General features: G+C 48.1%; 3 protein-coding genes across 7 annotated transcripts; 2 read left to right on the top strand and 1 right to left on the bottom strand.

Moving 5' to 3' along the window:
* The first annotated feature begins 205 nt into the window (after positions 1-205).
* On the top strand, positions 206-23,171 carry LOC125441978 (membrane frizzled-related protein). 2 transcript variants are annotated; one of them, XM_048513062.1, is made up of 13 exons: positions 206-550; positions 2,211-2,375; positions 2,737-2,868; positions 4,226-4,381; positions 6,099-6,327; positions 7,451-7,581; positions 8,365-8,490; positions 9,473-9,549; positions 9,953-10,101; positions 10,345-10,475; positions 12,417-12,551; positions 13,334-13,464; positions 22,419-23,171. In XM_048513062.1, exons 3-13 carry the CDS (start codon positions 2,817-2,819, stop codon positions 22,641-22,643), a joined length of 1,542 nt encoding a protein of 513 aa, XP_048369019.1. In that variant the 5' UTR covers positions 206-550; positions 2,211-2,375; positions 2,737-2,816; the 3' UTR covers positions 22,644-23,171. The 2 variants fall into 2 exon arrangements, with proteins under 2 accessions (XP_048369019.1, XP_048369020.1); XM_048513063.1 differs by lacking the exon at positions 8,365-8,490.
* A 3,108-nt stretch (positions 23,172-26,279) lies between these two features.
* C1QTNF5 (C1q and TNF related 5) lies at positions 26,280-32,608 on the top strand. 4 transcript variants are annotated; one of them, XM_048512055.1, is made up of 4 exons: positions 26,326-26,354; positions 29,012-29,142; positions 30,378-30,599; positions 31,498-32,608. In XM_048512055.1, exons 3-4 carry the CDS (start codon positions 30,380-30,382, stop codon positions 32,013-32,015), a joined length of 738 nt encoding a protein of 245 aa, XP_048368012.1. In that variant the 5' UTR covers positions 26,326-26,354; positions 29,012-29,142; positions 30,378-30,379; the 3' UTR covers positions 32,016-32,608. The 4 variants fall into 4 exon arrangements, with proteins under 4 accessions (XP_048368009.1, XP_048368013.1, XP_048368012.1 ...); XM_048512052.1 differs by lacking the exon at positions 29,012-29,142 and having other exon boundaries at positions 26,280-26,354; XM_048512056.1 differs by lacking the exon at positions 29,012-29,142 and having other exon boundaries at positions 26,316-26,336.
* Positions 32,609-52,436: 19,828 nt separating this feature from the next.
* Positions 52,437-56,154, bottom strand: RNF26 (ring finger protein 26). The gene is made up of 2 exons (XM_048513273.1): positions 55,904-56,154; positions 52,437-54,922 (listed from the first exon to the last, which is right to left on the bottom strand). The coding sequence occupies exon 2, from the start codon at positions 54,899-54,901 to the stop codon at positions 53,435-53,437; it is 1,467 nt and encodes a 488-aa protein (XP_048369230.1). The 5' UTR covers positions 54,902-54,922; positions 55,904-56,154; the 3' UTR covers positions 52,437-53,434.
* Positions 56,155-69,557: the final 13,403 nt, after the last annotated feature.

Genomic DNA, 69,557 nt, shown 5'->3' on the forward strand with positions numbered 1-69,557 from the left:
CGACCCTTTCCAGCTCCCACTACCCACTTCCAGGGTCTCCAGGACCACCAGGCAAGAAAAGAAAAGGTTTGGGGTTGCTGCACCTTTAAGGTTGGCGCTGGCAACGCCAGGCTCTTTGACCTCCATGTCCTCAGCTGAGTTGGATTAAGAAGTAGGGGAAAGGGTAGTGGCTTTAATGCTTGCAAATTCCTTGGTTTCCCAGGAGGCCGTAAGGAAAGGCCCCTTGTCCTGCAGGATGTGCCGGAGAGGGAATGGTTTTTGCTGCCAGAGGTAGCGGGCGCTCTTGGTTCAGGCTCTCTGGGTCAGAAGATCGAGGCTGGAGAAGAGTTGCGGCTCTTGCCTTGGGAGGGGACCCTCTGCTTTTCCCACGTAGTTGATCTGGTGAGCATTGGGGCGGCCCCCCTGCAGCCCCCTGATGCCACAGGAGGTGGGGGGGTGCAGCCGCTTGGGCAGGGCAGGCATCCTGGCGACCTTCCATGCATCCTCTCCCCCGGCCATGAAGGACTACGCTGAGATCATCCTCTACCCTGACACGCTGGATCGGGGCAAGGTAAGGACAAGACAAGGGGGCAAATCCATGTTGCAGGGAGTGCGTCTGCTCCTGCGTTCCAGGATAACTCATGACTGGGCACCACCTGACCCTGTTAAATCATTCCAGAGAACAGCCATGCTGGCCTGCGGTAGAGCAGCAATATTCGAGTCCAGTAGCACTTTAGAGACCAACAGGGTGGGGGAGGGTATGTGCTTTCTTGCTATGAGTTGGATGACCCACGCGAACCTGATCTTTTCAGATCTCGGAAGCTAAGCAGGGTCACCCCTGGTTAGTACTTAGATGGGAGACCACCCTCAAAGTCCAGGGTTGCTACGGAGAGGCAGGCGATGGCAGAACCACCTCTGTTCTTTTCTTGCCTTGATCTGGATGGTCCTGGCTGGCCCAGTCTTGTTATATCTTGGAAGCCAAGTAGGGTCAGCCTGACTTGGACATTAAGCTCCCTGGGCAACCTTGGATCCCCTTCTCTCTCACCCAAGTTGACTTTAATTCTCACTCTAATCATCCCATTGTGCAAGTATGCTAGCATGTTCCCTCCCTGGAGAACTCTTGCTCAGTGGCGTAGCACCAACGGGACAGGGGGTGTGACACCCCGGGCACGCAACGCAGCAGGGGCATGGAGGGGCGGGGATGCAGGGCGTGTGCATTCCTCAGGAGCAGTTCCCCCTCGCTCCGCCCCTGCTCTTGTTGTCAAAGTTTGAACACCATTCTGCAAAGTAGGAGTGCCCAAGGCCCCTTCCACACATGCAGAATAATGCACTTTCAATCCACTTTGAATGCACTTTGCGACTGGATTTTACTGTGCAGAATAGCAAAATCCGCTTGCAAACAATTGTGAAAGTGGATTGAAAGTGCATTATTCTGCATGTGCGGCAGGGGCCCAAAGGAACGCTCTGAAATCCACCGGCTCCACCTGCATTTCTTTTCTTTCTTTTTTTCAATACTTTTATTTTTTATTTTCACCAACAAAAAATGACAAGAAATATGGAAAAATTACAAAGAAGGACAAACAGGCAGACACAAACAAATGTAACAATTATAATAATACAATTTTAAAAAAACAATTGCAGTCGTATCAGAGATTGAGTATTAAATGGATCTGCATTTATAATCTTGTAAGCTTCTTAGTCATATTGACAAAGATAAAGGGGTATACTGAGCAGGAACAACCTTAGTCATTAATTATTTAAGCACTCTGAGGAATATTGCTACACTCCAATCGAGTATATTTGGAAAAGAAATTAATAGACAAACACATATAATTTTGTGTACATAAAAATAGTATAATAATTCAAGAGGTCTTTACTCTATCAGATTATTAAAATGATACATTTCTGCTGCCAAGGTCAGAGACCGGTGTTTAATGCCAGCCACCTTGCTTAGCAACCAGAGACTGTATATTTGTTTTTAAAAATCTGAGCACTAATTCCATGTTCAGGCTGGCATGCCAAAAATGCTTAGCCTTCTGGTTTTTAAAAACGGCAGAGGCTGTTTGTACCAGCTTCACCCAAATCTCCAGGAATTCCCCAGGTTGGTTGGCAACTCGGTTTAAAGCTGACACATTAATTAGTCATGCTCAGTTCTTCCCCCACTCCTATGAAGCCTCTTCCCCATTTGCCTGCACAACTATGCGTCTCACCACGGTCCGGTTTTATTGCAGGAAAATGCCAGCTCTCCTCTAACCCTGCCACATTTTTTCCTGACTGAGTTTTCCAACCCCGTCTTCGTGAGGGTGTGAGGGCGCAGGCAATCCGTCTCCTGAATGCGTCCAGAGATGGAGAGGACAGAAGCTTGGCTGATTGGAAGCTGACCGCCAACGGCTTTGGTATCACCCTGGGGGGGAGAAGACAATAGGGGTAGTTCAGGCATGCTGGCACACCTCTGGGCATGGAGATTTGAGAGTGAGGGAGAAGAAAGAGGAGGATGGGAAAGGGATCTGCTGCCGGTCAGAGCGGACAATACCAAACAGGATGGAACTTCCTGCCTGTTCCTTTTCAACTAGAGGTGCTGGGAATTGAACCTGGGACCTTGGGCCTGCCAAGCAGATGCTCTATCACTGAGCCATGGCCCCACCCTCAAGTCAGAAGAGGCAATATGGAGCTAGATGGAGGAAAGGTCGTGCTGGAGGCAAGGCCACCTGATGTGTTTCTGGGACAGGACTGTGACCCTTGCTTCTCTGCCCCCAGCTCAACAGGTTCGGGACGTGGCCAGCAGGAAGTTCAAGCCAGACTGCAAATTCTCCTGGTTCTGCGTGGCCATCCTCAGTATGGTCCTCCTGGTGCTTCTGGCCTTGCTGGTGGGCATCATCGTCCTCTCCCGTAAGTGCGTGGCACAGATGCTCCACAAACGGTTTTCAACCACACAGGTGAAGAAGCCGTGTTTACAGGCCCTGAGTGACCTCACACGATTCCACAGGGCCTGTAAGACTGTGATGTTCCACTAGGGAGGCCTAGGGTTGCTGGACTGTCTCCTCCCCACACACACACCTTCCTTTCCCCTATTTATTTATTATGGCATTGTTGTTCTTAGTTTTCCTGTTCTAATAGAGATTAATTGGCCTTTTCTTTCCCCTTCTTTCCCCTGGAGGCTGTTTTGGCCTCTTTAAGTGAATGCGAAAATCTGCACATTCACAGAATCCAAGGGTGTTTGAATGGAACTCTGGCTGCTGCTCCTCATGTGGAGGGGCAGAGATAGGAGCCTGGAGACCAAACTACCTGTACATGCTATATGAAAATAAGTCAAACAGCCAATGTCATCCTAATACCAATTAGTCATATCATCAGACTGCAACTGGGAGAGATATTGACATGCAATCAGCTAGAGCATCTCAAGATTATTTCACAGCAGCACGAAGATGCAAAATGAAACAAAAGCCAGTACTATTCCAAAAACGTCCGAGTTCTGTCCTTTCTTTTCAAAGTAAACTTTGTGAAGGTCTTTAATTCCAGTCTCCCACTTTCAAGTGACCTGCAATGTCCTCCCGGTGAAATTAACATAAAATTGACACCGATATACTGAATATGTAGAAATCACACAGAAGGTAACTTGTGGTGAGCAGCGTTTTCAGGACAAGCCTTCCTTGATGTACAGGTGTGTTCAGGGATTAGCTACAGGATTCTGATAATGACTAAATAAGAATTTTAACCCATATCCACAACTCTAAATGGTTTGAAAGTCAGATAATACAATAAATATTTGGGTTCTGTGTGGTTTCCGGGCTGTATGGCCGTGTTCTAGCAGCATTCTCTCCTGACGTTTCGCCTGCATCTGTGGCTGGCATCTTCAGAGGATCTGATAGTAGGAAAGGAAAGCAAGTAGAGTATATATACCTGTGAGTAAAGGTCAATAGGTGAGGGCATCTGAATAGGAGTGGCCTGGCAAGCGAGTAACAATGAAGTGTAGCATTTGAGTAACAATGGAGATAGCAAGGTCAATAGGTGACGGCATCTGAATAGAAGTAGTCTGGCCTTTGTTCCCTTTGATTGTTTATTGTCTATAGTCATCCTATGTTTGTGTGGAGCTGATTAGTCACTGTCTTGACTCTAGTGTTTTTCAAAACTGGCAGCCAAGTTCTGTTCATTTTCATGGTTTCTTCCTTTCTGTTGAAATTGTCCATTGAATGAATGAATGAATGAATCTGTCATTCCCTTCTGAATTTTTTCCCCATGGATGCAGAGCTGAAACCCTCTCACCCAGCCAAAGTCTCACCTGGGGCATCTTACGCTCTCTCCGTCTCCAATGCTACCTCAGCTCCCCCCACGAGGACCTCAGTGGACTCTACAGCAGCGTTGTCCCAGGGAGACCCACCCCAAACCATGACATCTGCACCTTGTGAGTACCAAAGTGCTGTTGCACTTGCATTGCTATACTTGGCCAGAGAACACATGAAGCTGCCTCATACTGAAACAGACTATCAATCCATCGAGTATTGCCTACTCAGGCTGGCAGTGGCTCTCCTGGGTCTCAGATCTTGGAGGTATTTCACATCACTTGCTGCCTGGTCCTTTTAATTAGAGGTGCCGGGGATTGAACCTGGGACTTTCCAAACCCCAAGCAGATGCTCTGCCACTGAGCTACGGTCCCTCCCCAGAACAGCCCCCTATTTAAGCTGCTATCGATCCATCAGGGTGTGTATTGGCCTCTTAGACTGGCAGCAGATGTCCAGGATCAAAGGCTGAGCTCTTTCACACCACTTGCTGCCTGGTCTTTTTAAGTGGAGATGCTGGGGATTGAACCCGGGACCTTCTGATGCCTATCAGATGCTTTGTCACTGAGTCACAGCCCTACCCCAACTGAGTCGGGCATTCTCTTTGGATGCCTGCTTTCTGGTAGGTCCCGTTCTGAAACAAAATCTCCCAGAAGGGCCATCTGGGCAGGCTCAGAGCAGTCTTGTCTGCACAGTAAGGTTACTGACCTCTGGTGGTGCCTGGAGATAGCCCAGAATTGCAACCAGAGACCAGTTCCCTTGGAGAAAACAGCTGCTTTGCAGGGTGGGCTATATAGCATCGTAGGCTGCTTAGGTCTCTCCCCTCCCAAGGTTCCATCTCCAAATCTACAGAAATTTCCCACTGAAGGTGGCAACCCTACTATATAACCAGACTCCTAGAAAAGGCCCAAGAAGAAAGGGGCTGATGGGGGGGGGGGGGTCCCCCATGGTGGTCATGTTACTCTAGCTCAGTTCCACTTTCAGCTCCTTCTGCCCACTCACAAAGTGATATGTTCCCGAGTCCTTTTTTCAAGAAGAAGTTTTCTCTTCTCTCCTCTCTTTGAAGCCAGCTTGAGAGCCAGCGTGGGGTAGTGGTTAAGAGTAGCAGACCCTAACCTGGAACACTGGGTTCCATTCCCTACTCCTCCACATGAGCAGAGAGCACTTATCTGGTGAACTGGATTTGTTTCCCTGCTCCTCCACATGAAGCCTGCTGGGGGACCTTGGGCCAGTCACAGTTCTCTCTCTCAGCCCCACCTACCTCACTGGGTGTCTGTTGTGGGGAGAAGAAGGGAAGGAGTTATCAACCACTTTGAGACTCCTTAGAGTTGAGAAAAGTGGTGTATAAACCCAAACTCTTTTCTTCTTCTTCTTCGTCTTCCTCTTCTTCCTCTTCTTCCTCTTCGTCTTCGTCTTCCTCTTCATCGTCTTCATCGTCTTTGTCTTCCTCTTCTTCTTCTTCTTCCTCTTCTTCTTCTTCCTCTTCTTCTTCTTCCTCTTTTCTTCTTCTTTTTCCTCTTCTTCTTCTTCCTCTTCTTCTTCGGGCCACTCATTGCTCAAGTTGAGAGATGCCTTCCTTGTGAAAACTGAATTTTGAGCTCAACCTAATTACTGTGTTTTCACCCACTTTCCAACCCCCGCCAAGTGGCCTGCCACCTTGAACATTATTAAAATATAGCAAAGGTCCAATTTAGCAGTGCATTGAGTAATTGTAACCAAATGTCCAGATGCCCTTTTTCTTTGCTGGCAGGCACATAGTCACAGTCCTTGCTTCCTCTTCTCTGAGACCTCCTTCTTCTGTTGCTGAGTCCATAAAATGTTTCTTTTTTACTCCCTTTGCAGCATGTGGGGGAATCCTGCATGGCCCTGAGGGCTCCTTCAGCTCCCCAAACTACCCAGCCCCCTACCCCGCCAATATTGTATGCACGTGGCATATCCAGGGAATGCAGGGGACCGTGATCCAGCTGAAAGTGGAGGCTTTAGACATAGAAAATTCCATCTCCTGCTTATATGACCGACTAGAGATATACAGTGAGCCGGATTCTGCCTCTTTGTCGGATGGGACGGCCAGGTAAGCAGCTGCCTGCTTGTCGGTCTGATGAGAGGGGAAAGAATGCTGAGGGAATTGGGTGTTGCACCAGGTTTCATCAGACAGCCAGTGGTACCTAGTGGTTAGAGTGTTGGCCTAGGATCTGGGAGACTTGGGTTTAAATCCCAACTGGCATAAAGCTCCCTAGGTTGTTATGTGGATAAATTGGGTAATGGAGACTCCTGAATTCTTTGGAAGAAGGGCAGGATAAAAATGTACTAGACAGACATGTAGGCAGAAAGACTAACTTAGGGTTGCCAGCTCAGGATTGGGAAATTTGTAGAGATTTGGAGGTGGAGCCTGGGAGAGTCCAGGGAAGAGTATAATCCCATACAATACATCCTCCGGAGCAGCCGTGTTCTCTTGGAGAATAGATCTCTGTTGCCTGGAGATCCGTTGTAATTCCAGAAGATCTCCAGGCCCCACCTGGAGGCTGGCAACCCTATGACTGACTGAAGGTGGGCCAGCCAAGACAATATTAAAGAAAGGCAATAAGAACTGGAATCCGACCACAACTCTGATGTGTGTGGCTGTGACGTAGTTATTCTTTACTGTGATTTTCTTTGTTTCAAATACATAAACAGCTGGGAAGGGCTGTAAATTGTGAAACTATCAGCCTGATTCCTTTTTTATTGGGTGGATCTATGAAGGGGCCTCATTTGGAATATCGTGCACAGTCACCGTATTTCAAAAAAGATATTTCAGAGCTGGACAATAGTATACAGTGTATTGTCGGAGGCTTTCATGGCCTGATTCAACTGGTTCTGGTGGGTTTTCCGGGCCGTGTGGCTGTGGTCTGGTGGATCTTGTTCCTAATGTTTCGCCTGCATCTGTGGCTGGCATCTTCAGAGGTGTATCACAGACACAGAGAGAAGCCTGCTATACACTGTGTCCAGTGGATTCCACACTCCTCCACATGAGACAGGACCCTGGACTGGACAGACCAGTGCCAGGAGGTGACATCAGAGGAAGGCCTCAGCCTCTGGGCTCTGTTGCTGGCCCTCCAGAGGAATTGGTTGGCCACTGTGTGAGACAGGAAGCTGGACTGGACAGACTAGTAACCTGATCCAGCTGGGCTCTTCTGATGCTCTTATGGCTTTTGCAGGCTCTGTGGCCAAGAGGCCCCTGCAACCATCAACACCAACTCTAGCTGGGTGCAGGCCACCTTCGTCTCCCACGGGCTCACCGCTGCCTCTGGCTTCACTGCCCGGTATCGAACTGTCGCACCGAGTGAAAGTAAGTGCGCCCGATTCTCGAGGCAGCAGGGAGGGGCAACTTGCCCAGCTTGTACATAGAAATCCTCCGAAATGCCCTGGATAATTTGGTGAAGATTTCATTTTGAGAGCCACATCGCTGCCCATTTAGCCACTTGAGGGGTGGAAAATCACCCCCCACACACACCCACACCCCCCTCCTCCTTCCCCCCCCCCCGGGTCATTATTGGCTGACTGCATCTGAGTGGCACTTTCCACCCCCAGAATCCCCTTGCCTTGTTCTCTGAGCATTCAGTGCTAACCGTGGCGGCAGCATGAGACCTTCTGCAGATTGTATTCCCCATGCAGAAGACTTCTTAAGTAAAGGCAAAAGGCAGAAACCAAAAAATACTCTAAAGAACTCAAAGTGGTCTGAAACCAGTTTAAAGGCACCTGGTTTCCCATTCAAACAGCTACAACATAGCTGGGCTAACAGCTTCCAACACCACAAGGTTCTTTGTGGTTTCTAAATAGTTTTGGGTAGGATTGGAAGTCCCTCCTGGCCATTTGTGGGGGGTAGGATTGCCAGACCCAAGTTGAGAAATTTCCAGAGATTTGGGGGTGGAGCCCGGTGAGGACACGGACCTCTGTGAGTGTAAAGTGCTACAGGGTGTCTACCTTCCACCGCAGCCATTTTCCCCAAAGGCTCTCTGAAGATGAACTGGAATTCCAGATACTCCAGGTCCCACCTGGAAGCTGGCATCCCTAGTTTCCAGTTGGTTCAAATTCTTAGCTTTTCCTCTCCCAAAGTATTTCTCTGTTCTAGAGAACTGTTCCCAGGGTGAATTTCTCTGTGATGGCGGATTCTGCCTCCTCCCGGCCTCGGTGTGCGACGGCCTTTACCACTGCGCTGACAGGAGCGACGAAGCCAACTGCAGCATCAAACACAACGGTGCGCTTGGGCGGTCAGGGCGACTCACTGGCCATGGGGTATCACAAGGAAGAGGATGGGGCAGGGAGGCCTTCCTCAGCATTTCCAAGGGAGGGAGATTTCCCCTTAGTCAGTTCCCATGGAGGGGTTGACAGAATAGTGATGCTCTTGTGGGGGTGGGGTGGAAGGGGGGTTCTAGTCTCAGCCTGAAAAAAACTGACAGCCATGGGTTAAGTTACCCCTTTAACTAAATATAACTCCAATATAGAAAATGGTCACACAAAACTCAAACACATGACATCTTGATCCACAACCAGTTACCTGGCTAGTCAGCCCCCAGATTGGGTTTGACCAAACTACCTGTGTGAAGTACAAATTATGAAAGTATTACAACACACGTCATTTCCATTGTTCCTCTGCCTTTCATAAAGTAAATAAAAACCCTTGCACACACTTACTTCATGGACATCTTAATCAAAGGACATCACGGAGCAGCAGTGGCGTAGGAGGTTAAGAGCTCGTGTATCTAATCTGGAGGAACCGGGTTTGATTCTCTGCTCTGCTGCCTGAGCTGTGGAGGCTTATCTGGGGAATTCAGATTAGCCTGTACATTCCCACACACACCAGCTGGGTGACCTTGGGCTAGTCACAGCTTCTCGGAGCTCTCTCAGCCCCACCTACCTCACAGGGTGTTTGTTGTGAGGGGGGAAGGGCAAGGAGATTGTCAGCCCCTTTGAGTCTCCTACAGGAGAGAAAGGGGGGATATAAATCCAAACTCTTCTCTTCTTCTTCTTCTTAAGAATTGTCTATCATGTTATACTGAGTTTATTGATGTTTGTTGAAAGAATCTGTGAAATACAGACTGCCATTCAACCGGTTAAGCCAGTAGGTGCAGATTTTTGGTGATTACTCACCTCTGGAAATTAGCAGCCCTAGCCCGTCCCTTTTGTTCATAATGCAAGCCTGTTTGCTTCAGGGTGATGATGTGTCTGTTTCCTTGCAGAGTGTGGGGGCACCTTGACTAGTTTGGAAGGCGTGCTCTTCAGTCCCAATCACCCGCAACAGTACCCAAACCTGCAGGTGAGTGGCAGCTGAGGTCTGATTGTGAACTGGAGATGGGAATCTCATGAAGAGAGTCTGTGGGAGCAGAGCTGGCTACTTCCCAAGTCCTGCAGCTGTTTCCAGCAGTTGTGCAAGGATCAACGCTGGCTTGGTTCCAGAGAGAGGAAAAGTTCTTCTGATCCTTTCTGCTGTTACAGTGTTTGCATGCAGATAGGTCATGGGTAGGCGATGGTCTTGCTCTGCCCTGGATGACCCAGGTTAGCCTGATCTCCTCACAACTCAGAAGTTAAGCAGGGTCCTTCAGTGTGGGAACAGAAGGTGCCCACTTGGTTCAGACATTCTTCCTGCCACGGGAAAAGCCTTTGATCTGGCTGTTGCTATACAGACAAGCCTAAAAGAAGGCACCATCTTTCTTCTTCAGCTCTGTCACTGGCACATCTCGGTGCCCGTGGGCCACGTGATCGACCTGCAGTTCCACAACTTCAGCCTAGAGCCGCAGAAAGACTGCATCTTCGACTTCGTGGAAGTGTTCGACAGCGCGGGAATGGGACGAGGCAGCGTTATGGGCAGGTAAAGCAGCTTCCTGGTACAGAAAATGCTTGGAAATTCAGCCCTTCTTCAAACTGTGTGACCGGAGCAAGGCTGTCAATGATAAGATGGTCTGGAGGTCATTCATTCATTCATTCATTCATTCATTCATTCATTCATTCATTCATTCATTCATTCATTCATTCAAAGGTCCGTCAAGGGTCAAAAGTGACTTGATAGCTTTTTTCCCCAAAAGCAGCTACGTTTCCCTTCTTTCTTCTGCAGGTTCTGCGGCTCAGAAATACCACCAGTTCTAACCTCCTCGCAACATGTCATGACGGTCCTGTTTGTGGCAGACGAGGGAATGGTGGATGATGGGTTCTTTGCCACCTACCGGGTCCACAACGCCACGGAAAGTAGGTGATGACGTTAGACCTTTGCCTCCTACTGGCAGAGGTATAATGGGCCAGCCGGCCAGCTCTCTCCTGCATCAGTTTGAAAGGGAGATGCCAAAAGATCCAGCTCCTGCTCTCCTTGACCTAGCTCTTTGCTGGCTGGCCGTGAATAAACACACTTCTGCTTGAGATGCTCTTTGCACATGCTCAGAAACACCCTTTCCTTTGATTGCTATTAGTTCCTTGTGTGTCCAGGAGTAATTTCCAGAATTCAGGAACAAGTCCCAGGGCTGTGCCTTAGCTCAGATTGAGCCCTGCCTCTGCGCTGATTGACTTAAACCCATTTTAATATTCTATTATTAGCTAGCAAACTGCTCGTCATTAGGAAGAGCGGAGGTGGAAGGGAGGGTGGGGAGCAGAAATTCAGACTGAGGTTTGGAGCAGTGAGGGGAGGTTAAACCTTCCCATTTTCCTGCTGCAAACTTCTTCCTTCTTTTGCACACAAGGATAACTCCGTGCTTTCCTGGGCAGGATGGGGGAGAGCATTGAGGGGGAAAATTTTGCATTTGGAAAAACGGAGCACAAAGGAAAAGGTAAAGCCCCCCCTCCCCTGCATGAGTAATGAATATATAGGCTTGCCAGCCTCCAGGTGGGGCCTGGAGATCTCCCTGAATTTTAACTGATCTCCAGCAAATTCCTCGACAAAATATTGCATGCCTAAATTATTCCGAAGTGCCGTGAAGCCTGGATGACTGACATGTAAAGGCACCTCCACATTCCCTCTGCAATCATAGGGCAGTTCCACTTTTGACTTCTTTTAGCACTGGAATTTTGAGCTGATCCTTGCCCACAGAATTCAAAGAAGGGGTTGGTCCATGTACCACCCTCCCCCCACACCCCAGGAGAAATGCTTGTGTTTATTCACAAACTGTAGCTGTTCAGGGATTGCATACACTTGGACAATCAGGGGTTTTCTTTGTTTGTTTGTTTTCATAATTATTGCTTAGTTCCTGACGCCAGAAAGACCTCTCTATGACAAAGAAAAATCCCTAGCAGGGCTGCAGCTCAGAGTGAGGTTTCGGTTCTCATGCCACTGTCAAACAAAAATTAGGGGAAAGTTGTGTTGCCTTTGTGAACGGCTAAGCTGTTTTCCGGGGGGTTTGAAATCCACAGGTCTGGCAGGGACCGAGCACATGGTTACCCCCTGGGACACAGTGTTTGCATTCCTTTTAGTTGTTTCCCAGGAAACAGCTTTCTGGGGCTCAAGTCACGCTAGGCATCTGTGACTGATTTCACCAACCTGTGTACTTCTTTCATGAACTTCTCTGAGCTTTGGCTCACAAAAATTGAAAATGAAAAGGTAGCCTCTTGTGCAAGCATCGGGTAATGTCACATGATGACGTTCACTAGGTAGACTATGTTTACGGGGTGGTTTGTCATTTCCTTCCCCAGTTGTCTATCCTTTACCCCCAACGAGCTGGCTACTCATTTTACCAACCTCAGAAGGAGGGAAGGCTGAGTCAACCTTGAGCCGGCTACCTGAAACTGACTTCCTTTGGGATCGAACTCAGGTCGTGAGCAGAGCTTGGCCTGCCACACTGCAGCTTACCCCTCTGAGCCTTGAAACTTTAGGTGGGAATAAACTTTGTTGCTCTTTCAGCTACTGCTGGCCCACTATTTTACTTCCCTCTGTGGATTTCATTCCTTTTAGATGCATACGTGGCACACAGGTCTATCAGTAGCTGTTATATTTTTAAAGGGTCAAGTGAGGGGCTTGCGCTCATTCCACAAATGCTGCAGCAGAGCTGCAAACGGAAGCTGTGCTGGATTTTCCGAGCCCGCCTTCCTTTTTGAAAAGTGGCTCTTTGTGTAGCAGAGATTGTGTCGGGGCATCTTTAACCTCTCTGATGCACAGTCAGCCACCTGTTGTGCTTTCCTCTCTGACACACCCCAATTCCCCAGGAACTTGCAGTCCCTCCGAGTTCACCTGCAGGAACGGTGAGTGCCAGTCGCTGGAGTTGGTGTGCGACGGCTGGCGAGATTGCCCTGATGGAAGCGATGAACACAACTGCAGCGGCATCGCCTACCCGTCCAGCGGTGAGTGCCTGTTACCCAGGCAACTGGACTTCTGTATTGGCTGCGTGCCTGCGTTGATGCAATGGATCAGAACCCTCCCCCCTTTCAATCCCATCTTCTACACCACAAAGTAGTTCAATGGCCTCAAGCAAGCCACAGTGTCCCTATCTCAGCCCTCCCCTCACTCCACCTGCAGCCCGAGAGAGAGCAACACTGGCCTGCTCTGAAGGGCTGTTGTAATGATGAATGAATAATGTGCCATTGAGTTGCAACCAACTCATGGAGACCCCAGAGGATTTTTGAGGCAAGGTAAGAACACTAATGGTCTGCCATTGCCGCTGGTCTCCTGGCTAGTTTCCTATTCAAATACTAACCAGGGCTAACTACGCTTAGTTTCCGATGAACTCAGGCTAAGCTGGACTAGTCAGGCTGCTGTTATGAGGATAGCAAGAAGAGAACATGTGCAAAACACTAAAATGCAGGTACACTGTAATCTGGAGAACTGGGTTTGATTTCCCCCTCTGCCACTTCAGCTGTGGAGGCTTATCTGGTGAATCAGATTAGCTTATGCACTCCCACACATGCCATCTGGTTGACCTTGGGCTAGTCATAGTTTTTCGGAGCTCTCTCAGCCCCACCCACCTCTCAGGGTGTTTGTTGTGGGGGAAGGGGAAGTGAAAGGAGATTGTAAACCCCTTTGAGTCTCTTTATAGGACCCTCCGCTTTACACTACCTCCTCAATCCAGGAAAGACTGGTCTTCTCATCCTAACTGCCACGCCCTCCTTCCTGTTCCCACCCACAGCAGCGTCCATCTGTGAGCCAATCAAAGTGGAGATGTGTCTGGACCTCAGCTACAATGCCACCTCCTTCCCCAACATCTGGCTGACCATTGCAGATCAGCAGGGGGCAGCCGAAGTGCTCCAGGATTACCAGGTGAGTCCAGAAAAAAAGCAGGAGAGAGGAAGGTGGCAGGTGCTGGGCTGTTGTGGAGGAAGGAGAGGGCTTCTTGATGGACGGCCGGCAGCACCTCTCTCTTCCAGCAGTGTAGAAACCAGCTCCCCTGCTTTGCTAGTAACAATTTAAAGGAGAAGAATGATTTCCTTTTCCCCTTAAAATGTTATGAGGAAGGCAATGGAAAACCATCTTTGCTCATCTCTCACCTTGAAGACCCCTTGGTCTTGGGGTTGCCATAAGTGTTACGTTGAGTTCAAGGTCACAGTCCGAGAATGCGGTATGGTCAGTTTTAGATTTCGGGTTATTGTTACAATTTTGTGAACAATTTTTGACAGAATTAAATAAAAATAATAAGTTAGGGTTAGGGTTAAGCCAACGGCAGCGGTTCAGGATAGCCTTAGTGTTACGTTGAGTTCTAGAGCACAGTACGAGAATAGGGCTATGGTCAGTTTTACGTTTCGGGTTTTTGTAACACCGTTGTAATGCTGTTGTAACACCGTTGTAACGCCGTTGTAACGCCATTATAAGGGTTAGGGTTAAAGCAAGGGGAGCGGCCCAGGTTGGCCTTAGTGTTACGTTGAGTTCTAGAGCACAGTACGAGAATAGGGCTATGGTCAGTTTTAGGTTTCGGGTTTTTGTAACACCGTTGTAATGCTGTTGTAACACCGTTGTAACGCCGTTGTAACGCCATTATAAGGGTTAGGGTTAAAGCAAGGGGAGCGGCCCAGGTTGGCCTTAGTGTTACGTTGAGTTCTAGAGCACAGTACGAGAATAGGGCTATGGTCAGTTTTAGGTTCCAGGTTTGTGTAACACCGTTGTAATGCCGTTGTAACACCGTTATAAGGGTTAGGGTTAAGGCAAGGGGAGCGGCCCAGGTTTGCCTTAGTGTTACATTGAGTTCTAGGGCGGAGTCCAGTATTAGTACGATGGTCAGTTTAAGGTTTCGGGTTCTTTCCTTTTTTTGGAAACAATTTTGACAGAACTAAATAAAAATAAATTAAATAAAATAGGATGAGGGTTAAGGTAAGGGCAGTGGCTCAGGCTTGCCTTAGTGTTACGTGGAGTTCAAGGGCACAGTCCGAGAATAGGACTATGGTCAGTTTTAGGTTTCAGGTTTTTGTAACGCCGTTGTAACGCCGTTGTAATGCCATTGTAAGGGTTAGGGTTAAGGCAAGGGGAGCGGTTCAGGCTTGCCTTAGTGTTACGTTGAGTTGAGGGGTGCAGTCTGAGAATAGGGCTATGGTGAGTTTTATGTTTCAGGTTTTGTAACGCCGTTGTAACGCCGTTGTAACGCCGTTATAAGGGTCTGGGTTAAGGCAAGTGGAGCGGCTCAGGATTGCCTTAGTGTTACGTTGAGTTCTAGGGCGGAGTCTCAGAATACGGCTATGGTCAGTTTTAGGTTTTTGTAATGCCGTTGTAACGCCGTTGTAACGCTCTTATAAGGGTTAGGGTTAAGACAAGGGGAGCGGCTCAGGCTTGCTTTAGTGTTACGTTGAGTTCTAGGGCGGAGTCCAGTATTTGAGCGATGGTCAGTTTTAGTTTTCGGGTTCTTTCCTTTTTTGGTAACAATTTTTGACTGAATAAATTAAATAAAAATAAGAAATTAGGATGAACTTCAAGGTGAAGGCAGGGGCTGAGGCTTGCCTTAGTGTTACGTTGAGTTCAGGAGCACAGACCGAGAATAGGGCTATGGTCAGTTTATGTTTCAGGTGTTGTAGCAGCCGTTTACAATGCGTTACAAGCATAGTTAGTAGCGCCGTTATAGCATGATAGCTTATGCGTTATAAGAGAGTTAGGTTTAAGAGCAAAGGAGACCGAAACAGGCTTTACACAGGTGTTACGTTGAGAGTTCTAGAAGTGAGTCCAGTATTTGAGCGATGGTCAGTTTTAGTTTTCGGGTTCTTTCCTTTTTTGGTAACAATTTTTGACTGAATAAATTAAAATAGAAATAAAGAGAATTGGGATGAACTACAAAGGTGAAGGCAGGGGCTGAGGCTTGCCTTAGTGTTACGTTGAGTTCAGGAGCACAGACCGAGAATAGGGCTATGGTCCAGTTTATGTTTTAGGTGTTGTAACGCCGTTGTAACGCCGTTGTAACACCGTTATAAGAGTTAGGTTTAAGGCAAGGAGACCAGCTTAGGCTTGCCTGAGTGTTACGTTGAGTTCTAGGGCGGAGTCCAGTATTTGAGCGATGGTCAGTTTTAGTTTTGAGGTTCTTTCCTTTTTGGTAACAATTTTGACTGAATAGAATTAAATAAAATAAAGAAGTGGGATAAACTGCAAGGTGAAGGCAGGGGCTGAGGCGTGCCTTAGTGTTACGTTGAGTTCAGGAGCACAGACCGAGAATAGGGCTATGGTCAGTTTTATGTTTCAGGTGTTGTAACAGCCGTTTACAACGCATACGATTATAGCCTACATTATGCGCGCCGTTATAAGAGTTAGGTTTAAGGCAAGGAGACCAGCTCCAGGCTTGCCACAGCATTGTTCACGATTGAGTTCTAGGAAGCGAGGAGTCCAAGTATTTGGCGATGGTCAGTTTTTTAGTTTTGGGTTCTTTCCTTTCAGCATGGTAACAATTTTTGACTGAATAAATTAAATAAAAATAAGAAATTAGGATGAACTTCAAGGTGAAGGCAGGGGCTGAGGCATGCCTTAGTGTTACGTTGAGTTCAGGAGCACAGACCGAGAATAGGGCTATGGTCAGTTTTATGTTTCAGGTGTTGCTTAGCGCCCGTTGTAATGCAGATTATGCTTGCCGTTATAACTTGCCGTTATAAGAGTTAGGTTTAAAGGCAAACAGACCAGCTTCAGGCTTGCCTTAGGTGTTGATTGAGTTCTACAGAAGCGAGTCCAGTATTTGAAAGCGATGGTCCAGTTTTAGTTTTGGGTTCTTTCCTTTTTTTGGTAACAATTTTGACTGAATAAATTAAATAAAAATAAGAAATTAGGATGAACTGCAAGGTGAAGGCAGGGGCTGAGGCTTGCCTTAGTGTTACGTTGAGTTCAGGAGCACAGACCCGAGAATAGGGCTATGGTCCAGTTTATGTTTAGGTGTTGTAGCGCGTTACAGCGCGGACCCTGGCAGCTGTTTAATAGCATGCGTTTGTAATAGCCCGTTTAATAACGCCGTTGTAATGCCGTTATAAGAGTTAGGTTTAAAAGGCAAGGAGACCGAAGCTTAGGCTTGCCACAGAGTGTTACCCGTTGAGTTCTAGAGGCGGAGTCCAGTATTTGAAGCGATGGTCAGTTTTAGTTTTCGGGTTCTTTCCTTTTTTGGTAACAATTTTTGACTGAATAAATTAAATAAAAATAAGAAATTAGGATAAACTGCAAGGTGAAGGCAGGGGCTGAGGCGTGCGCAGGTACGAAGTTGAGTTCAGGAGCACAGACGAGAATGGGGCTATGGTCCAGTTTTATGTTTCCAGGTGTTTGTAACACCCGTTACAAAAGCGCCGTTATGCTTACTCGTTATAGCGCCCGTTGCTTGCCGTTATAAGAGTTAGGTTTAAGGCAAGGAGACCAGCTCAGGCTTGCCTTTATTATTCACGTTGAGTTCTACAAGTGAGTCAGTATTTGGCGATGGTCAGTTTTAGTTTTCGGGTTCTTTCCTTTTTTGGTAACAATTTTTGACTGAATAAATTAAATAAAAATAAGAAATTAGGATGAACTTCAAGGTGAAGGCAGGGGCTGAGGCTTGCCTTATTGTTATGTTGAGTTCAGGAGCACAGACCGAGAATAGGGCTATGGTCAGTTTTATGTTTCAGGTGTTGTAACGCCGTTACAACGCTGTTACAACGCCGTTATAAGAGTTAGGTTTAAGGCAAGGAGACCAGCTCAGGCTTGCCTTAGTGTTACGTTGAGTTCTAGGGCGGAATCCAGTATTTGAGCGATGGTCAGTTTTAGTTTTCGGGTTCTTTCCTTTTTTTGGTAACAATTTTTGACTGAATAAATTAAATAAAAATAAGAAATTAGGATGAACTTCAAGGTGAAAGCAGGGGCTGAGGCTTGCCTTAAATATTCTACGTTGAGTTCGGAGCACAGACCCGAGGGCAGGGCTATGGTCAGTTTTATGCTTCAGGTGTTGTAACGCCGTTACAACGCAGTTACAACGCTGTTGTAACGCCGTTGTAACGCCGTTGTAATGCCGTTATAAGAGTTAGGTTTAAGGCAAGGAGACCAGCTCAGGCTTGCCTTAGTGTAACGTTGAGTTCTAGGGCGGAGTCCAGTATTTGAGCGATGGTCAGTTTTAGTTTTCGGGTTCTTTCCTTTTTTGGTAACAATTTTTTTGACTGAATAAATTAAATAAAAATAAGAATTGGGATGAACTAAAGGAAGGTGAAGGCAGGGGCCAAAGAGACTTGCCTTGCCCAGATGTTATGTTGAGTTCAAAACTGGAGCACAGACCGAGGAATAGGGCTATGGTCCAGTTTTATGTTTTAGGTGTTTGTAACGCATACGTTGTAGCGCCAGTTATAAGACCGTTAGAGTTTAAAGATGAGACCAGCTCAGGCTTGCCTTAGTGTTACGTTGAGTTCAGGAGCACAGACCGAGGAATGGGGTATGGTCAGTTTATGTTTCAGGAATTGTTGTAGCAGCGTTGTATGCATGCCGTTATGCGCCGTTGGCGCCCGTTATAAGAGTTGGAAGTTTAAAGGCAACTGAGAGACCAGCTCAGGCTTGCCTTGAGTGTTACGATTGAGTTCTGGAAGTGAGTCCAGTTTTTGGAGCGATGGTCCAGTTTTAGTTTTGAGTTCTTTCCTTTTTTTGGTAACAATTTTTTTGACTGAATAAATTAGAAATAAAAATAAGAAAGTGGGATGAACTGCAAAGGTGAAGGCAGAGGGGCACGAAAGCTTGCCTTGAGTGTTACGTTGAGTTCAGGAGCACAGACCGAGAATAGGGCTATGGTCAGTTTTATGTTTTAGGTGTTGTAACGCCGTTGTAACGCCGTTGTAACACCGTTATAAGAGTTAGGTTTAAGGCAAGGAGACCAACTGGAAGCTTGCCTTACAGGTGTTACGATTGAGTTCTAGAGGCGGAATTCAGTATTTTGAGAAGCGATAGTCGGTTTTAGTTTTCGGGTTCTTTCCTTTTTTTGGTAACAATTTTTGACTGAATAAATTAAATAAGAAATAAGAGAGTGGTTAAAACTGCAAAGGTGAAGGCAGGGGCTGAAATTGCCTTGAGTCGATACGTTGAGTTCAGGAGCACAGACCGAGAATAGGGCTATGGTCAGTTTTATGTTTCGAATTTGTAACACCGTTACAACATGATTATGCTGCCGTTATAGCGCCGTTATAGCGCCGTTGTAATACCCGTTGATTATAGAGTTAGGTTTAAGGCAAGGAGACCAGCTCAGGCTTGCCTTTGTGTTACGTTGAGTTCTAGGGCGGAGTCCAGTATTTGAAGCGATGGTCAGTTTTAGTTTTCGGGTTCTTTCCTTTTTTTTGGTAACAATTTTTTTGACTGAATAAATTAAATAAAATAAGAAAGTACAGGATGAACTTCAAAAGGTGAAGGCAGGGGGGGCTGAGGAGAAACTTGCCTTGATTATTCGTTGAGTTCAGGAGCACAGACCGAGAATAGGGCTATGGTCAGTTTTATGTTTCAGGTGTTGTAACGCCGTTACAACGCTGTTACAACGCCGTTATAGCGCCGTTTATGCCGCCCGTTGTAGCATGGATTATAAGAGGATTAGGTTTAAAGGCAAGGAGACCAGCTCCCAGAGCTTGCCTTGAGTGTTACGTTGAGTTCTAGGAAGTGCGGAATCCAAGTATTTGAGCGATGGTCAGTTTTACCCAGTTTTCGGGTTCTTTCCTTTTTTGGTAACGGTACGACTGAATAAAATTAAATAAAATAAAGAAGTGGGATGAACTTCGAGGTGAAGGCAGAGGCTGAGGCTTGCCTTAGTGTGCAGTTGAGGTTCAGGGCACAGACCGAGGGGAATGGGGCTATGGTCAGTTTTGCTTGCTTCCAGGTGTTTATGCCCGTTTAGCATGGTCCTAGGACAGCTGTTGTAGTACGCCGTTTATGCTGCGGTGCAATACCGTTATAAAGTTAGGTTTAAAGACAGGGAGACCAGCTCAGGCTTGCCTTGAGTGTTACGTTTGATTGAGTTCTGAAATGAGGTCCAGTTTATTTGGCTTGATGGTCAGTTTTAGTTTTCGGGTTCTTTCCTTTTTTGGTAACAATTTTTGACTGAATAAATTAAATAAAAATAAGGAATTAGGATGAACTTCAAGGTGAAGGCAGGGGCTGAGGCTTGCCTTAGTGTTATGTTGAGTTCAGGAGCACAGACCGAGAATAGGGCTATGGTCAGTTTTATGTTTTAGGTGTTGTAACGCCCGTTTATAGCATACGTTATGCTTGCCGTTAACTAGCAGCCGTTGTAACGCCGTTATAAGAGTTAGGTTTAAGGCAAGGAGACCAGCTCAGGCTTGCCTTAGTGTTGCCCCAGTTGAGTTCTAAGTGGGGTCCAGTATTTGGCTTGATGGTCAGTTTTAGTTTTTAGGGTCCTTTTTTGGTAACAATTTTTGACTGAATAAATTAAATAAAAATAAGAAATTAGGATGAACTTCAAGGTGAAGGCAGGGGCTGAGGCTTGCCTTAGTGTTATGTTGAGTTCAGGAGCACAGACCGAGAATAGGGCTATGGTCAGTTTTATGTTTTAGGTGTTGTAACGCCGTTGTAACGCCGTTATAAGAGTTAGGTTTAAGACAAGGAGACCAGCTCAGGCTTGCCTTAGTGTTACGTTGAGTTCTAGGGCGGAGTCCAGTATTTGAGCGATGGTCAGTTTTAGTTTTCGGGTTCTTTCCTTTTTTGGTAACAATTTTTGACTGAATAAATTAAATAAAAATAAGAAATTAGGATAAACTGCAAGGTGAAGGCAGGGGCTGAGGCTTGCCTTAGTGTTACGTTGAGTTCAGGAGCACAGACCGAGAATAGGGCTATGGTCAGTTTTATGTTTCAGGTGTTGTAACACCGTTGCTTGCGCCGTTATGCCTTCGTTATGCTTGCCGTTATGCGCCGTTATAAGAGTTAGGTTTAAGGCAAGGAGACCAGCTCAGGCTTGCCTTAGTGTTACGTTGAGTTCTAGGGCGGAGTCCAGTATTTGAGCGATGGTCAGTTTTAGTTTTCGGGTTCTTTCCTTTTTTTGGTAACAATTTTTTGACTAGATAAATTAAATAAAAATAAGAAAGAAGTAGGATGAACTTCAATTGGGATGAAATTAGGGTCTGATGAACTTGCCTTGAGATGTTAACACTGAGTTCACAGAGCAGCCGTTGAATAGGGCTATGGTCAGTTTTATGCTTCAGATATTTGTAACACTGTTACAACGCCGTTGTGACGCCGTTCCAAAGCTCTTGTAATGCCGTTGTAATGCCGTTATAACGCCGTTTAAGGGTTAGGGTTAAGGCAAGGGGAGCAGCTCAGGCTTGCCTTAGTGTTATGTTGAGTTCAAGGGCGCAGTCCGAGAATAGGGCTATGGTCAGTTTTAGGTTTCGAGTTTTTGTTACAATTTTTACAATTTTTGTTACCATTTTAAAAACTATGGTCCGGCCCTCCAACGGTCTGAGGGGCAGTGAACTGTTTAAAACGTTTGAGGACCCCTGCCATAAATCCATTGCAATTTGAGAACAGGCAATTATTATTTTAAATGCTAACAGCGGGAAGGGGGGCGGAACACACTGTGTTTTAGATCAGCAAAACCAAATGGCACTTTCTCTCCTGCATGGCCCCAAGGAAACAGAGGTTGCAGATAACTGCAATTTGCATTTTACAGACAGACAAGGTCTGCTTGGGCTTTTGAGGTTCAACCGCCATGAAGGGTTTTTGCGCTCTCTGCTGGCAGTGTTTGTGCCAGGAGATAACACTATTATCTTAGGGTCTATTATGAGAGAAGCAGAGATGGTTTGCCATTGCCTGCCTCTGTGCAGCAGCCCGGGTGTTCTCGGGTGGTGTCCCATTCAAGTACTAACCAGAGCCAACCCTGCTTAGCTACTGAAGAAGAGGAAGAGGAGGAGTCTGGTTTTATACACCACCTTTCTCTCCCATAAGGAGTCTCAAGGCATCTTACAAACTCCTTTCCCTTCCTCTCCCCACAACAGACAGCTTGTGAGGCAAGTGGGGCTGAGAGAGTTCAGAGAGAACTGTGACTGGCCCAAGGTCACCCATCAGGCCTCATCTTTTGCCTTGAAGAAGGAGGAGGAGGAGGACGAGGAGAAGAAGAAGGAGAAGAAGAAGGAGAAGAGGAGGAGGAGGAGGAGGAGTTTGGATTTATATCCCCCCTTTCTCTCCTGCAGGAGACTCAAAGGGGCTGACAATCTCCTTGCCCTTCCCCCCTCACAACAAACACCCTGTGAGGCAGGTGGGGCTGAGAGAGCTCCGAGAAGCTGTGACTAGCCCAAGGTCACCCAGCTGGCGTGTGTGGGAGTGTACAGGCTAATCTGAATTCCCCAGATAAGCCTCCACAGTGCAGGCGGCAGAGTGAGGAATCAAACCCGGTTCTCCAGATTAGAGTCCACAGCTCATAGCCAGTACACCATGCTGCCTCTCAGATGAGTTTGGGCTGGCCAGGGTTACTCATGTTGCTATGTACTAGAACGAGGATTACAGACATCTGAAAGAGGCATACAACTTTAGACAGTTCAGAATGCACTCGCGAGGCAGAAAAGTGGGATTACGTCATTAAACACAATGCAGAAGTATGGGATGACCTCAGCAGAAAATAATGTCGAGACAGCAGCACGTTGCAAGCAGCAAACAGCAGGGTGAGCAGAAGTTCTGCCGGGTTTTCAAGGCCTACGAACTCCTTGGAAGTGGTGAAAAGAGGCGATCTTGTTGCCCGTGGGTCCTGCTCCCGCCCTGCCGAGGTCCCAAGTCTTCTTTGCGGAAGGGCCTGACCCAGCTCTTCTCCGTCGCTTGCTTTTCAGGTGCTGGAGGGCCTCACTTGCTACCCGTACCTGCGTGCCCTGATCTGCAGCCTCTTTGTGCCCAAATGTGTCCCCGACGGGGGCATCCTTCAGCTGTGCCGCTCCGTCTGCCTGGAAGCGGAGCACCACTGCCAGCGATCCCTGGGCCTGCTGGGCATCCCGTGGCCTTTGAACTGTAACATCTTGCCCAGTTCTGACGACCCTTTGGAGTGCTTTACGCCGTGATGGGCTGCTCCAGTGGCAGCGGGGAGGGGTTTTTGTGCGTTTGGCCTTGAGATTCTGCAGGGCCAAACGCGTCCCCCCACCCACAGGTCCAAGAAGGGCTTGGAATCTGCTCAAGTCGCCATCTGCATCAGGGAACCGCTTCTGAACATCTCTGTGAAGAAGTTATGGGACCAAGCCTCTTGTAGGGTTGCCAACTCAAGCTTGGAAAGTTCCTGGAGATTTGGGGGTGAAGCCTGAGGATGGCAGGCGGGGTTTGGGGAGTGGGGAGGACCTCGGCACGATCTAACACCATAGAGTCCGATGCCAGGGAAACTGATCTGTTGTCCGGAAACCAGTTGTAATGCCAGGAGATCCCCAGGGCTCACCTAGAAGTTGGCAGCCCTTCCTATACAGAGAATGTGAGGGGATGCTGTTGAGTTTCAGGCATGGAAGCTGCATGGCACCCCGAAATAATTTAGGGATGCAACGTTTTGTCGAGGTTGGATGCTTTAATAACTGTCCGTCGATTAAAAAGCTGCCCCAGAATAATTTGGCAACAGGTTTGTTTTCAAAGGGGGGACCTGGAAGGAATCGGGGAAGGAGTATCAGCTGGGAAATTCATCCTCCCGTGTCGCAACAACCCGAGACTACTGAACAGTTTCCAGTTCATGCAGAGATCCAGCACAGATATAACCCGACAACCTTCCAGTGGTAGCTATGGAGGATTTAGGGCTAGCTAGAAGAACAGGAAGCATTTCACCCAGGGGTTAGCAATACAGTGCAGGATAGAATTGCCAACTTCAGTGTGAGAAATTCTTGGAGATTTGGGGTGCCTGGGGAGGGCGGAAAGGGTCAAGTTGACCCCCTGCACATAAAAGTTGGCGCCTTATTTTGCAGCTCCCCCGAGCGCAGCCCAGATCAGAGCGATGCATCTGCCGACTTTTCACGTATTTTGGACAAGGGGTCTGCAACCTGCGGCTCTCCAGATGTTCATGGACTACAAATCCCATCAGCTCCTGCCAGCATGGCCAATTGGAGAGCTGCAGGTTGCTGAGGCTGTTCAAGACATGACTCAAAAACCGCCAAGAGCATCTATGACAGATCCATACTAAGCGGGGGGTGGGTGGGGGGAATCCTGCAGCAGCCGACAAAAAAGAACCAATAGCGAACCAGAACAAAACAGCAATCAATAATCTAATTTTTTAAAAAAAAACTGTTTTCTAGAATTTATACTAGGAGCCAAGGTGGGGTTTTTTTCCTAATTAAGTTAATTAATTCCATTGCGGGGAGATCATAACTCATAACGTTTTTGGCATGAGCCCAACCTGCGCATACAGATGTGCATACAGATGTTCCTGGGGCTGCTCAGCCAGACTGCAGGTGTGGGGACAAATGTGGGCATGTCTCCTGCTATGAAAAAATCTCTTTGCCCGTGGAAAGCTCACCTATCCTAGCCCTGATGTGCTACTTTGATATTTTTAAAAAAACATGGAGAATTCAATCATGCAGTTGCCGGCACTGTCCTACTAGACAGCTGATGCACATGGCCGATCGCCCTCATTTCTTCTACGTCAGGGGTAGGGAACCTTTAACACTCAAAGAGCCATTTGGACCCGTTTTCCATGGGAAAAGAAAACACTTGGAGCCGCAAATAATTTTTGACATTTAAAATAAAGATAACACTGTATATATTGGGGTTTTTTACCTTTTACTCCGCTCATTCTGAGAAGCGCATGGATGCATCCGCCCTGCTGCCTGCAGGGTGGGCAAGGATAGGGCCAGCGGCTCGGCCTCGCCGGCCGCCGGGAAAGCGCCCACCCCGCTCCAACGGGGCAGGCGAGAGGGGAAGCCATGGCAGCACGGCCCAACGGCTGCTTGAGGCAGTTGGTGCACCAGCCCTGCTGCCTGCAGAGGCGGAGCAAGGACAGAGACCCAGTGAAGCAAACAGAGTAGAGCCACTTGCCAGTGCAAGAACCCAGAAGAGCATCAAACGGCTCTCGAACCACAGGTCCCCTACCCCTGTTCTATGTCCAAATTCTTGAGGTCATCTGAAAGACCCTGAAATCTGGGAAGCATCACTCCAGGGGAGGATTTGCTGGGGAAGACAGCTGGCAAAATTAGTGTCTGGATCAGGGAGGTTTCGCCTGCCCAGCTGCGGCTGCTGAGGCAGAAAAACGCCCTGTGGAGTCCAGGATGGGAAGCGTGAGCTCATCTCTGGCCTGTCCGAAACTTCATGGGCAACACACAGGCTGGTGTGCAATGGGTACTTGTGGTTTTGCCTTCTGAACTCGGAGTGTGCACAGGGCAGATTCAACGCAGCAGGGAAGCTGTGATCCCAGATTGTGAAACTATCTGAGCCACTAATTCAGCCACAAGGATTCCTTTGTTTTTAGTATTTATTTATGTGGCTTCATCGATTCAAGAAGGATCTTGACAAGCTGGAACGGGTCTAGAGGAGGCAACCAAAATGCGGAAAGGTCTGGAATCAATGAGGAGAGACTTGGGGAGCTGGTATGTTTAGTTTGGTGAAAAGAAGGCTAAGAGGTGACACAATAGCCATGAAGGGATGCCATGTTGGTGAGGGAGCAAGCTTGTTTTCTGTGGCTCCAGATACTAGGACCAGGAGTGATGAGTTCAAGGTGAATGAAGAGAGATTCCACCTAAACATCAGGAAAAACTTCCTGACCATCAGGGCTGTCCGACAGTGGAATGCACTACCTCGGAGTGTGATGGAGTCTCCTTCTTTGGAGGTTTTTAAACAGAGGCTGGATGGCCATCTGTCAGGTGTGCTTTGATTGTGTGGTCCTACATTGCAGGGGGTTGGACTTGATGACTCAGGGCTACTAAGGCAGTTAGAGTTGCCAACCTCCAGGTGGGTCCTGGAGATTTGGCAAAATTATAACTGACCTCCAGATGATAGAGATTAGTTCCCCTGGAGGAAATGAGTGCTTTGGAGGGTGGATCCCTGTCCTCACCAGGCTCCATCCTGAAATCTCCAGGAATTTTCCAATCTGGAGTTCACAACCCTGCAGTTCACAGGTTACAAACATATGCAATAAAAACATACGCAATCAAACAGATTACAGCCAAAGAGCAGGTTAAGAGCAGGTGCACTCTAATCTGAAGAACCAGGTTTGATTCCCCACTTTGCCACTTGAGCTGCGGAGGTTCATCTGGGGAACCAGATTAGCTTGCACACTCCAACACATGCCAGCTGGGGGACCTTGGGCTAGTCACAGTTCTTCGGAGCTCTCTCAGCCCCACCTACCTCACAGGGGGTTTGTTATTGGGGGGGGGAGGAGATTGTAAGCCCCTTTGAGTCTCCTTACAGGAGAGAAAGGGGGGATAAAAATCCAAACTCCTCTTCCTCTTCTTCTTCTTCTTGCCAAGGGTCTACGTTTGGAAAGCTGACCTGGGACTGCTCTGGGAGCCTTCACCCCCTCTGCTATCCCACCCCAGTCTTTCCTCTCTTCCCCCTCTCTCCCTGCCGGCCCCCCTCCCTGCCCGTGACACCGGCCCGCCCTGCTGCCTTCCTCTACTTTGCTCGCAGGCGATCTTTTCCCTTCCTCGCCTGTGGCTCTTGGCTGCCATCCGCAGCTCTCGGGTTTCCTTTGGGAGGAGTGCGAGCGGGCGGGGGTGGGGGGCGCAGCTCCGGGACTTTGCGAGCTCCGGGGGCGGCGAGCGGCAAGCGCAGCCGGCGGAGCGCAAACCCAGGTCGGGGGACGCCGCGCAGTGAGTTCAATTCCCGGTTGGGGTTGGAGGGGGTTAGGAAGGGGGGACTGGGTTCTGCCCTCAGCTTTGTCTGGGCTTTTTCGGGGAGGGGGGGGATGTGCAGGGTGCCCCGTAGCAGAGCCTGAGCCAATATTTTGGAGCCGTGCCCTGTGGATAGGAGACCTGGCGTTTAGGGGCAAAGAGGCTAATGCCGGCAAAGGGTTGGCCAAAAACATTAAAGTGTCTAACTGCAGACGGAGCCTGGCCCTGGGAACGGCACTCAGTGGGGTCTTCTTCTGCCTTGCAGCCCATCCTCTTTCTCCAGGGGAATCGATCTCTGTAGTCTGGAGACCAGGAGATGTCCAGGCCCCAACTGGAGGTTGGCAAACCTAAATTAATCCAATAAAGGGAGGGGGACGACATATGGGATGCGAGTTCCTTATCCTTCCTCTCCTCCAGAGTGGGTGCTGCTCTCAAGTCAGATCTTCACCTTCCAACCACACTGGTGCCTCCCTGTTCTCCTTCAATAGGTCACGGTTCCTGGACCACTTGTTGTACGTAATGTGGGGGTCATTTTGACCCTCCCGGCTGTGGCACTTTGCAGGGTAGGCCAAAGGTTGGGCCAAAGGTTCATTTAAACTTGGCAGTTTTCTTTCTGGCATTGGCCCCTTTGAGAAACACGCAAGCAGGACATAACAGTAGTGGCATTTCCTGCTTCATCATGGGTCACTGGTTTCTAGTATCTGGCATCCACAGATATATTGCTCCTGGACACCGAAGCTTCATCTAATAACCTTTGGGAGGTCTCTTCTACCATTTCACAGGGAGATTCTGCCTCTGCTTTAGTTGCTGCCCTTTCTGGGACTGATGTGGTGTGCTGCAGTGGTTAGAGCATCAGACTAAAATCTGGGCAATCCCGTTACAAATCCCCACTTTGACCAGTCTACCCCTCAGGGTTGTTGTGAGGATAAAAAGGAGAGGAGAATGATATAAGCTGTTTTGGGTGCCCAATGGTGAAAAAGACAGGATATAAATGAAGTAAAATAAACATTTTAAAAAATTAAAGCAGAGAGGGACTTGCCCAAACACACAATCTGTCCGGGAGGAAAACAGAACTCAAATCCAGATCTCCCTGGTAGAAATCTCTTCCTGCTGGGTGCTTGAATGTCCAAATCAGAACAAAACACTTCCCAACCCAGTGAACCTCAAGCCCCTGTTTTTCCATGCACGCACCCCCCCCCCATCTCCCAGCCCCTCAGCTCTGAATGAACACGCAGAGAAAGAGTTTCCCCCACAGCTATTCCTTTCCCCGAAAGCCTATCCCAACTCCCCACCACCACGGCCCAGTCCCAGTTGGGGCAGGTGGCGGCAACGCAGAAGGAATGCAAAACAGACATTTTGGAAAAGTTTCTTGCATTCCAGAACCATTAGCTACAGCTTGGTCCCTATGCTGAACCGCTGGCAACCTGGGCATTTGCTAAAGGAGAGGAAACCGAGGGAGACAGCAGAGGAAGAGGGGGAGAAGACAGCAGAGAGGACCAGACATGCTGGCTGTTCAAAAGAGGGGGGAATGGGGAGGGAGGGGGCGAGAGGGCGGCCCAGCCCAGTTCCCGGACTCCATGCTGAGTCTGCACTTCAGAGGCCTCTGGCTCTTGGCATCCCTCCTGCCTCTGGAGGGCGAGTGTCTCTAGGGAACCCCATTTCCTCCTCTTGCGTTTGATTCCACAGGGAAATACAGGAAGGGGGGAACTGCTTCCCACCCCCCACCCCTGCCTAGCTCCCCACATTAGATCTTCAGAATGGGCACAGATGCCGGCATGAGAAGTCTGCAGGATTCTGAGTCACTGATGGCTCAAAATGTTAGAAATGGAAATTGTTCTGACTTAAATTACAAGGGTCGTTCTCGTGATCCAAACAGGACTGTGGGAGGGGGGAGAAGGGAAGTCAGCCGGGGCAGTCACCCTTTGAGTAGCTGAGAGGCTGTATCGTTTCCGGCCACAACCACAAAGAGGGCCTTGGGGTGGTTTTATTTTTTATTAATTTATTTTGCGGCGATAGATTTTTGCAGCAAGGGCTGGGGAGGCTAGAGGCCGGCAGTGAGATTTCTTCCCTTTTCTGTCCTGAAAAACAATTTCTGGTGGGAAAGGCTGAAACGGATTAGGGCACTGGGGCAATGGATTTAACCTCTTCTGTCCCGTGTCGTGTTTTCAGTCAAATCCCTCTGAAAGTTCTTTGCCCCAAAGTGAGAATGTCTGGTTGTCTGAATGCTGGTCTTTTTGCTTTTGAAGTCCTTTCCTTCTATCCCAGATCTGGGAGAGGGTCTTTTCAGTCGAGAAGGAAAACACTCTGCTCATGCTTAAAAACATTTTTTAACATTAGCAGCACAGGCAAAAATGACTCCAAGAATGAACTACTGTGTAGGGCTTCTCTGATATACTCTGAAACCAAAATGCGATTGCAGGGATGAAACACAAGTCCCTGTATCCCATCAGGGCTGGTCTATTCATCTTCTACAACCTCTGCCAGATGTCAACCACTGTACTGATGAAGCTGCCTTATACCAGGCCACGTGGGTATGGTCCACGGCTCAGTGGTACAGCATCTGGTCCACAGTCCAGCATCAATATCGGACCCATTTCAGTTGTATTTTGGATTTATATCCCACTCTATCCTCGAAGGACATGAAAGACCTCTACCTGAGACCCCAGAGAGCAGCTGCCAGTCTGAGTAGGCGATACTGCCCGTGGTAGACTGATGTTCTTATTCAAAACAACAACCTGAGCAAATGCAGCATACACTGTGCATACTGGTATGTACAAACAATACATTGCAATTTACCGTCAAAAACATGACTGTGGAAGTCTGTAACAGCCAATGAGTCAGACTTGTAAGCTGTTCCCGGTTCTGGCCAGCTCTTGCCAAGCCTCCAGGACTGGATATGGCACCGAGGTCGCCTGTGATGCAGTCTGCGTTCCCTCTCCCCTTTTCGTTTTTCCGCTTTCCGTTTTCTGCTTGGTGCTGTAGTGAATGTTTTGCTTTGCGAGGGAGATAGTACCAAGTACCAAGGTCAGCGGCCCTGGGAGCCTGACAAGCCTTATAGGAATGTCGGGGCCACTATTGGGATTCAAATAATTTAACAACCGGTTCTGTTGGCGGGATTTAAATAATTTAACAACTGGTTATTTACAAGCATCATTTTAACAGGAGCAGCAGTGGCATAGGAGGTTAAGAGCTCGTGTATCTAATATGGAGGAACCGGGTTTGATTCCCAGCTCTGCTGCCTGAGCTGTGGAGGCTTATCTGGGGAATTCAGATTAGTCTGTACACTCCCACACACGCCAGCTGGGTGACCTTGGGCTAATCACAGCTTCTCGGAGCTCTCTCAGCCCCACCCCACCCACCTCACAGGGTGTTTGTTGTGAGGGGGGAAGGGCAAGGAGATTGTAAGCCCCTTTGAGTCTCCTGCAGGAGAGAAAGGGGGGATATAAATCCAAACTCCTCCTCCTCCTCTTCTTCTTCTTCTTCTTCTTCTTCTTCTTCTTCTTCTTCTTCTTCTTCTTCTTCTTCTTCTTCTTCTTCTTCTTCTTCTTCTTCTTCTTCTTCTTCTTCTTCTTCTTCTTCTTCTTCTTCTTCTTCTTCTTCTTCTTCTTCACAACAGGTTCTGCCGAAGTGGTGCGAACCTGCTGAATCCCACCACTGGTTGGGGCCCCTCAGCACGGACAGGAGGTGGAAGAAATGCACCAAGCTTTGGACTTGCCAATAGATCACCGAACGTGCTTCTTGTCCTGACAGCTGTCGTTCAGTAAAAGATTTCCTGTTCATCAAAGTCTTGTGACTGGGCAGACCAGGGGAACACAACACAGGGATGAGTGCACACGGGCCCTTTCCATGCAAACCTTTTAAACATTTTGAGGCAGAAAATAAAACGATTCCTCCATGGAGTTCTGCACACTGGTATAGCAGATAGAATTGCAAAAAAGCACTGTGGGTCAGTAACTTTGAGAAACCATTGCCATTCTGGCCTTTGTCTTCTGGCCCCAACAGAAATGGAGCAGACTGTCTACCTCTGCCTCTTCTTCCTAACACTGGCTGAAGATTCTGCCCAGATTGAGGATAACAAGATCCCCAGCTTGTGCGCAGGGCAACCTGGCATCCCGGGAAACCCGGGCATTCATGGCAGTCAAGGGCTGCCCGGTAGAGATGGACGCGACGGCCGGGATGGAGCAGCGGGGATGCCGGGTGAGAAGGGCGAGCTTGGACAACCAGGTAGGAGGATATCTGACATCTCTCCAGAAGTGCAGGTGTCCAAGGACCAGGTGTTGGGTTTGGCCTTTGGATGCAGTCCGGGGCTGCAGAGCAATCTCTTCCCTATTGGTTATCTCGTGGCTTACATTGTTCTCCATTTTATCCTCACAAAATGTTATCATCATTTTTATCACAACATCCCTGTGAGGTAGGCCAGGCTAACAGTGTGTGATTGACCTAAGATCACGCAATAAGCTTCCATGGCAGAATGAGGCTTCAAAAGTAGTCTAACCGTGACACTATCCTGGCTCTGTCTTAAATGGCTCCCTAGACTGAGCCTGGCCTGTTTGCAGAATGGGAGGTTTATTTGCTGGAAGCATTTCCTGGCCACAGTGCAAGAGCAGAGTACTAGACTTGGATCTGGGAGACTCAGGTTCAAATCCCCACTCTGTCATGGAAGTTCACTGGGTCACTCTGGGCCAGTCACACAACCTTAGCCTCATCTACCTCACAGGGTTGTTGTAAGGATAAAATGGAGGGGATGGGACAGATGTAAACTGCTTTTGGTCCCCCTCAGAAAAAAGGTGGCTATAAATAAATAAATCCTAGAAGGGCTTGGGAGAGTACTTGCTGAAATGTGTCCTTTGGCCCACCCACGTACCTTGGCTTGCTTGCTCGAGCCATCTGGAGGTCTCAGTTTTCTGCAGCTGTGAGTTATCACCTGTCTCTTCTCTTGCTTCTCTGTCTGAATTGCTTTGGCCAGTTAACAGGAGTCGGGACATGTCTAATCCATCTGTGATGTTCCAATGGGGGCGGGGCTTGGCAGAATCCATCCTTTTGTGATACCTAGCTGATGGGTCGGCGGTGGGATCAGGGGGCATGACCTCCTTACGCAGTTATTTTTCTGCTTTTCCCCAAGGGCCACCAGGCCCAACAGGAGACAGGGGTGGTGCTGGCATCAACGGGCTGCCGGGAGAGAAGGGGACCCCGGGGGAGTGCGCAGTGGCCCCTCGCTCAGCCTTCAGCGCCAAGCTCTCCGAGTCGCGCAGCCCGCCCCTGGCCGACCAGCCAGTCGTCTTCGACGTCGTCCTGATCAACGAACAAGGTCACTACGATGGGAACACGGGCAAGTTCCTCTGCGAGATCCCCGGCCTGTACTACTTTACGGTTCACGCCACCGTGTACCGCATGAGTCTCCAGTTTGACATCATGAAGAACGGCAAGTCGGTCGCCTCTTTTTTCCAATTTTACGGCAACTGGCCCAAGCCCACTTCGCTGTCCGGAGGCACGCTGGTGCGGCTGGAGCCCGAGGATGAAGTCTGGGTGCAGGTTGGGGTGGGGGACTATTCTGGCTTCTACTCCAGCGTCAAGACGGACAGCACATTCACAGGATTCCTGGTCTATTCCTACTGGCCAAACTCCCCCGTCTTTGCCTGACTGACGACACCTTCCTCTTCTTCTTCTCCACCGCCTCATGGTTCGTGGAGAATTCCTGAGTTCCTGTTCCTAACTCTGCCACTGACATTATCCACGGCGATAGGTCTGTTTTCTTAATCCAAAGGGTGTGACACCCCAGTATTTAATGCCCTTATGAGGATCTTTCCGTTGTAAGTGGCACAAGAGCTCCTGTAGACAACGAGGAAATAGCCGCGTGGCAGAGAATCAACTAACATTTGTGTGTTTTGTGATAGTAAGTAAAGCAAATTCTCTGAAGGTACACACACCAAACAGACATTCGCTGGGCCATTTCTGTTTCCTCCACTCTTGAATAGGCAAATAGCAGAATCTACAGTCATGAAGTCAAGCTACCTCACCTTATATACGGTTCTTGTGAGGAGGAATAAGAATAGATTAGTACTTGCATGCTGAAAAGTGCCAGAAGAGTAATTCTAAATTAGAGTAGTATTAGAACAATGTATTGTCGAAGGCTTTCACAGCCAGAATCACTGGGGTGCTGTGTGGTTTCCAGGCTGTATGGCCGTGTTCTAGCAGCATTCTCTCCTGACGTTTCGCCTGCATCTGTGGCTGGCATCTTCAGAGGATCTTGGGTGCTGTGTGGTTTCCGGGCTGTATGGCCGTGTTCTAGCAGCATTCTCTCCTGACGTTTCGCCTGCATCTGTGGCTGGCATCTTCAGATGATCCTCATTCCTAGGTAAGAACCTGGGGTAAAACCAACAATAGTTGTTTAAAACGCTGAACAGCCTGAGCTTGCTGTCTGTTAGGGAATATAAAGGGAATGGCTTTCAGATTCCCATTCACACACACCAACCTGTAAAAATATTGTTGCAGAGAGAAGTGGAGCCACTAGAGGACTCCCTTAGGTCAGTTTTTAAAATGTCCTTTAATCAGCGATTCTGGGACCTGTACCCTCCCACTATCCTTTTATTCTGTTTTTGCAATGTGCAAATCCTATACTAGAATTTTTTCATATACAGTTGCATATTATATTCTGACCCAGTCCAATGCACTATGCTCTCTTATGGCTCAGGTGCAGTCTCTGATTCCTGTGCTTCATTGTTGGAGGGAATGTATTTGGGAAAGGCTGACATTGGGGCACACAGTTGCTGCCGGGCACAGGGTCAATCTGTTGTATTTTCAAGGCTTCTGGGGCCAGAATCAACTGGCTGTTGTGAGTTTTCTGGTAGTTTTGGCTGCTAATGTTTCACCCACATCTATGGCTGGCATCTTCAGAGGCCTGTCATGGTAAGATGCGTTTCTACATCTCGCCGTGATGTACCTCTGAAGAGACCAGCTATGGACGCAGGCAAATCATTCGAAGCAAAAACTGCAGACCAGAGCCCAGAAAACCCACAACAGCCAGTGACCCCCCCCACCCCCCGTTGGCCTCCTAATTTGATTGTTTGTGCCGTGCGAAGGGTTGTCATTCAGACACGTTCATCAAAATCGAAAGTTTGGTCATCAGTCTGGGACTCACAGCAGGCCCTGTGCTGGAAGATCTGCCAATCCACAGAACAGTGCCCACTGGTGTGCACTAGGGCATGGCCCAGCCTCATGCAAAACCTGCATGTTCATTGAAAACATCCAGCCAAAGAAAGGCAGGCAAGAGGAGAATCTGCAGCCAGACCCCATTGTATTTTTAGCATTCGCCGGGTGGGAGTTTTTTCTGGGCTGTTGGCAGCCCCCCTTGGGAATGGACCATGGCTCAGGGCTACAATATCTGTTAGGCTTGCAGAAGGACCCAGGTTCAGTCCCTGGTGTCTAATCTGGAGGAACCGGGTTTGATTCTCCGCTCTGCCGCCTGAGCTGTGGAGGTTTATCTGGGGAATTCAGATTAGCCTGTACACTCCCACACACGCCAGCTGGGTGACCTTGGGCTAGTCACAGCTTCTCGGAGCTCTCTCAGCCCCACCTACCTCACAGGGTGTTTGTTGTGAGGGGGAAAGGGCAAGGAGATTGTCAGCCCCTTTGAGTCTCCTGCAGGAGAGAAAGGGGGGATATAAATCCAAACTCCTCCTCCTCCTCCTCCTCCGCCGCCGGCTCCTCCTCCTCCTCCTCCTCCTCCTCCTCCTCCTCCTCCTTCTTCTTCTTCTTCTTCTTCTTCTTCTTCTTCTTCTTCACAACAGGTTCTGCCGAAGTGGTGCGAACCTGCTGAATCCCCCCACTGGTTGGGGCCCCTCAGCACAGACAGGAGGTGGAAGAAATGCACCAAGCTTTGGACTTGCCAATAGATCACCGAACATGCTTCTTGTCCTGACAGCTGTCGTTCAGTAAAAGATTCTTCTTCCTCCAGTTACAAAGACCAGGTAGAAGGTAATGTGAAAGGCCACCACCCTAGATACCGAAAAGCTGCTTCCAGTCTGAGTAGGCAATGCTAATCTTCATGGACCAAAAATGGTCAGGTTCAGCTGCTTCAGCCGAACGTGCCACAGGCTGTGCTGGGAAGCCAAGACCCTGAATTACATGAACTACAGCTTGCAGTCCTGAAGAAATGCCACATCTCTCTTCCTAGTTTATGTATGCCCTATTTGGAAGGCAGGGAGCAGGGAAACCAGCTGGTGATGTAGCCCCTTAGGACGAAAAGCAAGCTGAGCTTTGAGGCAATCTGAAATGGAGGCTCTCAAGTGCATCCATCCCTCTCTGCATTGCCAAGCGGAAACAACAGGAATGCTTTTGGGACGGCCCCAGCCCAGACATCCCCCTGGGGCTTTGGGGGTAAGCCTCAGCCAAGTCTTCCTTTCTGGCCCCAGATTCCCAGTGTGAGAATGGTGACCTTGCTTGGGGAAAGATCTTATTTTTATCCACGGAAGAAAGAACGATCGCTGCATTCCTGCCCAAAATAGGCCTAGTTGTGCTCCTTTTCGCAAATGTTTCTGGAACGAACCCATCTAGAGAACTGTTCAGAGTTAATTGCAAATGCCTTGGGATTTTGGGTCACACTTTGAGAGGCTTTGGGGGTACTGGGAAGGGAGCCGCACTCCAATATCCATTTCATTGGGCACTGGGCCATGGGGGATCACAAGGCATTTTTAGCCTTGGCAACTTCCTAAGCTTGGCTGGCTTGGCTCCGGTGGAGTTAGAGGGAGAGGGAAGGGAAACAGAGATGATGCAGTTGGTACCAAAGCTTAGGAGGGAAGGAAAGCCAGGAACTTCAGATGCATGGGGGAGGGGGGATTTGGGGATGACCCTGAGCTCCCTCCCTGCCCAAAGAAAATGGTGTCTGGGTTGGTTGCGACAAGCAAATGGTAAGTAGGGTGAAGATGGCAGCCACAGATAGAGGCAAAACATCAGGAGAGAATGCTACTGGAACACAGCCATACAACCTGGAAAACCCATAACGCCTAGTGATTCCGACCGTGAAACCCTTCAACAATACAAGCAAATGATGTTTGGACTGTCCCTTTGGGCCTAGAGTTGCCAGTTTCCAGGTGCAGCCTGGAGACCTCCTGTAATTACAAGTGATCCCTTGGATACAGAGTTCAGTTGCCCTGGGGGGGAAATAGCTGTTTTAGAGGGTGGGCTGTATGGTGTTATTATACCCTGGTAAGGTCCCTCCTTTCCTCAAACCCTCCCCTCCCCAGGCTCTGCCCCTTACATCTCCAGGTATTTCCCAAGCAGGAGTTGGCAACCCTTAATTGGGCCCCTGGGCTCTATCGACATGTTTGTGAAGGCATATCCTGTCTTGTACAAACTAGGACTCTTGCAATGGGACAGGAGTCACGGATGAGTAGGAGCTGAGACCCCTGAAGTCTCCTCTTTAGCAGCGGGACCTCGAGTGACAAGGTTTTATGAATCTGGTTCTATGAATTTGTTTTCATAAGAATTGCCTTGGGCAGTTTAGAACCATTGCCCGTTTTTGATGCCTTAAAATGCTACTGCAAAACTCACAAAGGGGTCTTGAAGGGATGGCTATCTATTGGGTATAGTGTTTCTTAGAAGCTGAGGTAGAGTGCCCCTGTAGGTGGAGGTTCAGTTTTAGATTCATGGCAAATAACTGTTGGTAAATTATTTTTCTAGGAATGTGGTTTATCCTTTTTTTAAAAAAAATGAAGAATGAAACACTCTTTGCTTTTGTATTTGCAGTAGATGAAGTGGAGTTCCCACTAAATCTGTAATGTTTGGGCTTATGCCGAAGATCATTTTTGGTGCCTTTGACTTCACTTATCAACCTTGTTGCACATGCAGATGAGGGTGGATTCTCCACCCACTCACATACACACACTTTTCGATTTGTATCTGTTGATAAGGAGATGTGACTATGTTGAGAATGGAATTAAAGGTGGGGATTAAATGATTCTGTATCCTTTGTAAAGGGTGTGCTTTATGTATATGGCATTCCAGTTCTTTAGACTTCTAACAACAAAGTGGTATTGAGATGAGAGCCAAGGGGAGAAACATGGCTTTAGAAAAGGGAAACAGCTTCTAAACAAAGAGGCATCATTTCTGGTTATCATAATCTTTTCATTTTCAAAAATCATGTATACTTTGGGCTGTCACAACTATCCAACGAAGCTTCCAGTAAGAAAACAATTTCCTTTCATTCTTCCTAGATCTACTACCAATTGGTATCTTTGGATGAAAGTTGTCGTCAATGCAGCAGTGAAAGTACTCAGAGAGGGGAGTCCTGGGTTCGAATCCTCAGCCATTAAGCTTCCTGGGTTAAGCTTCACGGGGCCAGTCATACTCTTTCAGCCTAACCTAATTGACAGGGCTGTTGTGAGGATAAAATTGGACTTGGGGGAGAAGGGGAGGGAGGATCATGCAAACTTCTGTGAACATTTCAGAGAAAAGGTGAAGCCAACTTTGGCTAGATCTTTTATAGTTTTATTAACGAGAATATTTTCATGTTCTCATGATTTGATAAACTTCAAGCATCCATTTTTCATCAATGGAAGCCTAGTGGAATCTTTGTCTGAAATCCAGGCTATGCAGAAATGGAGATCCGTGAAGCTCCCTCATACTGAATCCAACCCTTGTTCCATCAGTCAGTATTGCCAGCTCTGACTGGCAGCAGCTCTCCCAAGTCTCAGGGCAGACACACACACACACACACACACACACACACACACACACACACCCCTCTGCCTTTTATTTATTTATTTATTTATTTATTCATTCATTCATTCATTCATTCATTCATTCATTCATTCATTCATTCATTCCACTTTTATACCGCCCTCCCCCAAAGGGCTCAGGGCGGTTTACAACATAATTACAGGCAAGTGGATAAACAGGATAAAATGCTAAAAATTAATACCAGTTAAAATGCAGCGCTCCAAATCCATAAATATTTAAAACAGATGGCGTTCAACCATTAACTCCTCTAACTCTGAGAGGGGAACAGCAGATCTCAGTTGTTAATGGGCATTGAATCAGATCCATCAAAGTTAGGAATGTCTGCTCAGACAGGTAGCATATCTCCAGGGTTTCAAGAAGAGGTTTTTCACATCAACTACTGCCTGATCCTTTGTTAAAGCTGGAGATGCTGGTGTCGATGACTGAACCGGTGACGTTTTGCATGCCAAGCAGATGCTCTGCCGCTGAGCCACAGCCCCTCCCCTTCCATTCTACAAGTCGGGCAGGGTTCAGTCTAGCCTCCCCCTGGGTCCCCACGCTTCTTTCCTCGAAGTAGATTAAATTCTCGCTCGATGCCTGTTTCGGTTAGATCTGGTTTTGTCAGCAGGCATGTTTTCCCAGCTCTTAAGTGAATCCACAGATCGATGGCTGGCCCAGCTTTGCGCTGTAAGAAGAGGAGGAGGAAGCTTTTCCGGTACAAATTGCAGCTTCTGGTCTTGGCCAGCTTCTGTTATTATAGACATGCCTGGGGGAAGAAGGTACACTGCCTCCAAACATGGAGTTTCCCTTTTAACACTTAGCAACAACAGGCTGAGAGGGTCGCCCTATGTCAGTGGTGGCGAACCTATGGCAGGGGTGCCAGAGGTGGCACTCAGAGCCCTCTCTGTGGGCACGTGGGCACAGAACTCGTCGTGTGATAATAGTGCAATTATTTCAGGGAGATTATTAGCACTAAACCTAAGACCTAGTTTTGGGGAAACAGTGTAGGCAACCCTGTTAAGCGCTGTTAAACCCTACTGATTTTCATGAGAAGAACTAAAGCGAGATCCTTTACCTGGGAGTAAGCTCGGTTGCTGGCAATGGGGCTTGCTTCTGAGTAAACCCTCCTAGAGTCGTGATTCACCCATTCGAAGCGTTGCACATTTGCTTCAAAGCAAAGCCACTGGCTACTACCAAGCTTACTCCCGAGTAACACGTGCCTTGGAGCCAACCATTTTTCCTACACTAAAACCTCAGTATTCAGGTTAAATTGCCATGTTGGCACTTTGCGATAAATAAGTGGGTTTTGGGTTGCAGTTTGGGCACTCGGTCTCGAAAAGGTTCGCCATCACTGCCCTATGTGAATCTTACCAGATTCCAAAAATGGGATCTCATAAGTAGGGTGGCCAGCTTTGGGTTGGGAAATACCTGGAGTTTGGGGGGAGGGCAGGATTTGGGGAAGGGGGGGGTCTCAGCAAGATATAAAGCCACAGAGTCTGAAAAGACAAAAGGAATATTATTAGCTGGTTTTTCTTTTTGCCTCGGCTGATTCAGCTAATCGATTCTTCCCATAGTATTTATCCTAGGGCCTTCGGGCAGAAGCATTAATCGACAGACTCTCTACACCACAACTTCTCCTGTCCCCTAACCTGCACTCACCAGCTTCCAACCCCAAATCTCCAGGAATGTCCCGGCCCAGAGTTGGCAACCATAGTGAATTATTTAATTCTGCAACCAACTTTGCCCCAGGGGTCCTCATTTGGGAACAGTCACACTGTTCAAGCAAAATGAGTCTTCTCGTCGCTTTTTTAGTCGTTCGGATAAAACAGACTACTATGTATTGATGCGGGGCGGGAGAAGAAGAATGGACAAATTGATAGGACTTTTGCCCCTTTTGGAGGCGCTCACGAATGCCCCTGGCGTCAGGGCGATGCGGAGGAGGAGAAGAACAATACTCTCAGCTCTGATGAATCAACACTGCAGTGCTTAAGGGCAGAAGGGTGCCCTCCCCAAATGCCCCCCTCCCCCATTTCTCAGGCCTCCTTATATTCTGCGCGAGAGGGGAAGACGCTGTATTTTGAAAGATCCATCTGCCCGCAAGGAGACATTTTGCCTGCGGTTTAATAACTGCCTGGCTGTTAAGAGCAGGCAATTAGAAAGAGAGGCGGAGGGAGCCCACAGACACAGTTCCCAGCTGGGGAAGATGGAGGAGTTATTGACAGCCGTACTTCCCAGCTAATGCCGCCGAGAAGCGGCCGGGCCTGGCCTGCCTCTGAACTTGCTGATCCAGCAGGTATTGCAAACAGATCTTGAAGGCAGAACTCATCTTAGCCAGAGGGCAGGAAGGGATGAGTCAGTGCTCAGCTGGGGGGGGGGGGGGGCTTTCTTACATGCCCGGGCAATGCTGATTGCCGCTTTGGGGTCAGGAAGGAACTTTCCTCCGTGACACATTGGCCAGGAATCTTGGAGGTATTTTGCCTTCCTCTGGGCAAAGAGCGAGAGTCGCTGGGGGAATGGGTGGGGAGGTAGTTGTGCATTTCCTACATAGTGCCAGGGGTTGGACTAGATGGCCTTTGAGATCCCTTCCAGCTCCATGTTTCTGTCCCTGAATGTAGGCCTGGAAGCTGACCCAAGATGCACAGCCTCTCCAGCATGACTCGCCGTAGCCGAGCTGGAGCCATTCAGCATCTCTGCGGCAGATCTCAGGGAGCTGAACGTGACCTCCGGTGGTGGTAAAAAGCAGAGCCTCCTCTCCTGGTAGGCATTTCCTTGCCTCAAGAGGCTGCCTGGAGCACACTTAATTCCGGCACTCAGGAGGAAAGAGGGGTGCAGGGGGAAGAGGGAGCGATTAATTATTAACAACACTTTCCATTTCTACTCCGCTTCCCAGCAAGCCTCTCAAAATGGCTTTTGAAGTACAGATGAAAGATGGCTTTCAGGACCATGGATGGAAAGATCTGTGGGCCATCTGTAGAAGGCAATCAAAGCAAGATGAAACCTCCACCTGCAGGGGCACTGTATCTGCCCTCTGAACATGAGATGTTCGGGAGAAATGACCGCAGGGACGATTACATGTTTTCTTCCCTGGTTCGTGAGCATTCAGCTGGCTGGCTGCTCTTGGGAACAGGAGACTGGGTTAGAAATTATGGTTGCCAACGCTGGTTTGGGGAAATTCTTGGAGATTTTGGGTTGGAGCCTGGGGAGGCGACAGTCCTCAGCAAGGTGTATGGCCATACAGTCCATCTTCCAAAGCAGCCATTTTCTCCAGGGGAAATGAAAAGAAAAGCAATTCCAGAGAACCCTTAGCAAAGGAACACCCCAGGGGCGTAAACAATCTGTGCTAGCAGTACTGGGCAAAGGGAAATTCATCCAAGCTCCAGTTTATGAAGAATAAGTCAAATTTCAAAGACATCTTAGAGCCACAGAGAGGATACAGTGATTGGCAGACAGTAGAAATACTGAATGAAACAAAAAAAACCCCACACCAGTTGAATGATCCTGTTCGGTGGGTGTACTAGATAACTGTTGTGGTTGGATAACATCCCTAACAAAACACATATCAACAGATGCTAGGCCACTCTCTCCTTGTTGTCCCAGCCTCTCTTGCCTCAGTAACTAGACAGGGAGAAACAGCAATGAACTATCTGATTGGAAAGTGGAGAAATAACATCTACATTAAAATAAGGTCCATTCCAGGTTTTTTGGGGATCCTGAGGCTGCCCAGGACCCCACCTGCCCATGCATCTTCCTACTACCTTCACTCACAGCTACCCTCACTCACTACCTGCAGCTCAGAGTACTTGTGGCAGAACTCAGGTGGGAGAAGGGATATCAGGTGTCTGAACAGTCAGTGGCGGTGGACCCCACTGGAAGTCCTTGGTCCTGGCAGGTGACTCACCTCAGGGGATGTTGACACTGGTTAAAATTCAGAGGAGGGCTCAGCTGCCTAAATGGCGGGGAACCCGAAAGATTTGCTGAAATGCAATTTGTTCGTTCATCATACCTAGGCCCTTTTTAGCAACCTTTCCCCAAATGCCAAGAAAACCCTTGCTAGGGACTAGTGGCAACATGGAGCTCCCAACCAGCTGCTGGGCTCCCCCATCAGTCGCCCTGCCAGGCTGGCACCCTCCACAGAGAGATGAAAAGATACCCTTCAGCTATCAAGATGCCCAAGCAGCTTGGCCCGGGAGATTTCCTTCACAGGCCCATTGTGGTCTCCACCCTGCTGGAAAAAGAAAGCTTGCTTTGATGTGAATCAAAATGGGGCTGGTTCTGCTCCGGTCCCCTTAAGCTTTTCCTCTTCTTTTGCACCCCCCACCCAAATCCTTTGTCTGGTCAGGTCTGAGCTGGGGGGGGGGGACGGTCATGTCCAGGTGGCAGCATTATTAAGCAAGGGGATGTTTTTTGCCTCAGGTTTGCCCCCCAGCCAGGAGGAGGGAGGAGAGCAGACATATGATCCCCCCCTCAGCAGTCTTCTCTCCCTCTGTTCTGCCTAGAAATCAGCTGGCCCCAGCCGCCAGACCCCCGAGCAAGGGGATCAACTAATAAGGCAGCCCACCGCCAGACACAGAGCAGCTGAGCCGTTTGGCCTTAAGACCAGGAGTCCTGCTCTGTTTGCAAAGAATGAGGCACAGACTGCTTCTCCGTTTGCAAAGGAGCCAAGTAAAGCAGAGTCAGCCCACCGGCCTTCTGGGCTGCAGCCTCCGGGTCTCATAAATCACAGGACCGTGCATGGCTTTCCCCAGCAGACATAGGACTAAAAATTCCTCCATGGTGCATCAGGGAAGAAGGCGGACTACCCTGGACACAGGGTTTTCATTAAAAAAAATCCTTTGCAATAGTGCTCCATAGATTTTATCAAATGAGCATCTCCCAATCCAGGGGTGTCCTACTCTGGCGCTTCAGATGCCAGCAGGGGCTGATGGGAATTGTAGTTCATGAACATCTGAAGCGCCAGAGTTGGACACCTCTGTTCCCATCATTTCATTGGAGTTTGAGCTGAAGAATTTCCCCGTGGATTATGCCTTATAGTAGGTTTGGCAACCTCCAGGTGGTACCTGGAGATCTCCCACCACTGCAGTCGATTTCCAAAGGACCAAGATAAGATCCCCTGGAGAAAATGGCTAGCCACTATTACAACTGATCTCTAAGTGACGGAGATCACATCATCTGAAGAAAATGACCGCTTTGCCAAGTAGACTCCATGACGTTATATAATCTGCTGAGCTCTCTCCCTTCCCTGGGCCCCTCCCTCCCCAGTCCCCCCCCCCCCAAAAATATCCGGGAGTTTCCCAACCCAGAGCTGGCAACCCCCATTTGTCAAAAAGCTTCCGCAGCCAGAATCAACTGGCTGTTGTGGGATTTATGGGCTGTGCAGCTGTGGTCTGGTAGTTTTTGCCCCCAATGTTCCACCCACATTTATGGCTCGCATCTTCAGAGGTATGTCATGCTAAGATGTGTTTCCAGAGAGAGACACATCTTCCCGTGACACGCCTCTGAAGGTGAAGGCAAAACATTGGGAGCAAAACTACAAGACCTCGGCTGCACAGCCCGGAAAACCCAAACAGCCGCCCATTTTTACCCCTGTCTCCTGCATGCTCAATGCTGGTAAGATGAGGCCATCATGTTGCACAAACCACACTATGCAGACAGGCCTTTAACACCCAGGTCTATTGACCTTCTTAATTGTTCTCACGCAGGGGATCATACCCTTATCAGCGGCTGAGACTCCTGCTAGAATGCCTGGCGTTGGGAGCTGGCTTTCCGGAGGGAAGACACTTCTCTGCAGACGTTATCTGCTTCTCTCATAGCTCAATTGACCTTCTGTGTACACAGCTGGGAGCTGGGTTTGGTCGGTGGTCAAGGCCCAAAGCAGTCCAAGGGGAGCCATTCTTTGCACAGTCTAGTAGGTGGCATGACTTCAGGCTATGCGTCACTGAATAGGGTGTCCAGCCTCCAGTGGGAGGATGAAGATCTACTGCAGCTACAACCAGTCTCCAAACTTCAGAGATTAGTTCCCTGGAAGAAAATGGCTGCTTTGGAGGGTGGACCTGATGAGATTGTGCCCCGAAGGTCCCTCCCCTCTCAGGTTATCTTCCCCCGCCCCAAATCTCCAGGAATTTCTCAATCTGGAGTTGGCAACCCTATCTACTGGATGCTGCCACCCCCTCCCCCCACTTCTATTAGATTTGTTGGCAAGGATTTGTTTTCCCCAGTGTATATAGGGACAGGATATACTCTAGCCTGGCCTCAGACCATATTTTGGATTATCAGGAAATATTAAGAGTGACGTTCAATGTATTGTCGAAGGCTCTCATGGCCAGAATCACTGGAGTGTTGTGAGGTTTCTGGGCTGTATGGCCGTGTTCCAGTAGCATTTTCTCCTGATGTTTCGCCTAATGCCAGCCACAGATGCACACATCTGATGCCAGCCACAGATGCAGGCGAAACATCAGGAGAAAATGCTACTGGAACACGGCCATACAGCCTGGAAAACCCACAACACTCCATTAAGAGTGACTTTTGAATTTCATAAGATCACATGACACAGCAATTTTCAAACTGAATTCTGGTGTCACCCAGTATTTTCTCTTGGCAGAAAGCCCGCTGCTGCCGAAAAAATAGTATTGTGGCACCTGTGGAGCAGCAGTGGCGTAGGTTAAGAGCTCGTGTATCTAATCTGGAGGAACCGGGTTTGATTCCCCGCTCTGCCGCCTGAGCTGTGGAGGCTTCTCTGGGGAATTCAGATTAGCCTGTACACTCCCACACACGCCAGCTGGGTGACCTTGGGCTAGTCACAGCTTCTCGGAGCTCTCTCAGCCCCACCTACCTCACAGGGTGTTTGTTGTGAGGGGGGAAGGGCAAGGAGATTGTAAGGCCCTTTGAGTCTCCTGCAGGAGAGAAAGGGGGGATAGAAATCCAAACTCTTCTTCTTCTTCTTAAAGAATCACAGATTTAGGGGGGCTTTTGCAGGTTACGGCCCACTGTCTCAAAACTGCTTCCAGCCCTCCAAATTTGCTCCTTTGCTCTTCAGCACGGGCAGGCTGCCCATCTGTTGAACCGAATTCTAGCCCGCAGCATCTCGTGGCCCGACAAATCTGCCGGTCTTAAGGCACCACGGGATTGTTATTGTCATTGCTGGGGTTTCGAAAAAGTTTATCATGTTCTGTACCAGAAAAGGACTCATGAGTCTGTGCAGATAAACATCCGCCTTGGTGCTGCCGTCCCTCGGGAGGAAATTTCCGCCACACAATCTCAGCCCCAGATCGCAGTACTTTAAGAACGATGCATAAGAGTTGGGAAGCGTAAACAGATTTGTGCCCTATCTCAAGCAGCAAATCAGTTGAGACTAAAGTTACGCTAAAACTGCAGCTGTCAAAGATTACATTGACATGCTTTTTTCTGGGGGCCGGCTCCTTTCCCCAGAAGGCAGAAAATGAAAACCTAGCCCATTTCAGTTACTATTTGACATACTCAGAATATTATTCTAATCACTTAATTTTTTTTTTAATTTCTGGAAGCATGAATTACAGATATCTGAGTTTTATGTAGACTGAACTATCCTTGGACATAATTACCTAAGGATGGAAGGCGTAGGGACGACTCACTGCCAGCCAATCACCACGCATTCTGTCAGGGCTGGCAGTCCAGTCCCCCTCCCCCCCTCCAAGAAGAAGCAGGCAGAGGCGTATCTAGGAAAAATGCAGCGTGGTGCAAAGTCTGAGTTTCCCGCCACCCCCCCCCCCTCGTATGGTCAGCCGCCACCCCCCAACCAAACAGCATTTTTTGTGTAGACAGTGTAGGGACCTGGGGGAAAGGAGGAAGGGCATGGGGGTGATTTTCCGCCACCCCCCATGTGACCTAAATGGCTGCAGGCCAGGGACATTTGACCCCCTATGTTCCCCTGGGCAGTACACTCCTGGAAGCAGGGTCTGGCACAGCAAAGGCGACAAAGAGCCTTCCCGCCTGGCACTGGTCCCCACTCCAACCCCCAAAGAATAAGTAGGCCCTGGCAGGAAGCAGGGAGGGGGGTAGAGAGAGCCCGATCTTCCATGCACGGCTTTGCATGGAGGATTGGGCCCTCTTTGCCCCTTTCCCTATTTCCCAAGCCACGCAAGACTTGGGAAGCATGGAAGGGGGAACACCCCTGGAGATATGCACACACACACCCCAGTTTTCTAGAGCCCTTTTTTTCCCCCCCCCCCCCCCCGCCACACACAATGGGCTTTACTGCTAGTGTCCTATAAAGGGCTAGTTAATGGGAAAATGAAGAACTGAAAGAGACTAGGAAGGTTTGTGGGGACACTACAAAAGTCTTTGGCATGTTCAGGTATGCTATTTTCACTTCAGTTTGCTCAAACCACAGACCACAACCAATCCCCTCTGCTCAAAGAAACCCATCCCCTTGAGGTCTAGAAACCTGCATGAAAAAGCTCAAATTTTCTTTTGAGAGAGAGAGCCTCGTCATGCCAAAGATGCAATACGCGTCTCATAAATCAACTGTGCAGTTTGCCCTTTTTCCGTATCAGAATCCAACCTTTGAAATGCTTCACCTAGACACCTGATCGTTTCCTCTCATCCCTGGAGGTTGAAAGGCAGGTAAAGCAAATGGGTTTGTTTCGATTCTTTAAAAGCCTGGATTTCAATTACTTTGGCACGGTTTTAGGTTTCTGCTACAGTTACTTATTCATTTTTATTGTATTTATAGGCAACAGTTACTTCAGGGAGCTGAAACAGCAAAGCAGTCAAGGGACTAACAGGAACACACGCATCAAAACACCGAGTTTTTTTGCTTTAAATGAAAAGCAACTGGAGGGGGCTGTAACTTTGAATGGGGGCGAGACTGCTTAAAGCTTCCTCTGGGGGTCATTTTCCCATTGAATCTCTTGCCTTTCCTACCGCCCCCAGTTGTTTTCTGCCGGAGATTTCCAGATGGTTTCATTCTCTTAAATCTGCATCTAAGGCCCAATTTAAATATGGAGGCTGGAGAGGGAAAAGAGCTTGGCTGGGCAACCTTTACACACGCCCAGCGTCTCGTTTGAACCGTGAGGCCACACCTGCAAAGCCCGCCACACGTGATCAGCTAACACGCCGCTGCAGTATTTGGAAGGGCTACGGAACGCAAGCTCAGAACACGTTGCAGCAGGGGCCAAACAAGACCTTCAATCCATGCAGTGTGGTGTAGTGGTTAGAGTGTCAGACTAGGATCTGGAAGATCCAGGTTCGAATCCCCACTCTGCTGCGGGAGCTCACAGGTTGGCCTTGGGCCAGACACCAATCTCACCCTAACCTACCTCAAAGGGTTGTTGTGAGGAGAAAAAGGACAGAATGCTGTAAGCTGCTTTGGGTTGCCATTGGGAATAAATAAATGCAGAGTTGCAAAGGAAAGCTGTTTGCCTCACATTTAAATTAGGCCCAGAAACCCTCACGGAAATAAAAATGTCTTGCAGGAGTATTCTGAACGACAAAAGGGGCAACCTCTATCGTTTTCAAGCACTGCCTTTTCAGGTCTTTATTACACAAAAACTACATGTGAAGCCCTGAGATGTAAAAAAAAAGGAAGCCCTCAGTTATGATCTTGCATGGACCCAGGTGACTTCCCAAAGCCTTCTGCCCCCACTGTGTGAGAGCCATTAGCATACAAGGACTGGAGAGACCCAGGTTCATACCCCCCTTTGACTGTGAAGGTCACAGGGTGCTGACAGGGCTTCAACTTGACCTACCTCACAGGGGCGTTGTGAGGATAAAGTGGAAACATTGAAGAACCATGTACGTTGCCATGAACCATTTGGCAGAACAGGATGAAAATGTGATCAATAATACTACATTCCTTTAGAAGGCTTTCGTGAAGTGATATGTACTAGTGTGCTTTGAATATCCTAAATTATTACTGATTGTAAGTCACTCCAACAGCTGCAAATGGAGAGCTTCTGCCGACGACAGCATAGATGCATTTTTAATTCTTCGTCAACATTTTCCATGTCTTGTTTGGGAAGCTTGCCTGGCTCTCTTCCAGCAGTGGACAACTCCTTGGGGAGAAAGTGCTTTCATAAAATTCAGCCACACTGGCTGAAGGGGACACCACAAAGACTTGGTTTGGCTGGGTTCCAGATGTGCTTCAAAGAGACTCTGCTTTGTAAAAATCCTGGCATTTGACTCCCAGCAGTCCCAAGTCAAGGCACAGATAAGGAAACCCCCTCACCAGGTAGGGTAAGAATCAAATTGACATATGGGAAATACCTTAGCATACCTGAAAGGATGATAAATTCTGGCCACTTTGGAAGATTAGCATGCCTGGACTTTCATACAGAAGTGGGTATCTCATGCACAAAACAGCATCTCAAACATATAAGCTGCTATCTGTCAAGAGTAAGGGAAGTCCTGGGTGCACTGCATTGCTCCTATAGCTTCTTCTAATCCAGGGGTCCCCAATCTTTCTGAGCCGGCAGGCACCCTTGGAATTCAGATACAACATGGTGGGCGCAGCGACAAAATGGCTGCTGTGGCTTACCTTTAGCCATGCAGAGATCCTTGTGGCAGCTGCTGCCAAAGAAACAGTCTAAAGAATCTGCACAGCCAATCAAATCTCCAATGATCAACCAGAAGACTTCCTGAGTAAAAATTCCAGCTGGCCCCTCCCACTTTCTAAAAATACTGTCAGATGCTGGGAAAGGTGTTGGTGGATACCCTGTTGGGGACCCCTGTTTTAACTCATCACCCACATGCAGAACTGAGGCCAAGACAAACACATGTGGAGGACCACCAAGTGCATCTAGCTGTGAGTTGAGTCTAGTGTCTTTCATTCCGAAGGGTCTGTGCTGCCCCCTCCCTCCCTCCCTCCCTGCCCCACAACTACCTGTCTGGTCATGTTTAATGAGCAAGTCAGCATGGTGTAGTGGTTCAGAGTGGCAGACTCTAATCTGGAAAACCGGGTTTGATTCCCCACTCCTCCACATAAGCAGGGGATTCTTATCTGGTGAACCAGGTTGATTCCTCACTCCACATGCGCAGTGGACTCTAATCTAGAGAACTGGATTTGTTTTCCCACACCTACACATGGAAGCCTGCTGGGGGACCTTGGGCCAGTTAGTTCTCTCCAAACTCTCTCAGCCCCACCTACCTCACAAAGTGTCTGTTGTAGGGAGAAGAAGGGAGAGGCGTTTGTAAGCCACTTTGAGACTCCTTGGAGAAAAGCAAAGCATCAATCCTAACTCTTCTCCTTCTCCTTTAAGAGTGGGTAAGAGCTCAAAAGGGAGTGCTGTCACATTGCTTCACAAGAGGGGAGAATCAATTGTGTGAAAAGGGATGCTTTTAATGTGCAAATAATCATTTACAGAGAGCGAAGAATGGACTCCACCATTCCCACACAACCCCTCCTGGGGCAGCTATTTCCACCAAGAACTGCCAGGAAGGGGGAAGAGCTGGTGCAGGAGAAGGAAATGCATTCTGCAAATTAAATCTTGCATTTTGGGGGGAAAAAACCCAGAAAGAGAATCAGAATGTGTCACAGCTTAACAAGGCACAAAGCAGGGAAGAACAGCTAGCTACCCAACAACAGGGCCAAACCTCTGCCTTCTGACTGAGTCCCTCACTTCTTCTCCCTCCATCCCCAGCAGCCTGCAATTATCCTGAGCTTTTTAAAAAATATCCTCAGAGGAGCTGAAATAACGTTTCCCCAAGACAGGTGGGAGGGAGAAGGAATTGCATAGTGCTCTGAACTCTGTTGCTCTCCCCTGCAGTTTTTCTGTATCCTCCCCACTGAACACCATAGAAGTCAAGGTCTGTGCATGCAACAGAGTGAACTAGCAGTAGTCCTTGTGAGTGATAATGGACTGTTACCACTTTAGAATGCACTGCATCTGTTGAGAGGGGACACAGAGACAACGGCACATTAAATACTCCCTCACATTAAAAGCAAAAAAAAAAAAGGCCTCTTGGCAACTGAGGGGAAAAAAGGAGCACAGAAAGGAGCAGGCTGGAACCTCCCTCCCTAGCACGCTAGTTTGCTTCAAACTTGGAAGGTACATTTTACAGGAATGAACATTTTTAAAAGGTTTCCCCTGTCTTGGCTTGCTCAAGTCAACTCTGCCGCCTCCGTTTCATCTCATTCCGCCGCGTGAGAAGATCAGATCTGCGTTCCTGCCACTATGGTGATGAGTTAATCTCCCATTTTAAAATCAAAAGGAAAGTTAAAATTAAGAAGAGTCTCTCGAGGCACTCAAAAATAAAAACAAAACAGATTTTTGTGGGGGTTTAAACTTTTCCCGGATTGAAATTAGACTGCTCTAATTCAGGTCGTTTGTTTTTAAAGGCTATGTTTGGAAAGTGTCAAAGGAACAATACCGTGGTTTTCTGGGGGAGAGAAAGCCATTAAGATGTGTACACACTGGGTTTGCAGGATTGCCCAAGAGACCTTGAAACCAAGGCACGTGTCGCCTTGGGCAACATAGATACAAACACAGATAAAATTTGGTTTATTACTTTTTCCAGCAGTTTCTTGTGCTAATGGATTTTAAACATGCCCCTTTCCAACAGGGAGTCATTTCTTTCCCACTTTCAACTGGCACAACCGATAGCCCTTAAAACCCTGCTTCTAAAAGTCTTCAGTACCAGACTTCTTGGGGAATGTGTTCCACCAACATAGGCTGGAGAATCTGCTTTGAGATCCCACTCTTCTGCCCCTATTTTGCAAAGCAGAGTTTAGCCCCTGAAGTATTTGCAGGAATTTGCATATGGAGCACCAACCTAGGACAGTGATGGCGAACCTTTTCGAGACAGAGTGCCCAAATTGCAGCCCCAAACCCACTTATTTATCACAAAGTGCCAACACGGCAATTTAACCTGAACACTGAGATTTTAGTTTAGAAAAAACGGTTGGCTCTGAGGTGTGCGTTACTCAGGAGTAAGCTTGGTGGTAGTTGGTGGCTTTGCTTTGAAGCAACTGTGCAACTCTTCCAATGGGTGAATCACGACCCTAGGAGGGTTTACTCAGAAGCAAGCCACATTGCCAGTAACCAAGCTTGCTCCCAGGTAAAGGATCCCGCTTTAGTTCTTTGCATGAAAATCAGTGGGGTTTAACAGCGCTTAACAGGGTTACCTATACTGCTTCCCCAAAACTAGGTCTTAGGTTTAATGCTAATAATCAAGCCCAGTGGCCCAGGCCAGCCTAGATGTGGGGGGGGGGGGGGGCAGCGATTTCCCCTTCACATGATGAACTCTGTCTGTGCGTGCCCACAGAGAGCGCTCTAAGTGCCACCTCTGGCACCCGTGCCATAGGTTCGCCATCACTGACCTAGAAGCAAGAGCTCTCACATGCATCGCCAAGTGAGGCATGGAAGGTCACAGTGGCAGGTCTTGGAAGTGGCCAGGTGTGATGTATACAAACACGTAAACAAATTCAGGCAATAGAATGTTGAGAGCCCAAAGGGTTAACATGGAACTCCATGTGATTGGCAAGAGAGAACTGATGACGTTCTTAGCCAGAGCACTGAGAGTTTTCAGGGGGAACAATTTGAATGCCAGAGTGAAAGGTTGTTCTGCTGTAATTCTGTTCTCTGGAGACCGAGGGCCAGTTCTAAGTGAGCTGAGCTACTCTGATTAAGTGTCAGGAAGGGCAGATTTAAGTTAGGGAATCTGTGTCAATGTCCTGGAGTTAACTATAACAACTGACACTAATTAATCACACTGGTGGCTTGGTTGATTTTCTCTGAGGAGAACCCACTCAGAAATGGAGCAGTAAAGCTCCTGAAGGTGGTTTCGTTGGTAAACAGAGAAAGGATTGGGTTTCCTGGAGGAAAGCTGCAAGTCCTTCTGTGATAAGCACCAAGTGAGATAGACACTGTACAGGAGAGACTGTCTTAGAGTTAATTGAGGAACTGTATATGTTTTACTTACCTGAGGGTAGAAATTAAGGTTTCGTTAGCACATTAGCTAAAGAGCCAAACAGAAAACTGAACACCTATCCTGATTAACTAGAGATCCAAACAGAAAACTGAACATCTATCCTGGTGGGTCCTTAGTTTGTAGATAATTTATATGACTGTAACAACTTGAAGGCACTAAAGACAGTGACCTGTGTGAGCTTTGTATCTACTGTAAAAAGATACTGAAACAAACTGTAAAATAGTAAGCTCTCAGAAACCAGCTTCTTGTACATAATTTCTTTTTATCCTTTGCCAGAAAACCTTCCTGATTTATTTCGTGCAAATAAAAACTTTTGATTATCCAGTTAAACTTACAAGCCTCTGGTGCCAGTTTATTATTTTTTTCTGGCAGAAAGCAAAATAATTTTTGGTGCCCCTATAGAGCTGCTAATCTTACTGTCTGTGAAGTGCCCCGGTTGAACAACTAAAGAATATTCTTACTGTTTAATTTGATTTATAAAATTAGGAAAAGGCAAAGTGTGTACACGAAGTCTAAATTACCACATTCATGCTACTGCATTGCATATTGATAAACATAAGGGCGGCTCAGTCAAAGCATAATTGACTGCTAGAATCTTGGAGAGAGAGAAATCTCCTCAGCGCAGGAGTCAGTGGGAAGGTGCTTCAGGGCACCACTCTGTCCCACCCTCTTTCTCGTCATACTCGGCCTCTCAACTGTTGCTGGGCATCACCTGCACAGCGTAAGGCTGTGATCTTGAAACTGCTTAAGAAAAGTAAAACCACCATGGCCTGGTTCTCAAGTATGCCATTAAACAACTGGGGTGCCAGCCATGTGCTCATGCTATTAAAAGCATTCCACAAATCTCTCAGACCAAGGGCAAGGGCTCAGTTTACAATCTGAACAATCATCAATAATTTAGTAACTAAACAGGAACAATGTCTTCATCAGTATGTCATGCCTCTCAGATTTCGCTTTCCAATTAAAAAAAAAATAACAAACCAGCTGCTCTTGGTGGAGGGGGTGGGGAAAGGGGTCACCCACCACCTGTTTGGCTCATATTCCCAATTCACACATGGGGAACACACTGACAGCAGCAATCCACTGGGCTCCCTAAATTTTTGGATTATCTCGCTGCCTGATTTCTGAGAATGGGCAATGATGGTTGAGCGGTCTAAAAGAAGGCAGCCCAGAGGCTTTTCTGATGCCCAGAATAAGATCACAACAAACCACGTCCTTTCACTTCTTCTTCCAAGGAAGTCTGTTTACTTTAAGCAAGCAAGCGTGCTTGCTCCTAGGAGACAGCTTCATTTAGCCTTGAGAACTTAAGCTATAGGCTCAAGAGCCTGTTTACTAATGAGGTCACCAGCCTGCTCAAATCCAGCCCAGACAAGAAGTCCCAGAAAGCTTTTTTGGTGGCTGTCTACACAAACACCTGAGACCCAACAATTCAGTCTCTGGAGCTATTTTGATAGGATGTTTTCATTTGTTAGCAAACCAAACACAACGGTAAATCAACCCCTGGCTTAACCACAAAGAGAAGAAAAAAAGCAAACAATTCATTTGTGCAACAGTGCTGGAATGTCATAGTTTTGCATAGTGACCTGTGGAAGTTACATGCCAGTGTATTCAAAGGGATCTTGACCTAAGTCCCCGTTACCCGACTCGGGGAGTCATGTGCGTACTCCACAGTCGCACTTGGGTGTCCAGTTTGCCTGTCCTGTGGCTCTTGAAGCCCCCAAACAAATGGATAAACAACAAATCTGAAAAGGTTATTCAGCTGAGCAGCGTAAGAACTGCTCATCCAGAAGATGATCCGTGGTCCCAGGACCTAAAACACCTCCCATGTCTCTTGAAAGGAGAAATGCACAGTCACTGTCAATGTGAGCTAATGAGCATCTTCCCCTGCGGATGGCCGGAGGAAGAAATATCCTGCTTTGCTTTGCTTTTCTTGCTGATATGTTTATTGATCAAGTCCAGCATAGAAAACTTTATTCCAGGCTCTGGTTTATAGGGACCCTAAAATACAGACTTTCAACAGTTGCTCCCTTGTATCTGCTTGGTGCCTTATCAGGTGAATCTGCACATGTGCCCATTGTTAGATCTCTGGTGGGTTTTCTTGCATCTCACTTCTGAACATTCAACTCAACGGCTCAACTGAAAATCTCAGCACACCTTGTAACAGTGGTGTTTCAGACAATTAACGTGATCAGCCGCTGTGCTTCCTGATGGCAGCTGCAAACAAATTAAAACAGGAACACAGAGAAAACATTTGGGCCATTCTCCGTGTCCCAGTGATTATAAAGGCTCTTTGGAAATAAAAATGCTGCTGCTAAGTATCCAGCAGGGAGCTGTTCACAGTCAGCCATTGTAGAAAGCAGTGAGTACAAAGGTGAGAGATGCCACCCTGTGTGCCTAGGAAGTCTGGTGGAATGTAGATGATGAAGTTCTCCCCACAGCGTTTACAGGTAGACATTGAGAGTCTGCAGGATCATCTGCCGGCAGAGCGGGCAATTGCGCTGGTATGCGGCCTGCTGCAGCAAGATTTCAGTACATCCTTCACAGAGGCAAAGGTGGCGGCAAGGAAGCAGCAAGACTGTCTTTGTTTGGTCCTGACAAATGACGCACTTCTTCCGTTCTTCTTGCTCTTTCAGAAGAAGCCACGGGTCGCTGTCCTCCTCCAGAGCATTTAACTGCTCTTTCGTTGCAGGTTTGGTTTGTGATGTGCTCGGACCCTTGCTCTGAGCCTGGGGCTGCCGGGCATCCGGCACACTCCGTTGCGCAACTGATCCCAGATCAATGTCTCTTCTATGCTGGTTCCCACTGCCCCGGGCTGCTCCTGTCTGTGCTTGGCGGGCGGGGGCTGCAGCCTGCTGACTGGCTGCATATACCCCTTGTCGTCTTGGGTAAGCTACCCCAAGAGAAGGGAGTCTTAAAATATAGGCCAAGAATGGTGGCCATTCTTGCTGTTGATCCCCGTGGTGGTGTGCTCCCCTGTCTCCTCTGTTCCAGTTGGCCATTTGGAGACCCCGGTCTGCCAACCTGCGCCAGGCTTGGGAGCTCAAGATCATGTCCAGTGATAAGAGCACAACTTGGTAGAGGCGGCACAAGTCCCTGCGTACCCGGTGATAGGAAGGCATAGAGTTCAAGTAGCCAGTCACCTGGTCCACCAGCGTCCATGTCAGCTGAGAGTTGAAGGTTAAGGTGCAGGCAGCAACCAGCCCCGACAGCAACACCAAGCCATAAAGGTTGAGGAAGAATACGTTAATCAGCAGCCTGCTCATGGAGGCGAGGAGATCAAATGCCAGCTGGCAAGGAGACCACAGAAGGATGGACATAGCGATGGCACTGCTGGACAAACGTGCTAGAAAGGCAGCAAAAATGTCCGTGACACTCAGGAAGGGGCTGACAATCGTCTCCCACAGGATCAGCCCCAGGGAGAAAAGGTTCTGGGTCCCAATGAGGCAGATGTTGATGATGCTGTTGATGAAGTAAGCCACAAGGCTCATGGCAATGGCGCACCCTTCACACACCTGCCTCAGAAGTGACTGACCGGACCCCACCAGGTTCCAGAGACCTCGGTGCATCACTTCTTTGCTTCTTAGCATCACATGGGTGAACAGGTGCCCCACCACTTTCAGGCTTTCCATGCTGGAGCACAGACCACGCAGCAAGTTGAAGACAGCATGTACAGAGCCCACCGTCAGGTAATACAATGCCTCAGCAACACAGAGCAAGAACAACAAGATCCCATTCCAGCAGTGGACCATGCAACCCACCAAGGCATTGGGCAAGTTGTAAGCAAAGGCGATGAGCCAGAGCAGGATCGAAACCAAAGTGGACACGAGGAAGAAATTGACATCCAGCAAGATGACCAACAGGTCCACAAGCATCCCCATGCCATTGAAAATCAGGCACACAAGATCCATGGCTGGACTCCACACGGAGAGCTGGAAAAGATGAGATCAACTGCGTTGAAGAGAATTGAAGCAGGCAAAAAAAATGCTTTCCAAGGGTTGTGGGAAGGAAGGCCTGGATATCCTAGACACTTCTATCAAATTATGGAATGTTTTGGCCACTAAATGTGCAAAACCTGATTTATGACTATACCTCTTTGCACTGGGGTTTGACCCCTTTTCATATTCCTAAAGTCTAACATGGAAGAGGCTGTTGGTTTTCCAAACCCCCAAATTATCTAGCTTTACGGCTCAACAAGAGACTGCACTCCTGCCTTAAAGAAAGCCAGCTTTGCCCTGCTGAACTAGAAGAGCTGACCACAAAATAACATTATTTCCATGGAAAGGAGCCCCCATCCACCCCCATTTTGGTTTTAGAAAAATTCAAACAAACAGGGGCGAGGAGTGTTTTTGTTAAACAAAGGAAGTGGGCTGAAGTGGAAGTGGGTAGAGAGCTTTTAATGGAAGGGGGTTAGCCATGTTTAGATATTTGAAGGGATGTCATGTTGGTGAGGGAGCAAGCTTGTTTTCTGCTGCTCCAGAGACCAGGACCAGGAGTAATGGGTTCAAGGTGAAGGAAAAGAGATTCCACATAAACATCAGAAAAAACCTCCTGCCTTGGAGAGTGGTGGAATCTCCTTCTTTGGAGGTTTTTAAACAGATGCTGGATGGCCATCAGTCAGGAGTGCTTTGATTGTGTGTTCCTGCATGGCAAGGGGTTGGACTTGATGCCCCTTGGGGGTCTCTTCCTACTCTATGATTCTATGAAATGTTATCAGCTGCCCTGACCCCAGGAAAGGCAGGATAAAATACTACTATACTACTACTACTAATAGAGCCAAGATGGGCAGTGTCCCTTGGAGACGACCCCCCAAATGACTAATGTGTAGCTTGACAGTGGAGGAGGGGTGGGAAGTCCCACTGGAATCCCCCCTCCCGCAGTGGGGGTTCCTTGAGGATGTTTTCTGAAGTCACCTTATAATGACGAAGACCGGTCTATTGAGGGGTCCCCCTCGCCCCCCTCTTCCCCCCAAGGGGGAAGGGGGTTGCCTCCACGGCTCGCCTTACAAATGGTCGCTCCCAGCTCTCTTCCGGTCCGGCGGAGAGGGAAGGAAACCGGAACTGTCAGATCCCCCTCGCGATCGCCGTTTGCCCGTTGATGTCTCGGGAATTCCTTCCCTCCGTAATGGGCGCCGCCATTGTGGTAGGCGGAGCCACGACCCCAGTCCAATCAGCACTGGGAGAGCCGTGCGAGGCTTACCCTCCGAAACTCTTTCCCCTACCTCCTCAGCCTCACCCTGATTGGACCGTTTTGAAAGACGCTAGTGACGGTTAGGAGGGGGTGGGTTAAAGAAGGAGGGAGCGCCCCGCCCACTAGTCTGAACTGACATCCTAGCCGCGGGGCTCGTCTTTTGGGGAGTTGCGCATGCGCATTAGCTTTCCACCTGTGTGTCGCCTGGGCGCGATTTTTGAGCTTTTGTAATTATAAGATTTCCTCTAAGAAAACAACACAAAATTCTGCAGGCTTTTCCTGCATGCACAGCTTCCCAATTACGTGACTTGGAAATGCTTTGTGGGAAATTTTATTTTATTAAATTTGTTACCCCAATCTTCCCAAAGGCTGGGCTCAGAGCACCTTACATGCGTGCAACTTTTCATGCCAGTTGTATTTATTCTGCGGACAATTCCCATATTTTCCTTCTTTGCATAAGCGCATTAAACTTGTAATTCAAACCTTTAGGAACGACACAATGAGTTACAGAAAAAGTATATGCCAAAAAGGGGAAAAAAACCTTTATAACCAAGCTATACAAAAAGTGATGCAATTTATAAAGATATAAAGGGCATTGCATTAATCAAACAATACAAATTCCACTTCTTATGCAAAATTATAATTTCAGCAATCAAAAAGCAAAACAGCCATTACAACTGTAGTAAATGTTGTAAAACCGGCATAGTCCAAAAGTATTTTCAAAAATCCATAGTCCTTTTATCTTTAGTCTTTAGACACTGTTTAGTTATCTGACAAGAAGCGCTGTCCGAACTTATCTGACAAGAAGCGCTGTCCGAACGAAGAGAAGACAAGAGAGCCACAGGCTCTGTGCAAGTTTATGGTTGAAACTTGATATTTCCTCCTTTCCAATGCTTCTGTTTTTCATAATGAATCTGAATAGCTTCTTTATTCTTTGCTTTACTGCGATCCCAAATGCTACTGCTCTGAAGGAAAAACTCTCTTAGGCGAAGGAGAACTGATCTGCTCTAAAGGTATAAATTGCATCACTTTTTGTGTAGTTGGGTTATAGTTTTGTTTTTGTTTCTCAGTAGATGACACGTATTCAACAACCCTCCCCACCCCAAAGACTAAAATCTTGATCTACATGGTTGTTCCAAGAGAGCTTTGCTTTGCCCTAATACAAAGTGGCCAGAACATGCTGATATCATCCGTGAACTATCATAGCACCTTTAGGCTCCTTTTAAAAGAGAGCTAAGATACGGCACGCTTCGTTCTCCAATGAGTTTGTTAGTCATCACAATGTTGCAAGGCGCGTTGGCTTGCAGAAACATGGAAATACATCTATCAAAAATAGAAAATGCTGAGGAGTCATTGCTTGGTGAGAAAGCAGTATTTGTAAAAAAACAACAAAAACCCTGCAACCAGGGTTTCTTTCAGAACTATTAGTTTAATTAGATTCAGAACAGACATGTAGAAAAGTATAATAATATTTACTTTTATTCAGCATGCATAGAAAAATACATAAGATAATAATAACATCCCTCTGAAAACACCCTTAAGAAATACTACTAGAACACGGCCACATAGCCTGGAAACCAAACAACACCCCAATGATTCCGGCCGTGAAAGCCTTCAACAAAATACATTCTTATGGCAATACACAAATGCCAACTCATATTAAAACTTTATAAAATCTAATAGGGAACTTTCTCAGAAATACAACAAAGACAGAATTAACATTGATGGTGGTAGAAAGTGCAGTCAAGTCATGACTTATGGGAACCCCACAGGGCTTTCAAGGCAAAAGGTGTTCAAAGGTGGTTTGCCATGACCGGCCTCCATATGGGCTGGGAGAGTTCTGAAAGAACTGTGACTGGCCCAAGGTCACTCAGCAAGCTTCATGTGGAAGAGTGGGGAATTGAACCTGGTTTTCCAGATTAGAGTCTGCCACTTTTAACCACTATTCATGCTGGCCCTAACATTAATTGTTTGCAAACCAAGATGAACTCTTAAGAACACAGAACATTTTTCACCTAGCAGCAAAAAGAAAATGAGGAAGCAGCTTGACAGACTATTTGCAATAAACCAAAACAGTCCGAAAGACTTAGCAAGAGTTATTTTTAAGAATCATCAATAATACCAGTTTACTTTTGTTTGAAAAGCATGTATATACATTATGCAGACTCATGTGACAGGTCTTCAGAAAACACCCCAGCTATTATTAACTGTAAAATGTCACTCCTAGACTCACAAGAAGGTTACTTTCTTCAAAAGACTATTTGCAGAAAGGATAAAACAATATGCCTTAAGTGCAAGGCCTGTTATGGAAAGTCCCTCTTTGTGTTTGTTGCTAAACTTTCTGATGTGTGATGATTCAACGGTCAAACTTCCTTAAATTCCTTCTGCCTCTCTAGAATGGAGAGAGGACTCCCTCCCCTTTTTAAAGGAAAACAGCACACCCTCGTGTAGGTCTTCTGTTGCGGGGCTAAATGCAGATTGTTTCTTGGAAGTAATCGTTTTCCAGAAAAGCCTTGTGGCAGGTAAATGCCCCAAAGCCTGTGCAACTATGTGCCACTTTTGTGGCTTGCAGCTTCCAATACTTGTGGTTTAGTTGTGGCGCCAAAGTGCCCAGGAGAATATCTGATCTGTCTTGGAAGAGGCATAATAAGCAGGGTAGTCAAGTGGCTAATCCTGACAGTGTCAAGGTAACAGAACAAACTGATGTCACTTCAACACTGGGGTGTGTTTCTTAAGCCGCTGCCCTAGCCATGGCCTCCAGATGCTCCCAAAGCCTTCTCCTCTGTGTGATCCTTCAAACTCTACTCTTCCCATTAGATTTCTCAGGGCATTGTATTATGAAGCTTTGGGTACAGCAGTCAGGCTTCGGCTAGGACAGGGGTGTCCAACTCTGGCGCCCCAGATGTTCATGGACTACAATTCCCATCAGCCCCTGCCAGCATGGCATGACTGATGGGAATTGTAGTCCATGAACATGTGGAGCGCCAGAGTTGGACACCCCTGGGCTAGGACATAGTCCTTTCAGTCTGGAAGTGTATGATTTACGGCAAAGTTTGGCTTGGGCTCCACTTTCTTATGCTTCATTTTCCCTGTGGTGCCAGGCTTTGAAGCAGCTAAGAGTTAAAAGCAGGCTTTGGCCTGGGGAATAGTTCAGGTTCCCTTGTAGAGCGGAAACCCCCAAGTCTGAGATTGTAAGCTCTGTGGTGGTCCTATGGTAAGTTGCAGTACTTCAATCAAAAGCTCTGCTCAAGACTTGATTTCAGTCCTGACACAAATTGGTCACAGGTAGCCAGCACCAGGGTAAAGTGTAGATGACTGGGGAAGGCAATGGCAAACCATCCCATAAACAAAGTCTGCCTAATAAACGTCATGATAATGACATCATCCCATGGGTCAGTAACGACCCAGTTATTGCACAGGAGGATACCTTTGCCTTTAAAGCCCATTTTGGGGTGCAGGATTCTGTATTAATATTTGCACTTGGATAGGCAGTTAGGAACTGGGAATCCACAGCAGGCTCATACTTTCCCCCTTGCTCAGCGCTGTGTTTTTCCATAATGAGAAGCTGTTAGTGCTCTGTTTGTGCAGGTGTCCTTTCTCCAGAATCAGGGAGAGGCACAACTTAATTGATTTAACAGAATTTAAATCCTGCTTAAAGCCAGATGCCAGATATTAGGCTGCCGCCCTGCTTTCCTTCATTTTGCTGTAGGAAACCAACTTGCACTGAAGATTTGTACAAATGAGTTTGATGGTCAAAAGTGGTCTGAAAGATTTGGCCGAGATCCAAAAGCGCTTTCACAAGGGGTGGTTTGCTATTGCTTTTTTTTTTTTTTTTTTGCTTTTAATGCTAAATCAGAGAATGGAGGAGCACTTGTTTTATCGATGGATCCCCCCTCCCCAAATGTTGATTGCAAAAAGTTGGCCAAGATTGTGCCAGTAATGGACCTGGGATAAAAAGGAACAAAACAGTTCCAAGTGCATATTTTTTAGCCAGTTGAATGGCAGTTGAGCTGACAGAAAGACAAAAAAGTGATGTATGCCTCATTGGTGCTGTATGGTCATTAGCGGGATTTACCACCGAGGTCTCGGTGCAGTCTACAAAAACCTTTGCCTAACGACTCAAGGAACCAAGCATGGAGTATCATGAAGTTTCAGGTATCCACCATGAGCCTTTTTGACAAAGGTAGCCCATGAAGGCTGTGAAAGAAAATAAATAAACGAAAGTACAGGGAACCCAGTCTGGAATGAGATACAACAGGCAAAGATAATAGTGGCTGAGCGGCAGGAATTGAGTTGCAAAACATGATAAGACATATTTGGACAGACAACACAAAGGTCAACAAAAGTACAGCAGGGGAGTGCTGGGTTTATAGATCTTTGCTGCTCAACACCTGCCCTGAGTTCAACACAGCTTGGCTGAAGCCAGTACGGTCATGTTCTCATCACAAGCAATACGTTTTATGGACTGCTTCCAGTTTTTTCTCCTGCCATATGAAACATCTGCCCCTCCTCACTCCCTGGATCTAAGAAGAGCCCCACCTTGTTGGGATTTTGAAGTTTTCCTTCCCAAGCTTCCAAAAATAACTCCAGGGCCATTCTTAGTATATCAGAGGCTTATCCCAGTGAGTGAAGTTTGCATGCCTTTCCTTGGTTCCCAACAGATCCTGGCATTCCTTTCTCTGTCTAACTGAATTCAACAGGTTGTCAGCCAAGCTGTAGGGCTGGTGCTTGGGGGCGAAATGCATTCCAAGCCCATCGCGATGTGATGACAAGATTCTTGCTGTTTGCGCAAGGCCCTGAACTGAAGACTTCCTAAGGAAAGGGGTGATAAACGAAGAACACAGGGGGAAGATTGCTGAAGAATTCTGTCTTTGACATCGGGTGGATCCAGAACCATTCCGCTTACCCAGCCAAGAAGACGTGAGCTGCAGCCTATTGAGGACCCTTGTACACTGCGACCTACGCATGGTATATAATGGCTCTGTAAAGTGTTGAACGCCCATGAAGCTGTGCTTTTAGTGAAAGACTCTTCACTCCAGTCGGCTTGGTAAAATGTGTTTCTTGAAAAAAGGAAGAGGGTACTACGGACCACAGCCACACGGCTTGTCAAACCCACAACAGCCAGTACTTTCCTTTCTGGTTTCATTTTCTTCTTTACTCTCTGTTGCGACAAAGATTGGGGTATGAACTGGCCTCCTCTGAGATCTGGCAAAGCCATTATTGTCCCCGATGGTTTCACCTACTTCGGTGGTGGTTCTGCCTTTTCCCCCTCACTCCCTATCTTTTTGGTCTGCTTTCTTCAAGCCATAGGAAAGAATAAATTGCCCCTGGCAGGCCATCTATCATCTTCACATCCTCTGAAAGAGTTTTAACTCCCCCTACTGTAATGGAACCCTTTGCTCTGGGACCACGCCAACCTGAGCCTGCCGTCCTAAGGGGTCGGCTCTCCCGAGCACTGTGGGGGGCAGCTGCTGCGTGGGGGGAGGTGGAGGGCTGCAGCAGCTGAGCAGAATCAGCCCCACAGTGCTTGGGAGAGCCGACCCCTTTCCCTCCCCCCCCCCCGCCACGTTACCCTGAGCCTACTGTCTTTATAATGTCCCTTTTGTCGTTATAACGATCCTCTCCGTCGTTATAACGACAGGGAAGGGACGTTATAACAATGGAAGGCTCAGGGTGGCGAGGTCCGGGGGCGGGAAAGGGGTCGGCTCCCCGAGCACTGGGGGGCTGATTCTGCTCAGCTGATGCAGCCCTCCGCCTCCCCCGACGCAGCAGCTGCCCCCTCCTCCTGCCCCCCTCCCCCAGGACCTCCCTGCCGAGCGCTCCTCCACTGCCAGCTCCTCCCTGTCCATCAGGGCCAAGAGGGAGGGAGAGAGGGAGGGCGGCCAGAGTCCCCCCAGCGACGACGACGAGGAAGCTCCAGCAGCAGCATAAGAAGCAGTCCCTGACGAAGGGCCCCTCCTCCTTCTCCCGGCTGGACGGTTCCGCCTCTACGGCCCCGCCGGCCAATCAAGCGGGAGGAGAAGGAGGAAGGGCCACGGCCCAATAGGCGCGCTCTCTCGAAAGGCGCGGCCATTGGCCAGGAGGCGAGGGGGAGGGGCTGCCGTCATTGGCTTCAGGTGGAAGGCAAGCCCCGCCTCCGTGGGATGCCCTCCTCCCCTCCGCCCTTTCCAAAACGGCACCGCCGGCAGCAGCCCTCCTCCCATCCCCACCCCCGAAGAACAAGGCTGCTGCTTTGGGGGCTGGACTCTGGTACGACACCCCCCCCTAGACCCCCCTCTCAAGCATGCTGCTTTTCACCCCAAACTTCCGCCACACGTGGCTTGGCTAGGGACCCCCGTTCTGATCGGCTGCAGCAGCTGAGCAGAATCAGCCCCCACAGTGCTCGGGAGAGCCGACCCCTTTCCCGTCGTCCCTCCATGGCCATTGCCCTCGTTACAACGATCGTTATAGTGGCCATTGCCCTAACAGGCACTGTCATCGTTATAACGATCGTTATAACAGCCTCCGCCATTGCTATAACGGCCACGATCGTTATAACGGCCACTGCTCTAATAGCTGCCACCATCGGTATAACGATCGTTATAACGATGGTTGTGGCCGTTATAGCAATGGCGATGATTGTTATAACGATGGTAGCGGCTGTTATGACGATGGTTATAACGGCAGCAGTGGACGTTCTAATGACGGCAGGGTCAAGGTGGCTCTCCCGAGCACTGTGGGGGACAGGAAGAGGGGGCAGCTGCTGGGGGGGGAGGCGGAGAGCTGCAGCAGCTGAGCAGAATCAGCCCCCCCCAGTGATCGGGAGAGCTGACCCCTTCCCCCCGCCCTTCCCGGGACCACGCCACCATGAACCTGCCTTCATTATAACGCTCCTTTCCGTCGTTATAACGACGAGCAGGTAACGACGGAAAGGATCGTTATAAGGACGGGAAGGAACGTTATAAGGACGGCAGGCTCCGGGGGGAGGGGCGGGAAAGGGGTCGGCTCTCAAGAGGACTGGGGGCGGGGGGACGGCAGGAGGAGGGGGCAGCTGATGAGGTGGGAGGGGTGACCCGCCAACAGAATCAAGTGTTTCATTTCCCAACGGGGGGGGGGGGGGGCAGTCACGGAGCAGCCTGCTGGTGGTTGTAACACATACCTGCGATGGAGGTTGTGATATGCTGCGATCACACAGATCTGAAAAGGAGTTCACAGCGCTGTGAGGTTCTTTGTAATGTATATCTGGAGTCACTTAGATGCAGAATCGAGGGGAGGCGAGAAATGGTAGTCTGGGATCATTGAACCAAAGATGGCACTCTCTTGGAATATGTTCTTTCAGGCCAAGACTGAATCAGTATTATATGTATATGGATCACAGATGTTGTCATTTATTGTAATAATGGTTCTTGATGCCTGATCTGATAACTTCTTTCACCCCATAGCACCAGGTTGTAAATAATGTAGTGGCCAGACTTACCCACGTCTATTCATAACAGTTTTTCTGTTTTCTTGTTGATATTTAGCTTTCCGTCTCTAATTTCTTATGTGGGTTTTGATGTGTAGACTTTGCCTGCCTGCCTGTCTTCCAGTGTTCTACCCGCCCCCTCCCTCCGATATGTTGAGCTGGAAACACTTTGAGCATTTATGGTAATGTTTGGATTTGTGCTTTCTTTTTTTTAAGGATGGCCTCTGCCCATTTCATTCACTGTTTGATTCAAACTTTTGAGCTTGGCAAAGGAAGCACATAAAGGCATTTTAGGACAAGAAGACGACTAAGTTGCTCCGCTTATCTCTGATGCTCTCTTCCTCAGGTTTCACCCCCTTTTCTTGAACGATACCCTATTTCTGTCACAGTTTCATTCCATGTGCTACCCCTTCCTCCTTATTTCTGCCCCTCCTTCTTAGCTCTCTCCTTCAAAGGTGGATTCATCTGGTTATGATTCATTTCCAAACCAGGCTTGACAAGCTGTTTCCAAACAAAGTCCTAATGTTTATGGCCTGTGGAAACTTACCAATGATTTGAATATTAGCTGGAGCATTTTTGCATGATTTATAGCTGATAAAATCTCTCAAAACTTCCCTGCTTTGGAGAAGAATTTGTCCTCTTAAGTTTATTTATTTGTTTAATTCATTTACAACCTCCTTTTCTTGCTAAAACTCATGGCAGAGTGTACAATTTAACAACACTGCAATAAAACGTAATGCAACACATAATGCAATGGAAGAGGATTATAAAAGTGGAGCGCAAAGTAATAAAAAGTGTAAAAACGTACAAGAAACGGTACTGTAAAGTTGGATTAGATCATTAGAAAATAATGCAATAAAAACACTATAAGGCTCAAACAGTTCAATGAAAAATGCTGAGTGTTTCCACAGACAAGTGACAGTGCTGTTCCGTTTATAAAATTTCCCTCCTGGTCATTCCATTTTACACATTCTGAAAAACAATAAACGTGTGTGTGCCTCCCTCATCTCAACAGGCAGCCACTCCACCAGGTAGGAGCCAAAACAGAGGATGCTTAGGTATGAGTAGCTGTTGGTCTTACTGATAGTAGTCCTTCAGTGCTTCCTGAACACATGAAACGACCCATCAGTCCAGGACCATCAGTACTGTCTGAAAGTGGCATTATCTCTGTACCTCGGGCAGGAATTTTTCATATCACCTACTGCCTGATCCTTTTTAACTGGAGCAGCCAGGGATTGAACCTAACAAAACATAAAAGTTATAAAAGTTTCCACCTACTGGTGGAAGATAATGCTAGAAGGATACCAATTAGTCTTTTTGAAGAAGGAATTCCACAGTTGGGTGTTGTGGGTTTTCTTCACCCACATCTATGGCTGACATCTTCAGAGGAATGTCATGATAAGATGTATTTCTCTCCATGACACAGTATTGGGAGAAGGCCTTTGCTATACATCTCCTCAGGTTGTTATCCATCTATGGCAGGGGCATCTGAAGCAGGGCCTTCGAAAATGACTGCAGGAGGTCAGGCAGGTTCATATAGGAGTCGGTGGCCCTTCAGGTATACTGGTCCCAAGCTGTATGAGGCCTTAAAGGTCAGCGTCAGTATTTTGAATTGGGTCTGGAATCAATCTTCTGGCTGGCTACTGGTATCAGGTTGCTCAGTTCTTAAGTCACAGAAGCACAGAGGGAATTCCCCAAGTGCAGTCAAACAATCCAGGTCAGGGAAGCCAGAGAATTGACAGAAGCCAGTAATGTGCTCCAAGGGTCAAGTTCCAGAAGCCAGTCAGAAGGGTGTCAGCAAGTTCATCATCCATCGAACTGGACTTGCACCCACACCCAGCAACCCCTTCCCATAAGGCTTTGTAGCCACTCACAAGGAACACACACACACAGCCTGCCTCTCAGGAGCCATCCTGCAAAAACTCACCCGTACGTCCTGCCTCTTAGGAGCCATCTTGCGAAAACTCATCTTTGCAGTCAGCCTGCAACTTGCACTGAGCAGCCAACACACACTTTGTCTTCACGTCAGTCTCTTCCTACGGGCTTTCAGCAGGGCTGGTGACCTTGAAGAGCCAGGGTTGGCCTGCCCTGACTGCCTCAGAGTCTGGTGTCGGAGGTGCTTCTAAGCCAGTGGTGGCGAACCTATGGCATGGGTGCCAGAGGTGGCACTCAGAGCCCTCTCTGTGGGCACGCGCAAACAGAGTGCCCCCCCCACACACACACACATCTAGGCTGGCCTGGGCCGCTGGGCTCGATTATTAGCATTAAACCTAAGACCTAGTTTTGGGGAAGCAGTGTAGGTAACCCTGTTAAGCGCTGTTAAACCCCACTGATTTTCATGCAAAGTACTAAAGCGCGATCCTTTACCTGGGAGTACGCTCGGTTGCTGGCAATGGGGCTTGCTTCTGAGTAAACCCTCCTAGGGTTGTGATTCACCTGTTCGAAGAATTGCATGGTTGCTTCAAAGCAAAGCCACCGACTACCACCAAGCTTACTCCTGAGTAACGCGCTCCTCAGAGCCAACCATTTTGTCTAAACTAAAACCTCAGTATTCAGGTTAAATTGCCGTGTTGGCACTTTGTGATAAATAAGTGGGTTTTGGGTTGCAGTTGGGCACCCGGCCTCAAAAAGGTTCGCCATCACTGTTCTAAGCTAACCCTTGGCTACCTGATCTCTCTGCTCATTGTCTGCTGCCAGTGGTGGGCTAGCAGCACAAGGACTGTCCCCCTCCAAGGAGTCCTCACTGCAGGGGCGTACTGCCCAGGGGGACATATGGGGTCAAATGTCCCTGGGATGTGGCCATTTAGTCATGTGGGGGTGTCAAATCGCCCCCCAAGGCCCTCCTTCCCCCTCCCCAGTCCATACATTGACTTCAAGACCTGGTGCAAAAAAAAAAGTTGTTTGGTCATGGTCGGGGAAAACTCATGGTGGGGCAGAAAACTCAGATTTTCACCAGGCTACATTTTCCCTAGATATGCCTCTGCCTCACTGTCACTGGGTTGGACTATGACAAATTCAGAACCACAAGACTGGAACAATATGGTCCCTGCCACCCATTCCAATGAGAACTAAAAGATTTAACTTTAGGCTATTGTGTGTTCACTTAACAGACTACTCCTTTTAATTACACTGTTTGCTTCCCGGCAGGTAAATACCAACACTAATAACAGCCCCACCATTACAGCTGAACGCCTGAGTCATGGTAGAGTCTCTGCTGCTAACTGTTACATCACAGGTCCAGGAATCAGGCTTACAAAGGCACGACTGCAGCTCTTGGCTAGAAGGCACCCCATTTGTCATACAGCCACTGAAGACAGATGCAAATATAGATCTCTGTCTTTACTGGAAAACATGACAAAGCGTAGCCTCCTTTCTGAAGCCAGCTCTTGTTATTTCAGACAGCTGTTGGAGGAGGTCATGCCGAAATCAACAGCTGACGTTTTAATTTCTCTGTGGTTTCTCCCCAAGAATGACCATCAACTGATTCCCTCAAAGTGCTTTTTGGTCCAGAATGTCACCAGTGACTTCAGCAGCTTTTGAGAACTGAATGGATTTCCCAGCTCCGGCTCATGTTTCATTCTGGAAACAGCCAGCCAGCCTCCCTTACCTAACCTCATTAGGAGTCATTTATGCTCATTTTGATGCGGACGGAGATGTGGAAGAAAGAAACAGGCACTGAGGCTAGCCAGAATCCCAGGCAGCAGCATCTAGTGTAGGAAAAATGAGAAATTAGACTTGACTGTGCAAAATTGATGACTCTAGGAGAAAGGGGGAATCTTTTCTCTCTCAAGTAGAGTATGGTTGGCATATGGTTTGTACGACCTGAGAGAATCTTTGACACCTCTCGCATTGAAAACTATCTACCTTAAGGCAGTTGGGACAGCATTTATATTCTTAATTATTGGTCCGTGCACAAGATCAGTTTATTGAACAATAAATAGACCTCTTACAATCATAGAGCTGGAAGAGAGCACCAGGGCTATTCTGTCCAACTCCCTGCTATGCAGGAACAGACAATCAAAGCATCCCTGACAGATGGCCATCCAGCCTCTGTTTTAAAACCTCCAAAGAAGGAGATTCCACCACACTCCAAGGCAGCATATTCCAGTGTTCAATGGAGAGAGCCAGCATGGTGTAGTGGTTAAGAGCAAGTGCACTCTAATCTGGGGAACCAGGTTTGATTCCCCGTTCTGCCACTTGAACTGTGGAGGCTTATCTAGGGAACCAGATTAGCTTGTGCACTCCAGCACATGCCAGCAGGGTGACTTTCAACTAGTCACAGTTCTTTGGAGCTCTCTCAGCCTCACCCACCTCACAGGGTGTTTGTTGTTGGGGGGGTAGGGATGGAAAGGAGATTGTAAGCCCCTTTGAGTCTCCTACAGGAGAGAAAGGGGGGATATAAATCCAAACTCCTCCCCCTTCCCCTCCCCCTCCCCCTCCTCTTCCTCCTCCTCCTCCTCCTCCTCCTCCTCCTCCTTCTTCTTCTGCTCTTTGAATCCATTACTCCCTGTCCTAGTCTCTGGAGCAGCAGAAAACAAGCTAACTCCACCAGGTCTTCTGTGTTGTCACATGGATAGCAAGCTTTCCTAGCATTTAAGCCACTAGTTTTGCTTGAGGAACAATGCACACAAACATACATTAAGCTGCCATATACTGAGTCAGACCTTTGGTCCATCAAAGCCAGTATTATCTACTCAGACTGGCAGCAGCTCTCCAGGGTCTCAGGGGAACGTCTCACACGAGGCCTCCTGCCTGGTCCTTTCAACTGGAGACGCCGGGGACTGAACCTGGGATTTTCTACATGCAACGGAAAGGGTCTTCCACTGTACTATGCTCTCCCCCCTCCCCTTTCTGAGCCACAGCACCCTCCCTTCATTCCTTCCCAGCAATTCCCCGCTTCCTTCTGGCTCTAGTCAACATAGCTCTTAGGACTATTGTGTGGAATGTAGTGATAGGATGGTCCCTACCGGATGCCAGTCGCAGTTGGATCATGTAGTCAAGCATGTTTTTGGAGTGAAGGATCAGAGTGAATCTTTTACACAAAGTAAAAGGGCTAGTTCAAAAAGGTGCTTTAGTAAAAGGATAGGGATACTGCACACAATCTGGTGTTGCAAGCATTTCCTGCCAGGTAAGTTCTGCATTGTTTAACATGTCATGCTTACATGCCTTGTATCGGGTTTGTTTCAGTTCTGTTATCAGATTTCTGCTTGTTTTCAAATTTCTGCAAACCAAATCCTATGGCATTGTTTATTACAGTGATGGTGAACCTTTTAGAGACCAAGTGCCAGGGGCGGAGTGAGGGGAAACTGCACCTGGGGCACGTGTGCGCCCTGTGCCACTTTCACAGCCCCGCCCTGCCCTGGAATGCCCCTGGAATGTCCTGAAACACCCCCACCTGCCCCCAAAACACCCTCTTCACTCCCCCGTAGGGGCATGCGCCCAGTACGTCATGCACCCCTCGCCCCCTTGGCGCTATGCCACTGCCAAATGCCCAAACTGGGGTGACAGCTCACGTGCCCACAAAGAGGGCTCTGAGTGCCACCTCTGGCATCCGTGCCATAGGTTCGCCACCACTGGTTTATTAGCTACCTCAGCCACTGATCATATTGACCTCTGCTGTGTCATCTGTCTTGAGTCTCAGTGAGAAAGGTGGGCCATAAATGTGTGTCTTCTTGTGTGACCCTATGAATTTATGACCTGCAAATATCCTATTGTTAACAGCCTTGCTCAGGACTTTCAGATTGAGGGCTGTGGTTTCCTTTATAGAATCAATCCATCTCATGTTCGGTCTTTCTCCTTTCCTGCTGCCCTCAGCTTTTCCTAACATCTTGTGTCTTTCCCAGTGACTCTTGTCTGATGTGACCAAAGTACGATAGCTTTAGTTTAGTAATATTAGCTTCTAGGGAGAGCTCAGGCTTGATTTGATCTTTTTG

This window comes from Sphaerodactylus townsendi, linkage group LG12, assembly GCF_021028975.2.
Source record: "Sphaerodactylus townsendi isolate TG3544 linkage group LG12, MPM_Stown_v2.3, whole genome shotgun sequence".
Classification (NCBI taxonomy): domain Eukaryota; kingdom Metazoa; phylum Chordata; class Lepidosauria; order Squamata; family Sphaerodactylidae; genus Sphaerodactylus; species Sphaerodactylus townsendi.

Bases quoted from the DNA above. Each gene is read 5' to 3' on its own strand.
- LOC125441978 (XM_048513062.1), top strand. From the start codon at position 2,817: ATGGTCCTCCTGGTGCTTCTGGCCTTGCTGGTGGGCATCATCGTCCTC. The intron at 2,869-4,225 runs GTAAGTGCGTGG...CCATGGATGCAG, and splicing joins GGGCATCATCGTCCTCTCCC to AGCTGAAACCCTCTCACCCA. The intron at 7,582-8,364 runs GTAAGTGCGCCC...TCTCTGTTCTAG, and splicing joins AACTGTCGCACCGAGTGAAA to AGAACTGTTCCCAGGGTGAA.
- C1QTNF5 (XM_048512052.1), top strand. From the start codon at position 30,380: ATGGAGCAGACTGTCTACCTCTGCCTCTTCTTCCTAACACTGGCTGAA. The intron at 30,600-31,497 runs GTAGGAGGATAT...CTTTTCCCCAAG, and splicing joins GGGCGAGCTTGGACAACCAG to GGCCACCAGGCCCAACAGGA.
- RNF26 (XM_048513273.1), bottom strand. From the start codon at position 54,901: ATGGATCTTGTGTGCCTGATTTTCAATGGCATGGGGATGCTTGTGGAC.